This window comes from Paralichthys olivaceus, chromosome 3, assembly GCF_024713975.1.
Source record: "Paralichthys olivaceus isolate ysfri-2021 chromosome 3, ASM2471397v2, whole genome shotgun sequence".
Taxonomy (NCBI): Eukaryota; Metazoa; Chordata; class Actinopteri; order Pleuronectiformes; family Paralichthyidae; genus Paralichthys; species Paralichthys olivaceus.
In genome coordinates, this window is record NC_091095.1 from 365,653 (window position 1) to 433,574 (window position 67,922).

The 67,922-nt window shown below is 46.4% G+C and overlaps 9 protein-coding genes across 12 annotated transcripts in view; 7 read left to right on the top strand and 2 right to left on the bottom strand.

Annotated features, from left to right (window-relative positions):
• apc2 (APC regulator of WNT signaling pathway 2) overlaps positions 1-5,392 on the top strand; it is a 28,784-nt gene extending 23,392 nt beyond the window's left edge. Inside the window, exon 14 of the mRNA XM_069519841.1 lies at positions 1-5,392. This exon is cut by the window's left edge and continues 2,763 nt beyond it. Within this exon, the coding sequence (XP_069375942.1) occupies positions 1-2,767 (2,767 nt within the window). The 3' untranslated portion in view covers positions 2,768-5,392.
• Positions 4,279-8,744, bottom strand: c3h19orf25 (chromosome 3 C19orf25 homolog). Of its 3 annotated transcripts, none has more exons than XM_069519887.1 (3): positions 8,298-8,744; positions 6,225-6,389; positions 4,279-6,139 (listed from the first exon to the last, which is right to left on the bottom strand). In XM_069519887.1, the coding sequence occupies exons 1-3, from the start codon at positions 8,311-8,313 to the stop codon at positions 5,958-5,960; spliced, it is 363 nt and encodes a 120-aa protein (XP_069375988.1). In that variant the 5' UTR covers positions 8,314-8,744; the 3' UTR covers positions 4,279-5,957. The 3 variants fall into 3 exon arrangements, with proteins under 3 accessions (XP_069375988.1, XP_019963548.1, XP_069375980.1); XM_020107989.2 differs by lacking the exon at positions 8,298-8,744 and adding an exon at positions 6,897-7,192; XM_069519879.1 differs by lacking the exon at positions 8,298-8,744 and having other exon boundaries at positions 6,225-6,708.
• On the top strand, positions 7,387-13,383 carry sgta (small glutamine rich tetratricopeptide repeat co-chaperone alpha). The gene is made up of 12 exons (XM_069519866.1): positions 7,387-7,677; positions 9,230-9,376; positions 9,735-9,838; positions 9,917-10,007; positions 10,136-10,235; positions 10,394-10,498; positions 11,336-11,471; positions 11,549-11,611; positions 12,035-12,072; positions 12,278-12,505; positions 12,601-12,723; positions 12,915-13,383. The coding sequence occupies exons 2-11, from the start codon at positions 9,277-9,279 to the stop codon at positions 12,710-12,712; spliced, it is 1,077 nt and encodes a 358-aa protein (XP_069375967.1). The 5' UTR covers positions 7,387-7,677; positions 9,230-9,276; the 3' UTR covers positions 12,713-12,723; positions 12,915-13,383.
• Positions 13,384-16,009: 2,626 nt separating this feature from the next.
• LOC109642549 (zinc transporter ZIP3) lies at positions 16,010-21,381 on the top strand. Its single transcript, XM_020107378.2, has 3 exons — positions 16,010-16,143; positions 18,034-18,297; positions 19,548-21,381. The coding sequence occupies exons 2-3, from the start codon at positions 18,091-18,093 to the stop codon at positions 20,301-20,303; spliced, it is 963 nt and encodes a 320-aa protein (XP_019962937.1). The 5' UTR covers positions 16,010-16,143; positions 18,034-18,090; the 3' UTR covers positions 20,304-21,381.
• Positions 21,382-21,515: 134 nt separating this feature from the next.
• On the top strand, positions 21,516-33,446 carry slc1a8a (solute carrier family 1 member 8a). The gene is made up of 12 exons (XM_069519931.1): positions 21,516-22,545; positions 22,647-22,937; positions 25,427-25,506; positions 26,330-26,545; positions 27,889-27,931; positions 28,005-28,212; positions 28,849-28,948; positions 29,486-29,719; positions 29,807-30,001; positions 30,519-30,653; positions 30,783-30,885; positions 31,466-33,446. The coding sequence occupies exons 1-12, from the start codon at positions 22,495-22,497 to the stop codon at positions 31,625-31,627; spliced, it is 1,818 nt and encodes a 605-aa protein (XP_069376032.1). The 5' UTR covers positions 21,516-22,494; the 3' UTR covers positions 31,628-33,446.
• Positions 33,447-34,315: 869 nt separating this feature from the next.
• On the bottom strand, positions 34,316-41,297 carry LOC109642548 (tetraspanin-33). The gene is made up of 9 exons (XM_020107376.2): positions 41,160-41,297; positions 40,194-40,418; positions 39,414-39,471; positions 38,302-38,426; positions 37,844-37,918; positions 37,391-37,486; positions 37,194-37,322; positions 36,358-36,519; positions 34,316-34,923 (listed from the first exon to the last, which is right to left on the bottom strand). Exons 2-9 carry the CDS (start codon positions 40,248-40,250, stop codon positions 34,777-34,779), a joined length of 849 nt encoding a protein of 282 aa, XP_019962935.2. The 5' UTR covers positions 40,251-40,418; positions 41,160-41,297; the 3' UTR covers positions 34,316-34,776.
• On the top strand, positions 41,224-47,842 carry reep6 (receptor accessory protein 6). Of its 2 annotated transcripts, XM_020107374.2 has the most exons (8): positions 41,224-41,358; positions 43,672-43,765; positions 44,571-44,709; positions 45,187-45,355; positions 45,432-45,574; positions 46,327-46,348; positions 46,903-46,925; positions 47,210-47,842. In XM_020107374.2, the coding sequence occupies exons 1-6, from the start codon at positions 41,226-41,228 to the stop codon at positions 46,339-46,341; spliced, it is 693 nt and encodes a 230-aa protein (XP_019962933.1). In that variant the 5' UTR covers positions 41,224-41,225; the 3' UTR covers positions 46,342-46,348; positions 46,903-46,925; positions 47,210-47,842. The 2 variants fall into 2 exon arrangements, with proteins under 2 accessions (XP_019962933.1, XP_019962932.1); XM_020107373.2 differs by lacking the exon at positions 46,327-46,348.
• Positions 47,843-53,894: 6,052 nt separating this feature from the next.
• thop1 (thimet oligopeptidase 1) lies at positions 53,895-63,241 on the top strand. The gene is made up of 14 exons (XM_069519920.1): positions 53,895-54,151; positions 55,146-55,352; positions 57,173-57,321; positions 57,724-57,831; positions 58,008-58,110; positions 58,194-58,351; positions 58,801-58,936; positions 59,235-59,377; positions 60,684-60,907; positions 61,069-61,270; positions 61,392-61,578; positions 62,124-62,252; positions 62,542-62,678; positions 62,962-63,241. Exons 1-14 carry the CDS (start codon positions 54,139-54,141, stop codon positions 63,121-63,123), a joined length of 2,058 nt encoding a protein of 685 aa, XP_069376021.1. The 5' UTR covers positions 53,895-54,138; the 3' UTR covers positions 63,124-63,241.
• A 3,038-nt stretch (positions 63,242-66,279) lies between these two features.
• Positions 66,280-67,922, top strand: part of nwd1 (NACHT and WD repeat domain containing 1) — a 7,517-nt gene continuing 5,874 nt past the window's right edge. Inside the window, exons 1-2 of the mRNA XM_069519910.1 lie at positions 66,280-67,572; positions 67,819-67,922. The exon at positions 67,819-67,922 is cut by the window's right edge and continues 100 nt beyond it. Coding sequence (XP_069376011.1) covers positions 66,392-67,572; positions 67,819-67,922 — 1,285 coding nt within the window. The 5' untranslated portion in view covers positions 66,280-66,391. The remainder of the gene's footprint in view (positions 67,573-67,818) is intronic.

The following is a 67,922-nucleotide window of genomic DNA, read 5'->3' on the forward strand; positions in this document are numbered from 1 at the left end:
CAACAGGATGAATTACCCACCTGAGATACAAATGAACCGGACCACCAAACATGTCATTCCCACTCAGAGGGTCCTGATGCAGAGCAAAGAGGTGGCTGATAGAGTGGCGAGCCAAAGAAATCGTGATCATTCTCCTAACCAACAAAAGAAGAGGCAAGTTCAAGGCACTGTCAGAAAACTGGAACTGCCTGTCATAAAGCAGAACACAGAAGGTAACCTTAATGTGGGATCACAAAGAGGAAACACAATATATCGACAGATGACGCATTCTTCAGAGGACAGTAACAGCTTCTATGAAGACAATAATGAAATTGATGAAACAATGAAGCGAACAAGTAGAAGACAGATCAGGGAAGCGAGTAGAAACACTCTGTCCCGGAGCATGACAAATATTGGCAGGCTTGATAATTCCCAATCCAAGCCCAGAGGATTTAACAGGATTAAACAGAATCTGATCAAGGATGAGTCTCTGGGATGTTACTCACTCAGTTCCTCTCTTAGTTCACTGAGTGATGCTGAGTTTGAGGATCACAAATCAAAAGCCCAACAAATATGGTACAAAAATAGACACAACAAAACACTGAATATGATGCAACAAACAAAGTCGATGACCATTCACAGCCAGTACGAAGAGCAAAGTTCACCAAGCTCCGTCAGCATGGACTCAGAGGATGACCTCCTTCAGAAATGCATAACGTCTGCCATGCCCAGGCAGAGGAGGAAGCTTGCTGCCAGGAGGAAGAAAGCTGAAAATACTCAAAAACAAAAAGCATCTGATGTTTGGGACATGGATGAGGAAATGGATAGCGATGACACGGCATGGGACAGAGATTCAGACCTCAACAGTGTTGAATGGAGAGCCATTCAGGAAGGTGCTAATTGTGTTGTCAGTGGGCTGCAGGCATCCAAGTCTCAAGATCCATCCTCTGAGGAGACAGAATCAGTCCTGTCATTCATGTCAACTTCCAGCTTTACTCCCAAAGAAAGGAAGTTTGCTAAAGACAAAAAGGCCAATAAACCTTTAGACTTCGCACAACGCAAGCCAGTTCCAAACTTACCTGTGGTCTTCAGAGGCAGGACAGTGATCTATACACCAAAAAAAGAGACGGCCCCATCACAAATACCTCCCCCCAGAAAAGTACCAACAAAGACAGATGCTCCAAAGAACCCAAATCTTGCTCAGCACAGATCGAAGAGCCTTCACCGACTGGGTCGTCCCCAGGACATAGAGCTGTCTTTGCCAAAGAGGAGCTCTACTCCACCTCCAAGGATACCAAAAAGTTCCTCCTCTGGATCGTCACAAAGCTCTACACCCTCCAAACAGAGTCAGAGGAAGATAACATCGCCGATTCAGACAAATAAACCCATCCAGAAAAAGAACGCCACACCAGCTAGCAGTCCCCCAGCTAGCAGTCCCCCTGAAAGGAAGGGACGATCTCCTGTTATGAATCAAAATGAAAGATCACCACCACCTAAAACTCAGAAGTCACCTGTCCGAATCCCTTTCATGCAAAATTCAGGCAGGCAACCCAGACCTCTGTCACCGCTAGTGACTAATCAAACAACCAACAGACAAACCAATCAGATCAACGGGAAAAGGGTTTTACCCCCCAATCGATTTGACCTTGTTAGGATGACTTCTGTCCACTCAAGTGGTGGCGAGACTGATCGCAGTGGATTCTTGAGACAGCTGACTTTCATTAAAGAATCAAAGACTGTGCTGAGACGTGATGGATCTGTCCGCAACATGCCTGGATCTCAGAATGGATCTCCCCGCAGAGGAGTTCCTGGAGCTTCAGCTGTCTTCCTTTGCTCATCACGCTGTCAGGAACTTAAGGCCGCTGTGCAAGCCTCAAGAAGGATGCAGGTCAAAGGTCCAGGACAAGTACAGATTGTCCACAGACCAGACTGTGGCCTTCAGAAGCAGACTTCATCCATCTGTGGAGCAACCTCCAGTGAAAGGGATCTATCAGGCAGACGACCAGCCAGGAGGACTAGCTCCGAAAGCCCCTGCAGGGTGGCTCAAAGAACTGGGCCTGGCAGAGTGTCTGGAATCAGACAGCAACAAGACAAAGATACCTTTAAACGTCACGCCTCATCACCAAGCATAAATATACTGAGCAGGGTGACCAGCCGCTCTTCCCTCCGCTCTTCGTCATCTGATTCAAGTGGAAGAGCAAAGAGCGAGGATGATACAAAGAAGAAAGGGCCGAGATCCTCATCTCGGCTGAATGACAGAGTAACCTGGAGGAGAATCAGGGATGAAGATGTACCTCAGATCTTGAAAAGCACCCTGCCAGCTAATGCATTACCTCTGGTGCCTTCTCCTGACGGGGAAAAGCCAAAGCCGGCAGCTCTTCCAGGAAAACTGCCAACCATTCTACTTGCATCTCGCAAGACAAGTGACGCAACCGTCCAGACAGAAGATTTTACCAATAACAAGACCAACTCGAGCACCTCACCGACGGTGGAAACTGCGCCGGAAGTGGCACAACATGCCCTCTTCAGGAAGATCAGTGCCACCTCAGGGAGTAACCTCCAGGATGGTGATTCAGACGGTTCCCTGAGGAGCCACAGCACCAGATCTACAGGAACATCAGACAGCCACGTGGGAGGAGTTGTTCATTTCCGCCATGGATCCCCCAGCAAGGCTGTCCGAGTCACCCCTTTCAACTACACCCCCAGCCCCATGGCCTGCTGCCTTCAAGACGCACAGAGCCAAGCTGCCACAATCAACGAGAAGTCAGGAGAGAAAAGTGAGTCGTAGTACGTTTAGTGAATTACAGGATGACTCCATTGTGGTCCTGATTAAAACTCTCAAACACTCAGGTGGACAGACGAGGAGTGTGCTGGTCCCTATACCTCGGATATTGACCCTTTACTTTACCCCATTCTCTCCATGCAAGTTTGATCATAGCTTCCATTCGTACACGGTTGGATGTATGCATTGAGACAGGTCTGACATGAACGGACCCACAATAACTTTTAGAGATGCACTTCAGAGAAAAGTCTCCCCCGAAGAGGAAGTGCATCTTTTTGTACTTTTTGTATTTGTAGAATAATCATTGCCTGGTAGAAATGTAGTTAAACTATAAAGCAAAAGACAATGAACTTGATTTCAGCACATGAATCTCCATCGGTCTCCAGGACAGATTCGATAACAAGAACAATATTATGCAAGCGTTAGAGTGAAAGCTCAGCTGGACTTTCACAAACTGTGGCCGACTGTTGTCAGACTTTCACAAAGGAAACAAACACACCGACATGTAAAGTATTTTTTACAGTGCATCATCGCCTCATCGCTCAATATGAGACACTGTCAACATTTCCAGAGTCCAGCAGGATCCGAGAAGACTTTTGATAAAACATTCCTTCAAATGATTTGCATCGTTACTTTATTATTTTGATCTTGGGTCGTTCACTGAAGCTTTGCAAAGCTACAGGTAGATGCACAAGCAGGAAGGAAAAAGAGCGGCTACATTATTTACTTTCAACTATTAATATAAAATGATTAAAAATTATACTTGGTCAAGTACAAACTACCAACTCCAGGGTAGCTGTAGACGAAATGGAATAAAGCTCCAGGGTGGTCCAGAAAATTCAATACCGTACAAAATATACCGAAATATTATTGAGAGAGTTTATAATCCCACAGTTAATAGTCGTGTCCAACCTTAGAAACAGAGATGTGATGGGTCTCGTTCTCACTCTATTCGTATGAGGGGATGATTCATGAAACACCTTCACGCTGACCCCTGCTGGACTGTTTCCATCACTGCATTAGTAAATGTTCCAGTGGATACTGTTATTTTTCAACCGCTTGTTCTCTGTGTCTTAATCAGTGTTGTAAATATCATTCATATATACAAACCCCTCAAAGCTTCCCTGACAGCATGCTAATATATTCACTGGATGACAATGATGTCATCACTCTGACATCATTTCTAGAAATCTGTATTATTGTGCTGCAAACACCTATAATGCTATAAAGTGTCAGTGTAGGATGAACAAAGCGACAACGCGCCTTGTTTGGCTATTTCCTGTTCGGAGATGAACAGATGATTTGATTGGATGATGGTCGGACAGGTGTGTGTCCTCTGGAAGTCTTTACAAACGTGTTAATATCTGCTTTACTGTGTTGCTGTAAAAGTAGCGGTAGGTGGAGAAGAAGTCGAATATTAATACGATGAATATTCTCTGTAGTTGTACCATCACTCGTCCATGTGTGCTTGGAGACAAAGACAGGACAGACAGGACAGACAGGAATCTACACTGAGGGGCTGTTTAACGTTCTGTATTTACCTGTTGTTTCCACAGCATGTTTTCAATATGCTTTTAAATAGAAACCGTACAGGTCCCTCTTCAGATCATTGAGACAGAAAGACACTCAGACGTTATACATGAGCTCAAATAAGAGTCAAAGTGTGAGTTTGTGAAATGATGAAATTCAAAGTTTCTAGTAAAATGTCAGAGTGAGTCCATGTGAGAAAAAGCAGGAACATGTCCGGTCAGTCTGCCAGCTGCTGTGACTCATAGCTGGAGCCAGAACAACTTATCGTTTAATCAATTCATCTTTAACATGAAATCCAATAAATTCAACTAAAGGAAATAAAATGTCACATTTACAAACAAGTTTCTGATTTGTTCACAGGTTTAAAGGTGATAAGAAACTTATCTGATCCTCATTTCACAAACGTTTTCTGATCTTATTGAAGCTCATGACTGAAGGTTGAGTTTCTAAACTTTGCAGCTGAGTATTTTATACTCAGACAGATTGTTGGTGAAAATCTTTTAACAGCCCTGATAAGATGAAACAATGAAAACTGTGTGACTAAAACGAACGGGGAATCAAGCTCCATCAAAAGGTCCCAACAATTGTCCACCGTCCCCGTCCCCGTCCTTGTTGACACCCGGCTGAGATCAGGCTTTTCATTAAATCACTCAAACTACTGCAGGTGAATTTTAACTCGGAACTTTGAGTTCACTCATAAACTGAATGTTGGACATTTGATGGCTCATCAGTCGGAGACGTCTCAGCCGATTCTTTACATTTAGTTGATTTGTCTGCAACAGGTACATTCACTCTGAGGGACATCACCTTGAACGTCTCAACAAATCTGTTCAACAAATCTGTTCAACAAATCTGTTCAACAAATCTGTTCAACAAATCGTTGCTTGATCATCAATGAAAAAAAGAACACATTTTCAAATATTCATCATTGACTGACAAAATAAATGATTCTGTATTTAATTCAATCTAAATAAATAGATCTCAGCTCCTCGTGTGTGAATGAGGCCGCAGACGTGTGACGGTGTCATGTGAAATAGGCAAAGCAACAGACGTGTGTCATTATAAATGTTTTCATCTAATAAAGAGTGACGTGTTTCATTACGCTGCCGTGTCGACCTCTTCATGCAGTGAAGACGTGAATGAAAACAGCCCACACTGCTTTTTGATAGAAACTGAGTTCAGAGGGAATTTAACTCTGTTTAAAGTCAGACGTGGTGAAGTTGAAGCTGTGACGGAAGATGAAACATAAATACTGAGACTTTTCCATTTCTGTTTTCAGTGTTTATGAGTTTTTCCTTGTTTTTTCAGATTAATTTTCTTGATTTCTTGAGCTGAAGTGCGTTAAGTGTCAAATTATGGAACACACACACACACACACACACACACACACACACACACACACACACACACACACACACACACACACAGTTCAGTTCAGTCAGACAACAGTGACTCCTGAAGGACAACTGGTGTCGGGGTCAAGGGCACTACGTCAGGTCAGAGAACCAGGCCAGAGGAGGTGTCCAGAGACGAGGCGTCCAGAGACGAGGCGTCCAGAGACGAGGCGTCCATAGAGGAGGCGTCCAGAGACGAGGCGTCCATAGAGGAGGCGTCCATAGAGGAGGCGTCTAGAGACGAGGCGTCCGTGGCAGCAGATGTTTTAGAGTCAGAGAGTTTGACCCTTGACCTTTTCCACATCTTTGTCCAGCTCCTCCCCCGCTGCCTTGAGCTCCTCCCTCTGTCGTAGCAGCTGACCTCGAGCCTCCTGCAGCCGCTCGTTCAGCTCCAGGTAACGACGACACTGAAGGAACTTCATGTCCACGTCAGAGTCTGAGGGCTGTGACACGTCTGAGCAGACAGAGACAGGTGGTTAACTACAGGACTGAAGGACAGACAGGGAGATGTCGACAGATGGACAGACGGGTGGACTCACCCTGTCCGCTCTGCTCCAGGACACTGAACACTGGGTCGCTGGGTGCAGTCCTGTTGATGTCCTCCAGGATCTGGTCCACTGTGGGGGGGTCAGGACGGCTGGGCAGGACCACCCTCTTCTTGTTTTTATTCATGATGGGGACCCTCGGACAGACCAGGACTGAAACTACAGGAGACACAGTCACGTGACTGCACTGACACCAAATACCCATAATGCAATGAGAAGCTCCAGACTTCTGTTTACTCATCTATTCAAAGAACATTCAGTGACGTGTCCTGAACGTGTTCCTCTGTCTGGACAGGAATTTACCTCAGTCTAAGAAAAGCAGCGACTCATTCTTCATCTAAAACGAATCTACAGAAGTTCAGAGTCTGAGTTTATACAAGTGTGACATGTTGCCATGTTGGCTGGAGGCTAACCGCTAGCTAGCTACATCAGTGTGGACATTAGAACAAGTCCAGAGAAACATTTCTGAGCCGAACTGTCAAACCATCATCATGTTCATGACGTAGATAAAGTTTAAAGATGGCGTCATGTTTAGATTAGATTAGATTTCCTTTATTGTCCCTCAGTGGGGACATTCACATGTTACAGCAGTAGCACAAGATTTAACTCCAGTGAACACTTCACGCTCTGACACGTCACAAGGACGAGCCACAGGTCCGATCTCACCGCGGTGTGTCCCTGAGAAGCTCCGGGTGTCTCTGGTGGGTGGGGGGTGTCTCTTGTCCCTCGGTGTCTCTTGTCTCTCAGTGGGTGTCTCTTGTCTCTCGGTGTCTCTCAGTGGGAGTCTCTTGTCTCTCAGTGGGTGTCTCTTGTCTCTCGGTGTCTCTTGTCTCTCAGTGGGTGTCTCTTGTCTCTCGGTGTCTCTTGTCTCTCAGTGGGTGTCTCTTGTCTCTCGGTGTCTCTTGTCTCTCAGTGGGTGTCTCTTGTCCCTCGGTGTCTCTTGTCTCTCGGTGTCTCTTGTCTCTCAGTGGCTGTCTCTTGTCTCTCGCTGTCTCTTGTCTCTCGGTGTCTCTTGTCTCTCGGTGTCTCTTGTCTCTCAGTGGGTGTCTCTTGTCTCTCGCTGTCTCTTGTCTCTCGGTGTCTCTTGTCTCTCGGTGTCTCTTGTCTCTCAGTGGGTGTCTCTTGTCTCTCGCTGTCTCTTGTCTCTCAGTGGGTGTCTCTTGTCCCTCGGTGTCTCTTGTCTCTCGGTGTCTCTTGTCTCTCGGTGGGTGTCTCTTGTCCCTCCGTGTCTCTTGTCTCTCGCTGTCTCTTGTCTCTCCTGTCCAGTCCTGCCCTGGCCTCTGATTGGCTAGAGCGCCCCATCAGGATGACGTCTGCACCGGCGCCTACCGATGACGACATAACTCCTCGACAGGCTAATTAGCTCGCTGACTGTTAAAAACCCCGGAGCAGCGGAGCTACCGTCAACTGTCCGTCACCGGGATCATCTTCACGGGGAAGACAGTTGGTAAGAGAACCGTGTCGCCGCAACGGACCGGGAGCGTCACCGGTTCGAGTTCACGGCTCCACCTTCACACTTACCGGTGCAGTGATCGGCTAGCTAGCTAGCTGTAGCATCGTGCCGCTGGTGCTTGGAGAGCACGTCACGCCAACGTCCTTTCAAAACTTGAACATACAACAGAGATTTGACTCAGAGGAGAATCCTGCGTCCGTCAGAACTAAAGTTCGTGTCTGTAATAACCGTCCAGGAGCCGCCCAGTGATTCGGCTCAGGTTATACACCGTTAACATGAACATTCATGTAGTTACAGCTGTTCTGACATTAGTGACTGACGAACACAAGAGAGCAGCAGTTTGAGTCTCGTTGTGTTCAGATGAGTTCACACACATGAACCTGGTGCAGGATCTGAACCTGGTGCAGGATCTCACCTGTCACCAGTGTTACTGTCACTTCCTGCTGGGGATCTGAGTCAGAGACAAAGATTTGAGCCTTTTAAACTTTTTACAATAAACGCATGAAGAGATGTTGACATGCTAACATGCTAAGCTAAAACAAACCCAATATAAAATCACGTCTTCACAGTGAACTGTGGTTTCAGTCTCACCACTTCATGTAACAGCTTCTCACCTGCAGGTCGCTTCATTGTGATTCGTGGATTCAGATAGCGAGTGTTAGCTGATCGCTGTTAGCATCCCTGCAGAATGTTCTCCAGGCTAATGCTACATGTAGCTGCACAGACTGAGGGAAACGTCAGTGAACAACAGTCCAGCTTCACCAAACCACAATCTAACACATCTCTGTTTTAAATATCTTAGATTGTTCTCTTCAGGATCTGAGGATTCTTCTCTGAGAAACCACTGATGACCCAAAGCCATCCTTTCCTCCAAGGTTAAAGAAAGAGATGGAGAACCGTCCTGGATCAGATCCTTTCCTCTCCTGACGTTTACTGGTCACTTCAGTCGATTTGACCAAATCATAAACACAAACCAACAGGAAACAGAACTAACAACAAACCTGTGGCACTGAAACACACAAACCTGACTCATCGTTCTGTGGTTCACACACTTTGAGGAACATGCTCTCATCACTGCTCAAACACAGATCAGGTTGTAGATGTGTGTACATGTACACACTGTACACAACCTCTATGTATAACAAACACATCTCCGCCCACTGGCTCCTACATGATTATCATACGTAGGAGGTTATGTTTCCACCCCAGTCCATTTGTGTGTTGCTCGGTGTGATCTGGTGCCGGTCAGGGAAGAACGCATCGAATTAAGTCTCAGGACAAGAATAGTTTTTCTCTCTTTCTTTAACATTGTGTGATTTTGACATTTCCACTTGATCCTGAGGATAAAATCCAAACATGTTTAGGGACCAGATATTTGTGTCTGTAATTTGGTGCAGCTTGACTGAATTTAACGACTGTTGGTGGATGTATGAGCTCAACTGTGAGTAATACCACTCGGATCGGACATGAGTAATAATGTTTCTGGAAGCTGACATGTGTCATGACGTCACCGTGCTCAGTCACAGCCACTTCTTGTTATTTGCAGGGTCTCTCTCCCTCAGTGAACACAGAGAGGTCTGAGCCTCCGTCACCATGACAGACAACAAGCGCCTCGCCTTCTCCATCATCCAGTTCCTCCACGATCAGCTCCAGTCAGGGGATCTAACATCAAGCGCCCAGGAGAGTCTGGAGGGTGAGTCATCCTTCAGACGCAGGTTCTAAACTAATCAGTCGTGTGACAGAGACTTTGTCTGTTCATGGCGGCGACTGAACAAAACTAAGTGTGTTTGTTGTTGTGGGCTCTGCTTCTGTCCATGCTGCTCTCCGCCTGCTTCAGAGACGAGCTGCTGGCGCTCAGTTGGGGGGGGGGGGGGTAGTTTCAGGAGTTTGTCAGCAGCGCGGTCGACTGTGAACAAAGACTGTGACAAAAACAGCGACAGTAATTGTTACATTCTTACGTGACTCAGATGAATGAGTTATTGTTACTCCATGATCCCGTCTCCTCAGCTTGGCGGTTTCTTCCTGTTAAAACCGTCTTTGTCTTTTTACAGTTGCTGTTCAGTGTTTGGAGACAGCGTTTGATGTCTCGACCGATGATCAGAGCCTCGCCGTCCCCATGACGCTACCGGAGATCTTCGCCTCCGCCACCGCAAAGGTAGACTCAGAGAAACAGCCTCTCATCAGGGTGAAGTGAGATGAAGATTCAGGTTCTGAGTGCTTGTGTGTGTGTCAGTTTCCAGCTCAGTCGCAGGTCAACAACAACTCCACCCCAAACTCCATTAGTGAGGAACAGAGAGCTGAGGCTGAGAGACTGAAAACCGACGGTAAGACGAGGTCACCGTGAGCACACTGCGGATCACAGACGTGTTGTTTTTAAAACAGCTGCAGTTTCTTCTCCCGCTTTTATTTTGTTTTCCACTGACAAGTCAACGCTTTTTGTCTCTGGATTCAGGTAACGACCAAATGAAGGTGGACAACTTTGCAGCTGCTGTTGAGTTTTACTCGAAAGCCATCGCCATGAACCCTCAGAACGCCGTCTACTACTGCAACAGGTCGGCGTGGTGACAGTTCTGTGTCAGTCTGCGAAGCTTCACAGAGACAAACAAAGTTCATGTTTTCAACTTTAACAACAGTATGAAAACTGAACATATGATGCTGCTGGATTAAAAAAATCCGATCTTGATGTGATCATTTCAATCTTCCTGTGCAGAGCTGCAGCGTACAGTAAACTGGGGAACTATGCCGGAGCCGTACAGGACTGTGAACAGGCCATCAGCATCGACCCCAACTACAGCAAAGCCTACGGGAGGATGGGGTGAGAGGAGCGCTGAAGTGATCCACACCTGTTTCCTGTCCTGTTTCTTGTTTATCTTCCTGTTGTGTTTCTTGTTTCTTGTTTATCTTCCTGTTGTTTTTCTTATTTCATGTCCTGTTTCTTGTTTATCTTCCTGTTGTGTTTCTTGTTTCCTGTCCTGTTTCTTGTTTATCTTCCTGTTGTGTTTCTTGTTTCCTGTTTATCTTCCTGTTGTTTTTCTTATTTCCTGTCCTGTTTCTTGTTTATCTTCCTGTTGTGTTTCTTGTTTCCTGTCCTGTTTTATTGTTTATCTTCCTGTTGTGTTTCTTGTTTCCTGTCCTGTTTTATTGTTTATCTTCCTGTTGTGTTTCTTGTTTCCTGTCCTGTTTTATTGTTTATCTTCCTGTTGTGTTTCTTGTTTCTTGTTTATCTTCCTGTTGTGTTTCTTGTTTCTTGTTTATCTTCCTGTTGTGTTTATTATTTCCTGTCCTGTTTCTTGTTTATCTTCCTGTTGTGTTTCTTGTTTCCTGTCCTGTTTATCTTCCTGTTGTGTTTCTTGTTTCCTGTCCTGTTTCTTGTTTATCTTCCTGTTGTGTTTCTTGTTTCCTGTTTATCTTCCTGTTGTTTTTCTTGTTTCCTGTTTATCTTCCTGTTGTGTTTCTTGTTTCCTGTCCTGTTTCTTGTTTCCTGTCCTGTTTCTTGTTTATCTTCCTGTTGTGTTTCTTGTTTCCTGTTTATCTTCCTGTTGTGTTTCTTGTTTCCTGTTTATCTTCCTGTTGTGTTTCCTGTTTATCTTCCTGTTGTGTTTCTTGTTTCTTGACATATTTCCTGACGTCTTGTCGTGTCGTTATATTTCAGTCTGGCTCTTGCGAGCCTCAACAAACACACAGAAGCAGCAACTTACTATAAAAAAGCTCTGGAGCTGGACCCCGACAACGACACGTATAAAACCAACCTGAAGATCGCGGAGGAGAAGATGGATACGTCCAGTCCAGTAAGAGGAGACGACACTGAGTGTGAGCAGCGAGTTTCTGATGGATGTTGTATTCACGTCTCTGTCTCCTCTCTCAGACAGCAGGGATGGGTGGAGTCGACCTGGCTGGTTTGCTCAGTAACCCCGGCTTCATGAACATGGTGAGAAAACTCTGGTTCTGTCAAAGCTGCGACATTCACCCCCCTAACCCTTTGTGTGTTGTTCTGAACCAGAAGAGCTGCTGCTGTAACAAATCCACTAAACTCTGGTTGTTAAGAACTGATCTCAGTTCAGCTTCACTCTTCCACTGGAGCTGATGGAGACTCTCAGTCACTTGTTCTCTCAGGAGATGAACCCACTCAGCAGAGTGAGAGAACAGACGCTCAGGGAGCGAAGGAGGAACGTTCTCCACGTTCACTCATCAGACTCACTTTAATCAAACTGAGGGTTAAAGTATCTCTGGTGTCCTGTCGTTATTTGTTTCTTCCAGCTGATTGTTGTGACACCATGTCTGAGCTGCAGTGGAAGTGGTGGAGATGTTTGCACTTGATTGACTGAGTCTGTGTGTGTGTGTGTCTCTGCAGGCGTCGTCTCTGATGAACAACCCTCAGGTTCAGCAGCTGTAAGTTTGTTTTCTCCTCTAGTCGTTGATTTTTACATTTTAAACATTACGTATCATTTGACGTTTTTATCTAAAGCGACTTAAAATAAGTGCATCAACCACGAGGGAACAAACCAGAACAACAACAATCTGTCAGTACATTAGCTTCAAAAAGCTACAAGTGTGTTTCTCAAAGTTAACGTCTCGTCTGCTCGCTCTCTTCCAGGATGTCAGGGATGATGTCCGGAGCATACGGCGGAATGGGGGGAGTAGGGGCAGGAGGTGGGGCAGGAGCTGGAGCAGGAGTTGGAGCAGGAGTTGGAGCAGGAGTGGGAGCAGGAGCTGGAGCAGGGGTCGGAGCAGGAGTCGGAGCAGGAGCTGGAGCAGGAGTCGGAGCAGGAGCTGCAGTCCCTGGAGCAGCTGGAGCCGGAGATTTATCAGGACTGATCCAGGCGTACGTACCTGACTCAGATTTTTCCCAGCATGCTTTCTGTCAGGTGGAGATGATTTGCTGACGTGCTCAGATGTTCTTGTGGTTCTGCGTTGCAGAGGTCAGCAGTTCGCTCAGCAGATGCAGCAGCAGAACCCCGAACTCATTGAACAGCTGAGGAGTCAAATCCGCAACCGAACGCCCAGCACAGGAAACGAGGAGCAGCCGTGACATCAGACACGGTCAGTAAACAAATAAATAAATAAATAGAATCTGTTTCAATCTCTTAAAAAAATTCAATGTTAATAGATGATTATTTCTCATTCACTGATTTTCTGACAAGTCTAGAGATGTCCACACATCTTCGATCCACAACTCATGAGTTCGAGTCACAAATAGAAAAGGTTGATCTTATTTCCTGTCTCTGTTCCAGGTTGTGAGATTCTCACAGGAGGAGACGAACAGACCGAGTCCTTTTTTTTCTTTTTGATCTGGATCATTAACGCTCGAAGGACTTGAAAGAGGTTTTTTTCCATCACTGAATAATTCCTGCATGAGAGAGAGTGGGGGGGCTCATTCAGGAGCCATGTCACCAAAAACGACGCCCACTTCCTGTGGCGCTGTGTTTTTTATGAAGAACCATGTGACGCAACACTTTGACATCAAACACATTAAAATCTAATAAACTGAGCTCTGATAACGACAATGTCCCAGATGTTAAACAGCTGCAGAGTAGGAACTATAGTGTGTGTGTGTGTGTGTGTGTGCGTGTGTGCGTGTGTGTTGTGTGCGTGTGTGTTGTGTGCGTGTGTGAGTACATGAGTGAGTACATGTGTGTGAGTGTCAAGTCACAGAGCTATTTAAACAGAGTTTGGAAATTAAAAGAGCATCTCAACATTTTACATCTTCTGTCTGATGAGTTTTCTCTGCTGTCAAATAATAAAAACTATACACACATACTGTTTTGAATAACAATATAATAATATCGATATTGACAATAAGTTATAATAGTAAGTTTTGCACAAATTCATTTCTGAAGTGAAAACTAAAGAATAAAACACTTATATAGGACAAGATGCTGATTATCTGTTGTACATTTTTAAGGTCTTCTGCACAAAAAAAGTTAGGGTTAGGGTTAGGCAGATGGCAGATGTTAGCAGCAGCCACCAGCAGGTGTTAGCAGATGTTAGCAGCAGCCACCAGCAGGTGTTAGCAGATGTTAGCAGCAGACACCAGCAGATGTTAGCAGGTGTTAGCAGATGTTAGCAGCAGCCACCAGCAGGTGTTAGCAGATGTTAGCAGCAGCCACCAGCAGGTGTTAGCAGATGTTAGCAGCAGCCACCAGCAGGTGTTAGCAGATGTTAGCAGGTGTTAGCAGATGTTAGCAGCAGCCACCAGCAGGTATTAGCAGGTGTTAGCAGATGTTAGCAGCAGCCACCAGCAGGTATTAGCAGGTGTTAGCAGCAGCCACCAGCAGGTATTAGCAGGTGTTAGCAGATGTTAGAAGCAGCCACCAGCAGGTGTTAGCAGGTGTTAGCAGCAGCCACCAGCAGGTGTTAGCAGATGTTAGCAGGTGTTAGCAGATGTTAGCAGCAGCCACCAGCAGGTATTAGCAGGTGTTAGCAGATGTTAGCAGCAGCCACCAGCAGGTATTAGCAGGTGTTAGCAGCAGCCACCAGCAGGTGTTAGCAGATGTTAGCAGCAGCCACCAGCAGGTGTTAGCAGATGTTAGCAGCAGACACCAGCAGATGTTAGCAGGTGTTAGCAGATGTTAGCAGCAGCCACCAGCAGGTGTTAGCAGATGTTAGCAGCAGCCACCAGCAGGTGTTAGCAGATGTTAGCAGCAGCCACCAGCAGGTGTTAGCAGGTGTTAGCAGCAGCCACCAGCAGGTGTTAGCAGATGTTAGCAGATGTTAGCAGCAGCCACCAGCAGGTATTAGCAGGTGTTAGCAGATGTTAGCAGCAGCCACCAGCAGGTATTAGCAGGTGTTAGCAGCAGCCACCAGCAGGTATTAGCAGGTGTTAGCAGATGTTAGAAGCAGCCACCAGCAGGTGTTAGCAGGTGTTAGCAGCAGCCACCAGCAGGTGTTAGCAGATGTTAGCAGGTGTTAGCAGATGTTAGCAGCAGCCACCAGCAGGTATTAGCAGGTGTTAGCAGATGTTAGCAGCAGCCACCAGCAGGTATTAGCAGGTGTTAGCAGCAGCCACCAGCAGGTATTAGCAGGTGTTAGCAGATGTTAGCAGCAGCCACCAGCAGGTGTTAGCAGGTGTTAGCAGCAGCCACCAGCAGGTATTAGCAGATGTTAGCAGGTGTTAGCAGCAGCCACCAGCAGGTGTTAGCAGATGTTAGCAGCAGCCACCAGCAGGTATTAGCAGGTGTTAGCAGATGTTAGCAGCAGCCACCAGCAGGTGTTAGCAGGTGTTAGCAGCAGCCACCAGCAGGTGTTAGCAGATGTTAGCAGCCACCAGCAGATGTTAGCAGGTGTTTGCAGCAGACACCAGCAGGTGTTAGCAGGTGTTAGCAGCCACCAGCAGGTGTTAGCAGGTGTTAGCAGCCACCAGCAGGTGTTAGCAGATGTTAGCAGCAGCCACCAGCAGATGTTAGCAGCAGACACCAGCAGATGTTAGCAGGTGTTAGCAGCAGACACCAGCAGATGTTAGCAGGTGTTAGCAGCAGACACCAGCAGGTGTTAGCAGGTGTTAGCAGCAGCCACCAGCAGGTGTTAGCAGATATTAGCAGCCACCAGCAGATGTTAGCAGGTGTTTGCAGCAGACACCAGCAGGTGTTAGCAGGTGTTAGCAGCCACCAGCAGGTGTTAGCAGCCACCAGCAGGTGTTAGCAGGTGTTAGCAGCCACCAGCAGGTGTTAGCAGATGTTAGCAGCAGCCACCAGCAGATGTTAGCAGCAGACACCAGCAGATGTTAGCAGGTGTTAGCAGCAGACACCAGCAGATGTTAGCAGGTGTTTGCAGCAGACACCAGCAGGTGTTAGCAGATGTTAGCAGGTGTTAGCAGCAGACACCAGCAGGTGTTAGCAGATGTTAGCAGGTGTTAGCAGGTGTTGGGGACATGTCCTCACTTGTGGACCTAAGTGTCATCAGGTGTTTCAGCCTCTCAGGACAGTTTTAATGTGTTTTCAACAAAGTTCCTGAGGTTTGTTTTTTAAAATCCTCATGGTTCCTTGCTGGTCTCCTGAAGTTCCTGTTAAAGTCTAAGCTCTCGAACACACGACTCAGTGCGCCGATGTTCCACAGTCACAGTGTTGGATAGAGAGTCACTGTCACGAGCCTCCACCGAGCTTCATTTCATTTTTAGATATTTCAAGATATTGAACCAAACTGAAGAACATGTTCATTAACTGAATCTCATCATATTTAATAATATTTAAAAATCATTTCAAATGAATCTGTGAGGCGTATTTATTGTGTTTATTGACTTAAGCAAAAAGAAAACGTTCATGTCACAAACAAATCAAATCAAATGACACGAGACGAAAATCAAATATTAAATATGAAGATCTTCATTAAAAACTGATCACTTCCTGGTATCGATCGCTGCTTACGCAATCAGGAACCCGGTCATAACATGTGACGTATGCGGAAGCGTATTCGTGCATCAGAGGAGCCGCGGAGCAGAGGCACAGCGGACCGTGGCCCGGGCAGGTAAACGCTTCATGTCCGACTCCTGTGGTCGTGTTGGTCTCAGTCACACAGATGTGCACTGACGGTGTCCTCTGACCAAACACTTCCGGTGTTAGCAGAGAATTTAGCTGCAGGGAAGCTAACGGCTGTTAGCGGTCAAGTTAGCTGCAGTCAACCGGAACAGGAGCGGAGATAAGATCAGTGATGTCAGTGATGTAAAGTAGTAAAATGATTTTATCCACATTGAAGTGATGAATATGAAGCCGCTGAATAATTAACATTAATAATAAAATAAACAGCGAAGAGATGTGATTCTAAACAAGTCAAATAGTTTCTATAGAGACCGCTTCTGACGCGATTATCTTTTATTTTGAGGTTCCTGACAGGAAGTGGATCTAACGCTGAGATGCGAACTTTACGTTACAAACAAAACCGGTTTATAAATTAAAAAGTGAAGAGACACGTTTTCATGACAGGTTAGCTAGTTAGCTGGTTCGTTCACTAGTTAGCTGGTTCGTTGGTTGGTTAGCTGGTTAGTTCACTAGTTAGCTGGTTCGTTGGTTGGTTAGCTGGTTAGTTCACTAGTTAGCTGGTTCGTTCACTAGTTAGCTGGTTCGTTGGTTGGTTAGCTGGTTAGTTGGTTAGTTAGCTGGTTCGTTGGTTAGTTAGCTGGTTGGTTAGTTGGTTGGTTAGCTGGTTAGTTCACTAGTTAGCTGGTTAGTTTGGTCACTGCCCTCAGGGACAGATTGTTACTTGTTTTTCAGGTTTTTTTATGCCACTTCTACTTCCACCACATTTCAGAATAAAGTCTTTCACACTTTTAATCTGAAATATATTTATGTGACATTTGTATGTCTCAGTTCTCAGCTGCTCTCTAACTAACTAACTAACTAACTAACTAACTGATTATCATACTGATGTTAATAGTATGAGACTGATACAGCTGTGGACATCTGGGCTGCGTTCAGAAAGTCCAAATAATCTCATCTCCTAACCACTATTCCTTGACCCCGAAGGAGAAGCTGTAAGGAGTTAGGAAAGGAGAACCAGAGTGCGGAGAAAATCACGTACACTTGGTATTAACAGTCGTCTGTCTTCTGACAGTTATAATAACAACAGAATGACACGTCCTGAGGAAAGACGTTTTCAGTTTCTACAGAGGAAACATTTCAATCAGCTACTCACAGGAAACAAGAATCCAACAAACAGGACTGAATGATGAAATAATGATGTGAGGAACATTTCAGCAGAACAGTGGAGAACAAATGATTCTGTACCTTTTCTACTAGTTTTTAGTTGTGATGATGTTGTGAACTACAAGTTCATTATTATGTCATGAGAATAAAACATCTGTTCTGTTTTTCATATTTCCGTGGGTGTGTCCAGGGTGGGTGTGTCCAGGTGCAAATACGAGGCTGCATCACTTTAAATGTCGCTGCTGCAAACAATTGTCGGGCGGCGTTTTCTCCTTTTGAACAGCTCTTATTGTGGCGGCAGCTGAAACATTCTGGGTTATTTCACTCAGTTAAGTGTGAAGCAGTGATGGAGGAGTGGAGCTGTGGTATCAAGGCGCTGCCAATCAGGAGTCAGTGTCAGCTGTCAATCATGAGGTCTCCGCCTGTTTTTATATCATCAAATAACTAATTAAAACCACTTGAACAATGACAGAAACCATCTTTGACAAACATTTATTTAAAGTGTAATTTGGGTTTTTAGTTTGGTCCATGTCTCATCTGCTAACATGGAGGAGGGTCATGACTGAGACCGCAGCCAGACACCAGGGGGCAATAGAGATGATGTTGAGAGCATTCATGTTATCCATCAGGCATATTCTCCCCTTCCCTGTTCTCTAAAATCTCTCTCTCTCTCACTCTCTCCCTCTCTCTCTCTCTCTCTTACTGTCTCTCTCAGGTCGATGTAATGATGGCGTCCTCTCTTTAGCACCTGCTAAGTGTTAGCGGCGTCAGGATGCAGATCCTGGTGAAGAAGCTTCTCGGCCTGCTGGGATTGTTCGGCCTCATGCTGGCTGGCATTCTGGTCCCAGTGCGCCTCCTGCTGGTCGACTACGACAAGGCACACAAGTACAGGAGAGCGCTGTCTCTCTGTAACTCGTTTGGAGGAGGCGTGTTCCTCGCGACATGCTTCAACGCTCTGCTGCCCGCCGTCAGAGACAAGGTACGACTTCTAGATGCTGACTGAACCACTACAGCATGTCCAGTAAGAAGACATGAGACAGTGTCAACTTCTAGAGAAGTTTAATGAAGCAACTTCTCTTACAAGTGTTACTGGAACCTGGGCTGTCATTAAGTTGACCATAGTCCTGCCTGACTCTAAATTTCCAGGAAGGGGCGCTATGCTGCAGCCTGATCACAATTAAAGGAGAAGTTCGGTTTTTTTCAACCTGGTCCTTATTTCCAGCATATGGTTTGTAGATCTACTCGCCCATAAAGGTTTGGAGTAACTTGGAGTCCTTCGGACGCTTTTAGATCCACACGCGGTCGGTGTATATCACTACAATGCAAGTGACTGGGGCATCCACAATGCAGCCTCTAAATAACCATTATCTGCTGCGAAACTCTTTATTTACTATGAATCTCCAGCACTAGTCCCCTGTGAGTCTCGCCAGCCTCGGAGCTAGCGTTAGCTTAGCGAGTTGCTTTGTTTACATCCTGGGCTTTCACTGGGGTGAAGTCACCGAGGCGCGTAGCCGCAGAACAGGTGACGATCATCTGTGTTTGTTTACACGGAGTTTGCTGCTGCTAGTTTTGCGCAACATGGCAGAATACTTATCAGGTGCTTTACAGTACAGGATTCTTTTAAAGCAGCTGTGTCCTGGTGCTCGGGCCATTCACCCGGTTAAAGGCTAGCTAACTTCAGCGGGCTAACGAGCAGCCTCGTAGCTAGCTTTAGCTTAGCGAACTGATTTGTTGATTAAACAGGAAGACAACTCGCTCTCGGTTTGCTAAGCTAAAGCTAGCTCTGAGGCTGCTCGTTAGCCGCTGAAGTTAGCTACCTAGTGCTGGAGATTCATAGTAAATAAAGAGTTTCGCGGCAGATAATGCGTTATTTAGAGGCTGTATTGTGGATGCCCCGAACCCTCGCGTTGTATTGATATACGCCGATCGCGTGTGGATCTAAAAGCGTCCGAGGGACTCCAAGTTACTCCAAACCTTTATGGGTGAGTCGATCTACAAACCATATGCTGGAAATAAGGACCAGGTTGAAAAAAAAAAACTTTTCCTTTAAGTCTTATCAACTGTCACACTGCAGCTTTAATGACTTGTAATGTCGTGCACGTGGTCGCTGGCGTCCTGTGTTGATCCGTACATGTAGACGCAGTCTGTCAGCAAACCACAGAAAAACCCTTCTATTGTTGGTAATGTGAAAATAACCATCTGATCCTGGTTCTGGTTCCGTCTCCTCAGGTGGGCGACGTGTTTCAAAAGCTGCAGATCAGCAGTAATTATCCTCTGGCGGAGACGATGATGATGCTGGGTTTCTTCCTCACCGTGTTCGTGGAACAGGCCGTCCTCACCTTCAAGAAGGAGAAACCATCCTTCATCGACCTGAAAACCTTCAACGCCGGCGGCTCTGAGGCCGGCAGTGACTCCGAGTATGATACGCCCTTCATCTCCTCAGCAGGGGGATCACCTGACGGGGCCAGAGGCAGCGGTCACCGCTCACATGGACACCTGCACGGACACTTCAACCCGGTGGAGCTTGCGGGGGCAAGGCCTCTGCGGCTTGTGAGCCTGGTCCTGGCTCTGTCGGCTCACTCGGTGTTTGAGGGTCTGGCGCTCGGCCTGCAGGAGGATGGAGCCAAGCTGGACAGCCTCTTCCTGGGTGTGGCCGTACATGAGACGCTGGCCGCTGTCGCCCTTGGCGTCAGCATGGCCAAGGCGTCACAGGGCATGAAAGATGCTGCCAAGCTGGGTGTCACCGTCAGCCTGATGATCCCACTGGGCATGCTGGTAGGAATGGGCATCGAGTCGGCTCAGACGCTGGCGGGTGGCGTGGTATCAGTGGTGCTGCAGGGACTTGCAGCCGGGACCTTCCTGTTCGTCACCTTCTTCGAGATCCTGTCCCGAGAGCTGGATGACAAACAGGACCGCCTCCTCAAAGTGCTCTTCCTAATCCTCGGATACGCTGTGCTGGCCGCTCTCGTCTTTGTCAAGTGGTGACGGAAAGGAAGTCGCAGACTCTCATGACGATACCAAAGTAAACCCTGTAGCTGCTTTCAGACACTGGACTCCACAGTTCCTCCGTATTTTCTCAGGAGGAAGTGCATGTGAACACAGTTTCTACGTCTTTGTCCACCAGGACTCCTGATTTAATGTCTTAATAAATGTCTGTTTAAATTCAGGAGAGATTGTGGGGATAAGAGCTGATGACGGTGTCAGGTGATGTAAACATGATCACATGATCTCTGTAGGGGGGTAATTGGAACTGTATTTTGAAAATCACAATCATTCAGTCACATGTTCACATCGATCCACCATCATGAGACCCTGCAGCTGGAACGGAGCGAACATCTGGTCGTCAGAGTGACGGAGAAAATACAAACTATTCCTTTATCTGGTCTTTGAATAAAGGCGGAAACATCTGGAGCAGCTGGATGAAGAGTCTTTGAGTCTTTGAACGTGAGGTCAGCTCATGTTTCTCTGAAGTTTCATAAAAACAAGTTAAATCTTAACCTTTATTTCCTCATGGATTCAAAGATGATTTTTTAAATTTAAAATCTTGTCGTTTACGTTTCCTTCCCAGTGGTTTTCTTCTTTACTGGTTTTGTTGGTGAGTTCTTCTGTCACTGTGAAGTGATTTCATCCAGAGGCTAGTAATATTATTATGTAATATAGATATTATATGTGTGATAGAGTCCAGTCACAGAAGGATCAGTGAGGCTGAGCTCAAGGGATCATGTCATATTCTGACCTGTAACTGTGATCAGTAAACCAAAAACATTTCAGACTGAGTTCAGGTTTGACTGGAGACACAGCAGGTCATTGAATATACAGGTGTACCTAATAAACTGACCTGAGTTTATATTCATGCTGTAGTGAAGTGATTATGCAGCTTGACTCTTTAATTTATTAAAACCTGCTGATAACAAACTAAAACTCTGAAAACAGATTTAATCCATAGATGTAACGAATCACTGGTGTATTTGTTCATATTATATATTATTATTATCTTTAACAACTGTTTGTATTTTTGTCTCAATTTCTATATTAGTAGAAAATTAAAGTCAATATTATCAGAGTCATTGTTAAAAACTTGTTTGTTTGATGTAAACATTTGTTTTATCTGTTGTTCTGACATCGTGTTCTGACATCATGTTCTGACATCGTGTTCTGACATCATGTTCTGACATCGTGTTCTGACGTCATGTTCTGACATCATGTTCTGACATCATGTTCTGACATCGTGTTCTGACATCATGTTCTGACATCATGTTCTGACATCATGTTCTGACATCATGTTCTCCCTCAGCTGCTGCTGCTCGAATCATTCCTGAGTCACATGACAGAAGAGAGCAACCATGAGGTAACCCCCCCCACCCTTCCATTACATCACGGTCACTTCCTGTCCTCCAGCTCCTCGTCCTGTCGGACCTGATCCAGACCTGATGCCAGACTCTGAGCAGTGATTGGATTAGAGCTGATGAGTCTTATTGTTTATTGACACAGTTTCCAGCTTCGTCACGATCTGGACCCGACTGATGCCAGAGTTCAGGTGGACCGTGATCAATAAAAAGCTCCGTCAGTGTGTAAGTGGATTAATAACACTGTAAACACTGACACGTAACTGATCCACCTCAGATTCATGACTGAAGTTTGAAACCTCCAGGAAAAATCTTTTAACTTAAAATAACAATCGATATCAACTGATATCAGTAACACTGAACTAGTGGACATTTGAGGAACTGCAGAAACGTCAGGGGCCCTGAGCTGAGACGAGGCCCCTGAGACTATCTGACGTTAGTCCACAGAGAGGACACTCTCCGACACCATGGAAGGAAACTGTCAATCAAGGCCCTGAACTGTCCGTCACTTTGGTTCAGTGCAGGCCCCCCCCCCCAGGTCCCTTTTACCAAGGGGCCCCAAAGTTCCTGAAAGACTCCTGTGTAAAGGAAGAGTTTAGACTGACCCCGACTCCTCATCAACAGGAGTACAACTGGGTCCAGCAGCAGAGACCAGGTCCAGCAGCAGAGACCATGTCCAGCAGCAGTAGAGACCAGGTCCAGCAGCAGGATCAGGTCCAGCAGCAGGAGAGACCAGGTCCAGCAGCAGTAGAGACCAGGTCCAGCAGCAGGAGAGACCAGGTCTAGCAGCAGGAGAGACCAGGTCCAGCAGCAGTAGAGACCAGGTCCAGATGCCACAACAGAGGCGTGTGAGGTTCTTTGCACTAAGCCTCTTAGTCCCGGTAAGTCTGGAGCTGCAGGAGGCCTTCAGGCTGCCGGTCCCTCTGATCGTGATGAGTTAATCCCTCAGGGGAAGAGGCTAACTAGTCTCTGGCTCGCACAGGTCTGTCACCCTGCCAGCCGCTCACACAGGACCAGGACCATGGAGGAGCGTTTGTTACCGAGTGGCGATGAGGAGGCTCGCTCCGTCAACAGCTCGTGTGCTCCCGGGAGCACAGAAGGGACGATGGGGGACCACATGAAGACATTCCTCCGGGTGACGGTGAAGTCGGACCTGCGGAGGAGTGTCCAGGAGTTCTGCCGGAGGAACGGGCTGCTCACCCTGTCCGTCATCGCTGTGCTGACGGGCTGCACGCTGGGCTTCATGCTGAGAGGAACCCAGCTCTCCACACAGGTACCAGTCACCTGAGCTCTGTCTCGAAGTCTCCTGCTTCTTACTTTTCTGTTTGTCCTGTTTTTAATGTCACTTCAGGATTCTTCAAGATTTACTGGAGTTCTGATGCATTCACGTTTATCTTTTCTCACCAAGACTACCTGGAAACCTTCCTTTAGATTCCCAATCAGGACTTTATATTGTCTTTGGTGGACACTTGTAAAAACCCATTAAGATGCTGTCCTTTAAATGTCCCTCTGGTACTTTATTTTGAAGTTTCTCGTGCTTCCCCCATCAGGACTCAACTCAGTGTTTCAGCTCTTTTTCTGAAACTTATCTTTAAACTGTTATAACTTTGTAATAACTTTATTTTTAAATTTCTCTTTAAAATTTCTTGATTTCCCATCGATTGTTTTTAAAAGATCTTGTTGATGCTTTTTAATTTTGTTTTGATACTTTGCTTCATTTTCTGTTAACTTCATGTGTTAACACTTTCACTTTTTAATCTTCAGCTCTATTGTTGAGGAGAATTTGATTCGTTTTTTATGAAGTAAATATAATTATATTATTTATTATATAATTATATGATGATACAGATATTGTGCTTTCTTTTCTCCTAAAAGCATCAACTCATTTTTTAAATATTTATTATGAATATTTGTCTCTTCACAACATTCAACACTTTGGTGAAGTTAATGTTGTATCTCACTCAGAGTGAAAGCTAGCACAGTAAGCTAACAGTAGGCTAGATTAGAGAACAGTTAGCCTAGCTTGCTATTATCATGTTAGCATTGAATCTGAAGTAAAGATAAAAACAAACTAAATATCTTTGACCTGAATAACAAGAGCAGCTAGCATTAGCAAACATTAGCATTAGCAATGTTACGGGGGTTCCTAACTGAGTGAAATGACCTGAAGTGTTTCAGCTGCCGCCATAATCACTAGGAAAGGAGCTTCAGTGCTTCCTAGCTTATCTCCTTTAGCAGAGGAAACATCAGACCATCCAGATGTGAATCCTCACGTATGAAAGTTATTTTAATCCTCCGACTGTGGAATAGATATCAAACAGATTTTTAGAGTGATAGAGTAAGTAAGAGAAGTGATATTCATTGTTTCCTCTGTAAAAACTGAAAACCTTAACCTTTACGAGTCAGAACAGAGAACTGCTCTGTCTGTGCTGATCTTCTGTTATGAATAAAGTTAGAGTGCAAGTGGGGTCACGTTTCCTCCGCACTGTGGTTCTCCTTTCCTAAATCCTTTCCTATCTCCTTACAACTTGTCCTTCTCATGTTTCCTCGACCTTGTGACATTTTCCATCGGGATCAAGGAATAGTGGTTAGGAAAGGATATGATTGAGTGGTTAGACTTTCTGAAGGCAGCCTCAGAGTCAGAGCGAAAATAGATAGAGAAGAGAATATAGACGATTTAGCATCAGCTAACATCCACCGCACAACTGGAACTTACTGTTTGATAAACTACTTTGTAAAAATGGCAATTTTTCATCAAAGCTTTGAATAAACGCACTTGATCTGCAGCGATCGTTAGCATTTCCAGCTAATTAGCAACTGAAGTAAAGTAGTAGCTTTACCTCCAAGGACAATTTCCTTGGCTGCAGCGGTTTGTTTGACTTCAGGTTCAATAAAACAGAAGAAAAGTTTCTCCAGGATTCACGTCCTCTGGATCAGAGGTTAATGTTAGCAGCTCAGGTTCACACGTTAGTCAGGTGGTTCGAGAGCAACAACCTGTTAGTCTGTTCAGCTTCAAACACAGAGACTCTTTTAAATACGTTTAGAAATCAGTCAGAGACGGTTTTCAGTTCATGGAGATGAAGTTAGCTTCATAATCCAGTGAAGAGAAACAGATTCTCAGTTCTAGAACTGACGATAAGGTCTGATGGTGGATCGGTCTCTGTGAACAGCTGACGTTGAGCAGGTCTGAACAGATTTTAAACTAATGAAGGAGCAGCAGGGAAACAATAAAACTTTATCATAATCAAAACAAACACCAGGACAATCTATTGATTTCTGAGCAAATATTACATTTCATCCTTTTCAATTAAAATAAGAAAAAATACTAATTTTCCTTTAGTACCGATGTTGGAGCCAGTCCAGACCAAGTGGCAACACATGGTCCTGAGTGTGATCGGTGCAGCTCCAGTTGTTCCTGCAGAAAACAATGTTCACACCCATTCAATGAGTGAGAGAGTTTGAGGAGCTAGAACTAAATGAAATGATTAAAGGTCCATCAGAGTGTTTCTGTTCATCAAGCTTTTGAATCCATTAGTTCAAATCTGACAACGTTAAGACAAACAGAACTAAATGAATTAAGAATATTCCCCATGATATCCCAGGCTTTAACGTTAAGAACCCAGTGTAATGATAATAACACTACATCTCAGGCAGAGGAACAGGAAACGTGTCTCACTCTGATCTACACATCCAGTGATTCACTGAGACCAACATTCATATGAATCAACACTGAGAAATATTCTCTAAACATTTTCACCACAGGCCAAGATCTACTTCTCTTTTCCTGGAGAGCTGCTGATGAGGATGTTGAAGATGCTTATTCTTCCTCTCATCACGTCCAGGTAGGTCCAACGTCTCCTACTGACGGACCCCTACTGCCCCCTACTGCCCCCCTACTGCTCCCTACTGCCCCCTACTGCCCCCTACTGTCCCCCACTGAACCCTACTGCCCCCCTACTGCTCCCCCTACTGACGGACCCCTACTGCCCCCTACTGCCCCCTACTGCTCCCTACTGACCCCTACTGCCCCCCCACTGAACCCTACTGAACCCTACTGCCCCCTACTGCCCCCCCACTGACCCCCACTGAACCCTACTGCTCCCCCTACTGCTCCCCCTACTGACGGACCCCTACTGACGGACCCCTACTGCTCCCTACTGCTCCCCACTGAACCCTACTGCCCCCTACTGCTCCCTACTGAACCCTACTGCCCCCTACTGCTCCCTACTGAACCCTACTGCTCCCTACTGCTCCCTACTGAACCCTACTGCTCCCTACTGCTCCCCACTGAACCCTACTGCCCCCTACTGCTCCCTACTGAACCCTACTGCCCCCTACTGCTCCCTACTGAACCCTACTGCCCCCTACTGCTCCCTACTGAACCCTACTGCTCCCTACTAAACACTACTGCTCCCTACTTCCCCCTACTGCTCCCTACTGCCCCCCCACTGAACCCTACTCCCCCCCCACTGAACCCTACTGCTCCCTACTGCCCCCCCACTGAACCCTACTCCCCCCCCACTGAACCCTACTGACCCCCACACGTGAATATTTGATGATTTGTCGGTGAACTCAACATCTATAAAATCACAATTGTAATAATGAAAAATAAATAAAAATAATATATTTGAGAGCTTCAGTGACACGTGTCCGTCCTGTGTGCAGTTTAATGTCGGGTCTGTCGTCGATGGAGTCGAAGGCGTGCTGTCGGATGGGCGTGCTCACCGTCACCTACTACCTGTGGACCACCTTCATCGCCGTGGTGGTCGGCATCATGCTCGTCATCATCATCAAACCCGGCGTGGGGACGGAGATGGAGAGCAACAGGCTGGGAGGGGGACCCGTCATGACCTCGGCCGACGCCCTGCTCGACCTCATCAGGTGAGACAGGTCAAAGGTCAGAGCTGAAGTTTGTCTCAGTGCGTGAGGTTCTAATCTGTTCTGCTGCAGTCACATGTAACCTGTGAGGTTCTGTTGGACGAATGTGTAGTTTGTGTTGTTTCATGTTCACACAGTTAGAGGATAAATCTGAAAACTGGACGATCGTCACACAGGAAGGTTTTAACTCGTTCAGTCTAAACATCAGCTGTGAACGGTTCCTCAGACCAGAAGAGGAGTTCTGGGTCTGGATCAAACTGAACCTGGTTCTGTTGGTTCACAGTGAAAACACTTTGTTGGACAGTTTGGACCAATCACAGGAAGTAGAGACACATTAAACCATAGAAGAAGAAGAGGAAGCAGCTGCAGTCTTCACCTCCGACGATATAATGTTTGAACCACGAGGACGTTCATGTGGAGCATTTGAACTAGTGTGGAGTACTGGGGTACTGTGGAGTACTGGGGTACTGTGGAGTACTGCTGAGTACTGTAGTACTGTGGAGTTCTGTGCCTGAAGGTACTGATGCTGCTAGTAATATTGTCATGATGTTACCATGGCAACCAAATGAAGCACATCATCCATCTTCTCTGTTCAAACAGAAAGACTACTACCCCCCCAAGTGACAACACGCCCACGTCAGACACCGTCTACAAACCAATCAGAGTCAAGTATAGGTAGACGACGCCCATGTAGGTCCTGAATTCCAAAGTGAAACTAAAACAGATCAGATGAAACATGAACCAACATGAAGCTTCAGACAGGAAACGTCCTTATTTAAATACGAATACATCAAATCCTTTGGATCAAAAGTGGATTGTCAGCTGTTCAACAGAAAACATGACCTCATCAGACATGTTGGTTCTCACTCTCACAACCAGAACAGGTTTCAGACAGTCGTCACCTTTTGACTGATGGTTGACTGAACGTCACTCAGATCAACAATACGTAGAAAACAAACCCACACTCTCATCAATCCAATTACAGACGGATCTGATCGCTGTATTTTTAGTAATCCTGCGGGGGATGAGTGACAGATTAACCCAGTCAGCGGCCGTGAGATGTAATGATCTCTGCTGTGGCACGTTGGCAGACCACGCCCTCTTGCCTCATCAAAAAAACACGCCCACTTGTGTTGGCGCCTCATGAACACATCATCATCCTGTTGACCTCTGACCTCGGCTGAAGGTCAGCTGATCTGGACTGTTTACACTCCAGTGTCACACCTGTCGCCTCATGACACATATACTGTATACATATACATATACATACATATATATGTATATATATACACACATATATGTACAGAGAAGATCATAAATAAAGACCTGGACTCTTTCCTCCACAGAAACATGGTTCCATCGAACCTGATTGAAGCAACATTTCAGCAGGTAAGAGGATCAACTGAGAACAAACTGTTGAATCGTTGTTCTGTTTCTTCCTGTAACAAATCTGTGTCTTCAGTACAAAACAGATCTGATTCCCATCCTCAAAGTTCCGACCAGAACCGTTCAGCCCAACTTCGTCTACCTCGTCCCCGATGAGAACGACCCTAAAGGTCGGACGGTGTACCTGGAGCTGACTCCGCCCCCAGAGATCATGTACAAGACGAGTCCCGGCAGCAGTCAACAAATGAACGTCCTTGGCATCGTCATCTTCTCGGCAACCATGGGTGAGCAGGACAGGACGCATCTCTGCTTCTCTTAGAAAACGTGATCTAGTCCTGAAGTTTTCTCCTCTAATGTCTCAGAAAAGTTTATCGAAGACTTCAACTTTTAAATTTCTAATTTTAAATTAAAAATCAGTGTCATTGTTCTTCTCAGTTTTACAAACATGTCGCAGCCTCTTCCTTCTTCTGTGACACATAATCACTTCTATTGTCAGGTTCTTGTTGGAAATAAACCATTATTGATTTTTAATGTCTGAGACACAAACCCACAGTTACTTCATCTGTTGACACGTTTGTGTGTCTGATGCAGATACGTCTCAGTTCGTAGACGTCCACTGTCCCTCTCAGCAGCAAATTCTCACGTCAGAGAGTCTGGAACTAAAGACGTTTCTGACTTTAATTTGTTATTTAAAAAAAACCATGAATCATTAAGCAAATTCCCGCAGCAGTAAAGTGACTGATGGTTTGACCTGATGTTTAGCTTCAGTCTGAACCGAACCAGCTGTGAACGAGTCCTGAGTTTTCATATTTTCATGAGTGAACTCCTCCCACTTGATTTCCTTTGTTGTTGCAGTGCGATCTTCACAGGAGCCTTAGAATCTATCAGGTGATTGATGTGAATGTAAACTGTGGCTGCAGGTCTGTTGCTGGGCAGGATGGGAGAACGAGGGGCTCCGCTGGTCAACGTCTGTCAGTGCATCAACGAGTGCGTCATGAAAATCATCAATGCTGCTGTTTGGTGAGTTTCAACCACGAACAGCTTCTATGTCAGTTTCACGATTCTTTAACGATGCTGTGATTGTTTAAGACGAAACGTTGATCGGTTGTTCTCATGTGGAACCGACACCGTCCACAGTTCAGTGAAGACGTCACTCTGACTCTGGACAGAGTCGTCGTGACGGCCTCAGCGTCTCACTGCTGACTGATCTCTGGGTAATTGACCCGATGACCTGTCAGCTGGTGAAAACGTGCTGGTGGTGACATCACTGATTTAGGGCTCCTCCCACTGCAGCTTCAGCCCCTGAGCAGATTAGAAACAGCAGCAGAGTCCGAACATGACTTAATGAGCTGAGCTGCTGCTGAGTGCTGGGTGTTTATATCTGTGGTGGATATTCATGGTGCCCAGAGGATGATGACCCCTTGACTCCTTGACGTCTTTAGTATCATCAGGCCAAAGAACAGAGAAAGAAATATAGAACTCTGACTGTCAGATTGTCATCTGTTCCTGCTCTCCAGAGGATAAACCCTCAATGACTCCATGACTTTGTCCTCTCAGGTACTTTCCTTTTGGGATCATCTTCCTGGTGGCCGGGAAGATCCTGGACATGCAGGACCCGAGCACCCTGGGGAAGAAGCTGGGCTGGTACGGCATCACCGTCCTTGCCGGCCTCTTCGTCCATGGACTCATCCTGCTCCCTCTCTTCTACTTCCTCCTCACCAGGAAGAACCCCTTCACCTACATTCGTGGGCTGCTGCAGGCCCTGGTGATCGCCCTGGCCACCTCCTCCAGGTCAGAGTCAGGGACAGTCCTTGTTGAACCTGCCGCCCTGCAGATGTGTTTTCTTGGAAGTTTTATTTGAATGGTGTCCGTCCCCAGCTCTGCCACGCTGCCCATCACCATGAAGTGTTTGTTGGAGAACTGCCAAGTTGACAGACAGATCGCTCGCTTCGTCCTTCCTGTTGGAGCCACCATCAACATGGACGGCACAGCGCTGTACGAGGCGGTGGCTGCCATCTTTATCGCTCAGGTTAACGACTACGAGCTGGACTTCGGTCAGCTGGTCACCATCAGGTAAAACTTCAATTCAATTCAGTTGTATTTGTGTAGCACCAAATCCTAACATCCATGATCTCCAGACTCTTCACAGAGAAGGTGAAGAGCTTCAGATCTTCTTCATCTAGAGAAACCAACAGTTGAACACTGAGCAGCACTTTGAGACTGTGGAGGAGAAACTCCTCATTAACAGAGAGAAACCTCAAGAACCAGAGTCAGTGTGGAGACATCTGCCTCCACCGGGGGAGGAGAGAGGGGGGGAGAGAGGGGAGAGAAGAGAGACATGAGGAGGAGAGAGGGGAGAGAAGAGAGAGAGATAGTGGGGAGGGGGAGAGACAGGTTCAGTGGTCTAAATGGTCAATCTACGACTCTATGAATCATAACGTCCTGCTTTGGACCCACAGTTGGACAGTTTTTATTTAGTCTTTATTCAGTGAGTGAGTTGGAAGAACTAACTTTGGGAGAATCTCAACACTGATCGCCTCACGGAAAGTTTTTGCTCAAGATTTAAAGATTTCCACCTGTTGTCCGGCAGCATCACAGCTACAGCCGCTAGCATCGGTGCAGCAGGGATTCCCCAGGCTGGGCTGGTTACCATGGTGATCGTACTGACATCTGTGGGGTTACCTCCAGACGACATCACACTCATCGTGGCCATTGATTGGATCCTGTAAGTACCGGTACTCATGATGAATTGTAAAGTTTCATGAGGTGAAAGAGGAAGTGAATCAGATATAGAATCCGTTGTCTGAAGTTGTTGTGGTCTCACGATGTCTCCTCGTCTCCTCCGCCTCTGCAGGGACAGATTCCGGACCATGATCAACGTCCTTGGCGACGCCCTAGCTGCAGGAATCATCGCCCACCTCTGTCGGAAAGATTTCCCTCTGAGTGAAACTGGAAAGGTAAAAACAACATCCTGACACAAACTAAGATCCAGGCTGAGGTCAGACTGTCTCTCAGTGGATGATTCAGAGATCAACATGAGGACAATCATTATATAGAAGTAGCCTTTAGCTCAGAGAACAGAATCCAGATGTTTTCAAACGTGAACTCTGGAGAATGTCTGCACTAGTCGGGACTCTCCATGGAGATGATCTTTCACATGTGAAGAACACAGCAGGACACACGTGACACAAGCGTTCAGGTGAGGGGGGGGTCATAGGAACTAGGGCTGGGCGATATGACTTCAAATCATATCACGATTATTTCAAGTTAAGATACATCTTCAGTGAATTGCTCAGCCCTAATAGAAATGTACTTTTTATTAAATAAAACACACCCCCCCCCCCCCGGCATCGGTTCTTATCACCAAAAGTTAAGAGTCTCCTCGTCTTTCCAAGCTGACGTCTTCGTCTGTGTCCAGGTTCCTCTTCTTCATCCTGAGATATTCTTGTTCTTTATTTACTGAAGAAAACTACAGTGCAACCAACTGCCACTGTGTGGCGCTAACATGTGTTCTCTTGTGCATCTCTCTGTTTCCAGCCTGTGCCGTCCTACGGAACACAGACTCCTCACAACTCCCACAGCATCAACGTGCCGATGACGGAGATCCACACACACAAAGACTGTATGTTCGAGACAATGGGTGACTCAGCAGGTGAGAGACACGCCCACACCGTCTACTACAACATCTGTCAGGTTTGATGGGAACAGACGGCGCCTCGTCACACGTCAGCGTCCAGGAGAGTCTGGACGAGTCCGGTCGAGTCTCAGTGCCAAGTTAACAGGAGCTTTAAGAAGTGAGGGATTCTGGAAACGGAGCAAGACGCTCCTTCTTAGCGTGATGGAGACAGTTCAGGACGGGACCTGTGGTTGGACTGGAGCTTCAGTTGTTTCCTGCTCACTGAGGAAAGAGAGTGTGAGGGGTCAAAGGGCAAACAGACCATGACATCGCCCTCAACCCTAAGGAGCTAACTTTGAGATAGTATGACAGCGTCTCTGGTTGATGTCGAAGCGATGAACAGATGAACACGAGCCTGATCTGCACTGGAGGATTATGGGAACACAACAAGCCTCCCTGAGCACCTGTAGGTTCCTCATCTGGTCCGACAGCTCCACCTAGAAGACAGAGTCACCTCATGGTCCCTGTCCTTTCGGTTCTCTCAGGTGGAGTCGGTGTCATTATCTCTACCTCTTGGTGCCAGAACTCCACCGGAGGGTTTTCACTGTATCTGTGGCCCAAGTTTTAGTTCGGTCCCAGATACAATTTTGGCCCCAAGACCTGATGGACCAGCACTCGTTGGACTCAGTTCTGAACTAGAACGTTCAGCAAAGGGCCGATGATCTGAAGACAGTAGAGACCACTGAAGAAACCACATTGATCAAATGTTCAATTTCTTGTTTCACCCAAATAAGCTAAAAATTTGGATCCACGAACAAACAAGATCCGTCAGCTGGTGTTTTGTCTGGAATCGACCAACAGGATGAACTCCTTCGTGTAGCCGTTTGTTCTCTTCTCTTATGTTCATAACTCAGGTGCTAACACTCATTTGGTTTGGACTGTGATTGGTCGGTGCTCACTGCTTCAGACTCTGAAGGGTTAAAGGGTAATCCGCCCAATCAGACAGCTGAATGAATCAAGTGCTCTTCATCTCGCAGACTCCTCCTCCTCCTCCTGGTTTGTATTTGTCCGCATGCTGGCATGCATTCTAACTGACTTCATTGAAGTCGACGTGCTTTACTTTCTTCTTGTTTTGATTGAATGTTTCATCGTAAACTAAGTGCTGTAGGGATTATGGGAATTTACCACAGTCAGTAGCAGCAAACATGAACAGATGCTAGTTTGAGTTGCGGCTCATCTCTCGAGACAAATCGCTTCAATAATGTTCATTGATGAACAGAGGAAACTCGAACCCTGTTTCCAAACTGCATCTAGTCCCAGTGGCTCATTTAAATCGAATTCAAATCAAATTTTATTTGTATAGCCCAAATTCACAAAACACATTTTGCCTCAGAGGGCTTTACAATCGGTACAGGGAGAGACACCCTCTGTCCTGAGACCCTCGGTTCGAGTGAGGACCAGTTTAAAGGTGGTGAATATAACTGCAGTTATTTCATTGGATTCTTTTAATTTTTGGTTGTATTTAATTTGAGAGATCCAACAATTCTATGACAAAAAATTATTTAAATAATAATAATCAAAAACAATTTGTAGTCACTTAAATAGATCAAATATTTGTATGTTTTTGTGAAGTGCTCCTTGACCTGATTTCACTGTTGTAGTCGTGTTGTTTCAGTAGAATTCAACGTGAAAACGTAGATCTGCCTTAACGTTGACCCTCATTTTAAACCTCAATGTTCATCTGCCAACGCAAACCGTCAGCCCGACAACCTGCAGCATTTTCAACCGTTTCCTCAAACTTCATCGTGTTTACACATGATGTTTTTTAATTAAGAAATATGTTTGTGTTGTTTATGTTCATTTATATTTGCAAACTGTGAATAAACGTTGTTTTCTCTTTCACTGACACTGAAATGTTTCTGATTGAACCTGCAGGTTTAATCACAGCAGTTTTTCCCCCTCGGACCTGCAGTACTTTAGTTTGACTCTAGGTGTAAATGTTTTTTGTGTACGATGTTGATCCAGGTTAAACCTGCCGATCACACAATGTCAGCTGGGATTGTCTCCAGATCCTCTGACACTCAGGTGATCGTTCGTGTAGACGATGGTTTTACGTCTGAGTTCATTTCAGGGATGTGAGTCAAAAACAAACTGAAATCAACCAGAACGTTAGACATTGAATGAAAACACGAGGATGTGAACACGTAGAGTTGAAAACAAAGTGACATCATCTCTGCTGCTATTTTTACCCTCACACAGACCTGCAGCCATTAATCCAATCATTGAGCGTGAGGCTGCACGGGACTGAATCCCTGCGACGACACGCAGCCACAGGTGCCTCAGCTGCTAATCCTGCTCCACAGATTAACGAGGAGGAAGGTTCACTGAGGGGCTCTGCCTCAAGGACGCTCGTGGAAACATTCAGTTTCCACTGCCGACTTCAGAATAATAGAAATAACAATTAAATGAAAGAGACAGGGGCCCACACAGAGGGAGCATCAGGTCCCTGGTTCAACTGACCCCAACATTTAGTGTTTGTTGTTCTCCTTCACCCTGTTTCCTCTCTATTCCACTAATTCTTTCAAAATAAAGGTCTAATATTAGTCAGAAGCTCTCCATCTCGGGGAGGAACTGATTCAAACGTTCACAGTAACGTCTCAAGACGAGAATCAGAGTGAAGCTAAAGGATGTTTCAGGAGTATCTGTGGTTCGCAGTTCACAAAGCAGCCTCTAGGGGTCACCAGCAGAATGACAGACTGAGAACACAGAGAAAGACACGGCAGGTTTAATTGGTTTAATTCAGGAACAAAGTTTGTTGATGTGAAACAATGATAAGTTTTAAATTCACAGAGAAAACAAAGAATCTTTAATATAGAACATAAACACATGTTCACTTTGAATTCATCTCCAACAGATTTTTGAAATAGAAAAATATATCTTTTCACACTGCGGCTCAAGATTGATTCATGACAGAGATGAATCACAAATGCTAAAATATTTTCTAAGCAACAAGTAAAAGTCGTTTCAGTGCTGTGATATATTCTTATGATATTAGAACGTGTTCTAATAGGAGATGATACATAAAGAGGATTTTACATGAGGTAGATCATCTGCGGCTCTGAGATCTGTGGAGCTTCACAGTGTAAACGCTCCATCAACATTCTGCTGTCATTTTTATACATGTTTCTGATTATTGACCCGTCACCACAACAAGATCCATCACAAGTCAACTTTATTCGTCATCGTCAAAGTTTGCAAATGCAGGAAACCAGAGACTGTCCTTCCTCTCAGACCTGCTCCTCTCTGCGTCCTCTCTCTGCTGCTGTCTCACTTTCTTGATCCTGGAGGTCTGAGCAGCAGCGAGACTGATCATGCAGACCTGCAGGAGAACCAGACCTTCAGAGACCAGAGCTGCTGCCGTCCACCAACATCACAACCTGTTCACAGACTTATAGACTCACAGCTTATTAACTTATGATGCTGGTTAATCAGAGGTCTGTTTTCATAGTGAGGTTTGGTCTAACCTCTGTGGTCTAAACCCTGTAATGTAACCTCTGTGGTGTAACCTCTGTTGTCTAACCCTTTGTGGTCTAACCTCTGTGGTCCAATCTCTGTGGTCTAACCTCTGTGTTCTAACCTCTGTGGTCTAACCTCTGTGGTCCAATCTCTGTAGTCTAACCTCTATGGTCTAACCTCTGTGGTCTAAACCCTGTAATGTAACCTCTGTGGTGTAACCTCTGTTGTCTAACCCTTTGTGGTCCAATCTCTGTGGTCTAACCTCTGTGACGTAACCTCTGTGGTCTAACCTCTGTGGTCTAACCTCTGTGGTCTAACCTCTATGGTCTAACCCTCTGTTGTCTAACCCCTGTGGTCCAACCTCTATTGTCTAACCTCTGTGGTCTAATCTCTGTGGTCTAACCCTCTGTGGTCTAACCTCTGTGACGTAACCTCTGTGGTCTAACCTCTGTGGTCTAACCTCTGTGGTCTAACCTCTGTGGTCTAACCTCTATGGTCTAACCTCTGTGGTCTAACCTCTGTGGTCCAACCTCTATTGTCTAACCTCTGTGGTCTAATCTCTGTGGTCTAACCTCTGTGGTCTAACCCTCTGTGGTCTAACCTCTGTGGTCTAACCCTCTGTGGTCTAACCTCTGTGGTCTAACCCTCTGTGGTCTAACCTCTGTGGTCTAACCCTCTGTGGTCTAATCTCTGTGGTCTAACCCTCTGTGGTCTAACCTCTGTGGTCTAACCCTCTGTGGTCTAACCTCTGTGGTCTAACCCTCTGTGGTCTAATCTCTGTGGTCTAACCCTCTGTGGTCTAACCCTCTGTGGTCTAACCTCTGTGGTCTAACCCTCTGTGGTCTAACCTCTGTGGTCTAACCCTCTGTGGTCTAATCTCTGTGGTCTAACCCTCTGTGGTCTAACCCTCTGTGGTCTAACCTCTGTGGTCTAACCCTCTGTGGTCTAACCTCTGTGGTCTAACCCTCTGTGGTCTAATCTCTGTGGTCTAACCCTCTGTGGTCTAACCCTCTGTGGTCTAATCTCTGTGGTCTAACCCTCTGTGGTCTAACCCTCTGTGGTCTAACCTCTGTGGTCTAACCCTCTGTGGTCTAACCCTCTGTGGTCTAACCTCTGTGGTCTAACCCTCTGTGGTCTAATCTCTGTGGTCTAACCCTCTGTGGTCTAACCCTCTGTGGTCTAACCTCTGTGGTCTAACCCTCTGTGGTCTAACCTCTGTGGTCTAACCCTCTGTGGTCTAACCTCTGTGGTCTAACCTCTGTGGTCTAATCTCTGTGGTGTAACCTCTGAGACCAACCTCGAGCAGCAGCAGACCAGCCGTCAGACCGGCCACCAGCAGCAGGTTGTTCTTGGTCCACCACACGATTTTCTCCAAACAGCCGATGGTGAAAACGTCCTGAGCGGCCAAACGTTCCTCCAGCTGCTGCATCTCATAACCACACATGGTGTTCAGCACCGTCTGCAGGAGACACCGACACAGACCTGAGACCAGACAGGAGCCCTACGTCTTTTTCTCTTCCCCACTTCCTGCCTGTGATGCAGGTCAAAATTCCTGGAACTAAATTTTATTTTGTCTGTTTTTCTAGATTTTTTCTTAATAACAAAAAAATAAGTAAATAATCTAAAAATTGAGTCGTAGATGTTTTTTAATTTATTCTGACATTTGCTGAAAAAAGAAACTGCAGATTTCCACTGATACAGCGAGAAAGAGAAGAAACATGAAACTGTTTGCTGTAGCCTCAGAATATCTCATTCCTTCTCTCCATAGGATGAACCCTTTGACTCGCTGATTCCTCTGCCGCCACCACAGGACAAAACGTTTTAACAAAACCTTTAGAACAGATCGACCATAAAGAAACGTTTGCAGCTAACGCCCTGTGGTTCGTTACTGATGAGTCGCAGCAGTTCAGTCAATTAATCCTTTTAAATCAGATCAATTAAGAACTGGACTCTTTGATCACTTTGATCATTTTGATCACTTTGATCATTTTGATCACTTTGATCATTTTTACTGTTACAGACAAAATAAAATTCTAGTTTTGAAATTTCTCGGCCCTGATGATTATCACCTGTTTGAGCTGAAACTTCAAGTGAACAGATTTCAGATATCACAGCGCCCTCCTCAGACCTGACCTGGTTCTGCAGGAGGATGCAGCAGGAGAAAGGAACTCCACAGGCCTCCAGACTGGGGTTTGTCTCTGAACACTCGAAGTAAACGTTACGGGACCAGTCCTTGTAGCTCTCCACACCGCAGCACTGAAACTGGACAGACAAAAGTCAGTACCACAGCGCCACCAGCAGACGAACTGACACTAATCTTCTTCCTTCACCTTCTTCTGGATGAAGTCGATGGCGTTCTCCAGGTCCCTGTCCTCCCTATATCTGACGATGGCCTTCATCATCAGCCTCTCCGTCCTCTCCATCACCTGAACCACAGACTGAGTTAGTTCTGACGTCTCCACATGTTCCAGCAGTGGACTCTAACTTTAAAGTTCTTATTCTCTGGTTCTCAGATCCATCACTTTTCCATTTAGGACGAAGGCGAAGCTGGAGCCAATCCTGATCCTTTGAGAGGCTGATCTCCGCCTGGACAACCCGTCCATCACAGAACCGTCGTACACATCAAACATTCATGCTCACATTCACCGCTCAAACCTAAATACTGCGTTTGGACAGAGGGAGGAATCAGGAGAACCTCCACATCCACCTTCAGGACAACTGCTGTAAACTACTTTTGTGACTTCAAATGTATTCCAACTTCCTGTCCCATTATATCGCGTTACCATGTCGGTGAAGCTATATCCCACGACTCCAGCGCCGATCTGCAGGAGCAGCACGACCACCAGGATCCCCAGGAACTGCAGGAGGTAACGGTGTGAGGTTACAACAGTGACAAGTACTGAGCAGACCAGTGGTGTCCAATGGTGGAAAGTAACAATGAACATTCAGTCAAGTCTTTTTGAGCGACTCTTACTTTACATCACTGTTATCATGACTGTAACATTTGTAAAGCACAGACTCAGATCTGTTCTCTGTCGTCTCCTGTGAATCATGTGACGTCCTCTGGGATTTCTCTGGTGACCCTTTGAGGGGCCCCGGGCCTGTGTTGAGAACCAGTGGACTAAACTACTTAAAGCTGCTTCAACAGTAAAAGGACTTACAATTAAATCCACAGCTTTAAGTTGTTTTTGAGTATTTTTACTCTGTTTAATTTGCATCTGACTCGGGTGTCACGTCATACCATCTTCAGCAGGCAGGTGGCGTTACGCAGTGACCCACAACACCCGAGGAACGTGATGAGGAACATCACCGAGCCAACGACGATCAACAACAGAGCTGGATCAACTGTTAGAGTGTCGACAACATCTACACACACACACACACACACACACACATACACACACAAACACTCACAAACACACACACACACACACACACACACACACACACACACACACACACACACACACACACAGGCAGTAAATGTTGAAACATGTCACTTTTCGTTATTCATTCTCAGGAATGTTATCAGCAGATCTTTGTTTTTATAACACACACACACACACACACACACACACACACACACACACACACACACACACATCCTGTCAGATCTTTGCTGAAGAATAAACGTTCACTTAAAAGACTCTTATACTTATACTCAGTTCTCTTTATTTCAGAAGTCTCGCAGAGTCAAATTTCCTCTACATAGGTCAGTCTCCCCCTGTCTCCATCAGTCTCCCCCTGTCTCCATCAGTCTCCACTTGTCTCCCCCTGTCTCCATCAGTCTCCCCCAGTCTCCATCAGTCTCCACTTGTCTCCATCAGTCTCCACTTGTCTCCCCCAGTCTCCATCAGTCTCCCCCTGTCTCCATCAGTCTCCCCCTGTCTCCATTAGTCTCCATCAGTCTCCACTTGTCTCCCCCTGTCTCCATCAGTCTCCCCCTGTCTCCATCAGTCTCCACTTGTCTCCCCCTGTCTCCATCAGTCTCCCCCTGTCTCCCCCTGTCTCCATCAGTCTCCCCCTGTCTCCATCAGTCTCCACTTGTCTCCCCCTGTCTCCATCAGTCTCCCCCTGTCTCCATCAGTCTCCCCCTGTCTCCATCAGTCTCCACTTGTCTCCCCCTGTCTCCATCAGTCTCCCCCTGTCTCCATCAGTCTCCCCCTGTCTCCCCCTGTCTCCATCAGTCTCCCCCTGTCTCCATCAGTCTCCATCAGTCTCCCCCTGTCTCCATCAGTCTCCCCCTGTCTCCCCCTGTAGGTGAGTGTCGTCGCCTCCATCCTCTCTCAGCTCCACAGTTAAAACATGTTTGTTTCCTGCTCAGATTATTTGTCTGTCGTCCATGTGACCGACCTTTCTCCTTGGCGATCTTGGCGTAGATCCCCACGGCGATGAGGGCGGAGCTCACAACCTGCAGAGTCACACAGAAGCAAACAGACAAGATGACATCATGGTGACATCAGATATGTGTAATTCAGTTTTGACTCTGAATAGTTGCAGATTTCTCCCACTTCATGATGACAGCGGACGTTGGTCCAGTAAACATCTGAGTCCACAGGTGAAACCTAATTCAAAGTATCTGAATCACAGTTTGACTCGAATGAAAGTTAATGATATCTCTAATCATCTCCAGTGCCTTTTAGTATGAATCCTTTATAGATGCTAAATTGTCTGTAGTTATATATGATCCAAAGCCTTTCAGCTAGAAAGTGGCAGCAACAGACATTTAGAGCGCCACCCAGTGTACGATGCTTAACTTTTAGAAAGTTGAGGTAATGCAGCGTGGTCTTGTTTCGTCCTGTCCATCAAAACGAAGACGCACCTGGTGAAGGTGTCAAAACCTGATTTGCTGCTGTTTGACTCGCTCGAGCGTAAATAAAGAATCTGTGAAACGTCAACGACGACAGTCTGAAGACGAGTCGACACAAGTTTCTGTGAATCTGTGAACATGAAGTTAAACTCAGCGTTGTTCAGTGTAAACTTTAGATTAAACAGTGAATGGTTTTATAGTGTTGAAATGTTTTCTGATCCTCCTCTTCCTCGTGTTGGGTGTTGACCCTTGTGCTGTCAGAGTGGGTGTGGCTGAAGGTCTCGGATGTGAGGTGGTGGTCAGGTGTTTGGACGGAGACTCACCCAGAAGACGTAGCAGCAGACGAACAGCGTGTACTTGATTCCTCTGTATCCTCTCATCTCCTCTCAGCAGCTTCGTCCCCTCACACTGAGGAGACGTCTGATTCCTGTTGACATGACGGCAGGTCGACGTGTGGTGGCCTGCACGATGCATTCCTCCCCAGAGGCTCAACCAATCCTCTTCACACCTTCTGGTTTTACTGAAGTCCTGTTAGCGCCGCCTGGAGGCTGTGGTGTTCATTACAGCCACAAAGGGAACATCACTCAGAAGAGCTCATTCCTCCATCACCGCATCAAATCACACAAATATCAGTTCTCTGAATATCCAATGATTCAAATCAAGATCCATCCACAATGTTAAAGAGAGAGATTCAAAGTTCTTGGATCTGCATCAAAGTTATATTTGCTCATGGACACAATTAACATAAAATAACTAATGAAACCAAACTGATGAGAAACACTTAAACAAACATCAGAGATGAGAACGAGCTGAAACAACACAAACATTTATTTAACGTCTACTTTGATTTTCAGTTTGGTCCATGTCCCATCTGCTAACATGGAGGAGGCGGAGTTTTCGTGGCAATTCTACAATCCCACTCTGACAACGAGGAACGAGACAAGAATCTTTTACAGTATTGTCACAAGACAAAGGTTGGTTTGTGATGTGCACACGATGGGAAGCTGCCCCCCCCCTCAGAATCCTCTGATGACATCAGGGCAACGATGTGATTGTAGTTGAGCCAATCAGGTGAAGATTCAATCAGCTGCACAGGATTCAATCATGATCAATCACAGAGGAAATGAACATGAGACATTCTGCATGATCAACATTTCCCTTACAGAGTTTATGATCTGTACTGCAGCCAGACACCAGGGGGCGATGTTAACCAATGGCTTCACATCTCTCCTCCCTCTCTCCTCCCTCTCTCCTCCCTCTCTTCCTGTATTAATCTGAGGATTACTCACTGTGTTGTATTCGCTCTGGCTGCTCTCCTGTGACCCCTCAGCTGTTTGAGGACCTGACTGAGGACCATGGGTCTGCTGAACATCTTCTCTTCTATCAAAGAGCGAGCAGAGAAGTTCCTGAATGAGAAGAACGTGGTGACAGACTTTCTGGGGAAAGTGGAGGAGAAGACGGGGATAAAGAAGAAGCTCATTGCAGCAGGTACGTGACTAGTTCATCTTGTTGTACAGCTCCTGAGGGACAGGTCCTGTTGGTTCTGTGGGTTCTGTGGGTTCTGTGGGTTCTGTGGGTTCTGTGGATCTAGCTGCCTGTTAGATGGAAACTGAAGAGGATTCACTTAATCCTCTTTCAACATGAGAGCACATGGCGGCTGCAGACTCTGCTGTGAGCAGCTGCTGCTCAACCTGAACTGTTGGTGGGTCAGGAGCTGCAGCTCGTTCTCTGGGTTCAAAGTTTAAATCTTTCATAATCATCATTCACATGAAGATGGATCCAATGACTGTATGTTCTCATCTCACCTGCTCTGTGGAGCTTTCAGCTTCTTTCAGCTTCTTTCAGCTTCTTTCAGCTTCTTTTAGCTTCTAGTTTTAGATTTTCAGCAAAACTGTCACAACATCGTTCCTGACATGTTCCTGACATGTTCCTCACATGTTCCTCACATGTTCTGTATGACAGAACAAATGTCTGAGTCAGAGTCTCTGGACATGTTCTGGATCTTCTCCTGCAGCCTCTAGTAAAACATCTGGAACCTTCTCAGTGAGCGAGTGGGCGTGTCTCTGAGGTTTCTAACACGTGAAGAGGAGTCGTACACGTAGAAGACGAAGACGTCCACTTGGACAGACGAGGAGGTTCCAGATGTTTTGGTGATGAGGGCCGACGCCGTGTGGACGAGCTGTAAACAACAACACTGAAGAATTTAGACGTTAGTCCCGCCTCCTGCTGCTCTACAGGCTCCACCCCTCACCTGAATGTCTCCACAAGTTCCTGTTGTTGTGAACGAGTCGACAATCTGCTACACACACTGACTACACAACATGTCTACACAACATGACTACACAACATGACTACACAACACATCTACACAACATGACTACACAACATGACTACACAACACGTCTACACAACATGACTACACAACATGACTACACAACACGTCTACACAACGTGACTACACAACGTGACTACACAACATGTCTACACAACATGACCACACAACATGACCACACAACGTGACCACACAACGTGTCTACACAACGTGACTACACAACATGTCTACACAACATGTCTACACAACATGACCACACAACATGACCACACAACATGACTACACAACATGACCACACAACATGTCTACACAACATGTCTACACAACATGACCACACAACATGTCTACACAACATGACTACACAACATGTCTACACAACGTGACCACACAACGTGACCACACAACGTGACCACACAACGTGTCCACACAACGTGTCCACACAACGTGACCACACAACGTGTCTACACAACGTGTCTACACAACGTGACCACACAACGTGACCACACAACGTGACCACACAACGTGACCACACAACGTGTCTACACAACGTGACTACACAACGTGTCTACACAACGTGTCTACACAACATGACTACACAACATGTCTACACAACATGTCTACACAACATGTATTCGGAGACTTTCTCTCAGGATCTGAAACGTGTTTCTGATCAGTCTGATTGTTGATGGTTCAGGGGATTGATCTCATGTTGATGGATGAAGATAAGAATTATTGTGAGAATCAGGCTGAATGTGAACAGTCTCTGTGGAGAGAGACGAGTCTTTCTCAGGCCTGATGGGAAATGTAGTCCTTGCAGAGAGTTCTGGATCCATCCCACATGGACTGATTGTGACTGAGCCTGATCTCAGCTGCTTGTGTCTGTGCCGTCGTTCTTTAACTCACAGCTGCTGAGGGTCGGACTCGGATGTTTCTGTCTGAACGTCATTTACCACCTTTATTAAACTAATGTTGTTTTCTGGATCCAACCTTTCTGATCAGACATGAAGCCCTGAGCTCCACAGTGATGTGTTTCTGAGCAGGGAACAGCAGTCTATTCATGCGGTGCATCGGTAACACACAGACACACACACTGTGGGAGGACATGATGTCAGTGTTGTGCCTGGTGCACACTGTTCCCCGGTGTGTGTGTGAGCGGTAAAGTTAAAGCAGATTATCGCTGGAGTCCGGCAGCAGAGCAGAGCGGCCTCCATGTGTGAACAGCAACATAAGCTGATCAGAGGTAGGAAGCTTTTTACACAACTTCCTGTTTGTGTGTGAACATCTGCAGCGTTTCAGCTGAGGCCGCTCGCCTCTTTCAATCTGTCCCTGGTTTCCATGACGACCTGAGACCGTTCAGTGACTGTGTCGATCGTAGATTCATCGATGTCAAGGTGTTGTTGAATTTGTCCATATCAATATATTTATATATACATATATACATGAATATATGTCTCCTGTGTCTCATCCAGGTGCCGTCTCGCTGACTGGTCTCTATCTGATGTACGGATATGGGGCCTCACTCGTCTGCAACCTGATTGGTTTCGTCTATCCAGCGTATTTTTCGTGAGTTGTGTTTCCGTCCTTTTCAGACGTCTTTCTTACCCCAAAACTTCATGACTCTGTCGTCACTACACTAATGATGTAAAAGGCCTGACGTGTTCCTGACATGTTCCTGACGTGTCTTTGATGTGTTCATGACATGTTCCTGACATGTTCATGATGTGTCTTTGATGTGTTCATGACATGTTCCTGACATGTTCCTGATGTGTCTTTGATGTGTTCATGACATGTTCATGACGTGTCTTTGATGTGTTCATGACATGTTCCTGACATGTTCATGACGTGTCTTTGATGTGTTCATGACATGTCTTTGATGTGTTCCTGACATGTTCATGACGTGTCTTTGATGTGTTCCTGACATGTTCATGATGTGTCTTTGACGTGTTCCTGACGTGTTCATCACGTGTTCCTGACGGGTTCTGTATGTGAGAACACAAATGTCTAAATCAGCGTCTCTGGACATTTTCCGTACCTCGTGCATTAACCCTCACGTCAGCTGTTGTTGATGTGAGATCTTGTTTAATTTTCATTCTTTCATTCCAACTGGAGACGACTCACTGTCTCACTGGTCTCTGAAGCTTTTATCTGTTGTGATATTTTTGAGTTGTGTTGTGTAACTCATATTCTCTGGTCTCATTTGTGACGGCAGCAGAAACGTTTGTGTTTTCAATATATCATCTTCTGTCATTAAACACGGTTCCTAATAATCTGAATGAGTTCAACACTGGAACGACTGGGGGGGGGTCACATGTCGGTGTCATGCTCGTCACATGTTAGAACCTTCTCATGTTTCCTTTTGTATCTGCAGAATCAAAGCCATTGAAAGTCCGAGCAAAGAAGACGACACAAAATGGTTGACGTACTGGGTGGTGTATGGCGTCTTCAGCCTGGGCGAGTTCTTCTCTGATATTTTCCTCTACTGGTTTCCATTCTACTATGCTTTTAAGGTGAGGAGACACATGAACTGACTGACCAATGAGAGGAAAGACTCAAAGACAGGAAGTAACACCACAACAGACACAGAAGAGCTGTCATTTCAAAATAAAACAGGAAAAGATCACAACAGTTCTGCTCTAAATGTTGGTGAACAATAGAATTTTATTGGGTTTTATTGGATTCTGCAGCTACTCTAACACGCCCCCTAACAAAGCCAGCTTCATACATTCATACATGACATCATGATGACAACAGGAAGCAGCTGTCAGAGGTTATGGGCAGAGTATATCTCACCTGGTAGAACTGCAGCATCATCCCCCTTCCACCACTAAATCTCTGTCCTTTCGAATAAAGCCCAAAAAATATATACTTGAAAAGAAAAAGCCGACCAATCACAGCAGAGTGAGATTCATTAGTTTGAAACCAGGTGAGGTGAAACTAAAGTCCTGATTCAGTGAGTCCAGTAAACCTGGTGTGTCCATCCTCAGTGTCTCTTCCTGTTGTGGTGCATGGCCCCGATGTCGTGGAACGGCTCCCAGGTCATCTACAACAGAGTGGTGCGTCCCGTCTTCCTCCGCCACGAGGCCACGGTGGACAACATGGTGAGCGACCTCAGCGGGAAGGCCATGAACGCCGCCGAGAACCTCACCAGAGAAGGTACTGAGCACTTTGACCACAGCGGTACAGAGCTTTGTCAAAGTGAATAATCTCTTGTCTCCGCCCCTTTCGTCAGTCCTGTCATCTCTGGTGAAGAACAAAGCTCTGGTGACTCCGATGCCGCCAGTCACTCAGTCTGAAGCTAAAAGTTTACCGAGTTCATCGACGGAAACATCAGCAGCTATAAGAGCTACGTCACAACCCAGTGAAGAACGACCGGTACGTACCTGCTTCCTCCTCCTGCTTAAATAGTTCCTCTTGAAGAGCTCATTTAAACTCAGCACGAGAACCGAGGTCATGTGACCACATCTGAGGGCAAAGGTCACAACGTCTATGAAGAGGAAAGAGTTAAGTCTCATTCAATGTAAACGTTAGATACAGAAACAGATGGAGCCTCCTATCCGTACATTTTGTTCGCGTCTTCTGAAAACTTACGGACACGGAGCCAAACCACTGGAAATCTTCAAGTGAGACGACCATAAGACAGGGAAATACTTTGTGGGTTAGGACATTGGACCATTGCTATTTACAATGCAGCCGCTTTATTATTTAATTTACACAACCTCCTCCACCGGAGCCATATTTGTATTTTAAACTCGAATCTGTGCTGCCCTCTAGTGGATGTATTGCTTGTCGTCTCGTTAAGCAGAACTACGAGTGAGATGATTGTTTGTCCATCAACATGATCTATTATCAGGTTTCTTATCATCAGGTTCCTGCTCTCCACAGGATGAATCCTTGATAGTTTAATGCCACTGTGACCTTTTGTCCTAGCACCACCTGGTGGACAAATATAATGTTATAGCTGAAATATGAGTCATTAGAGGTAAAATTTACAGTTTTTATTAAATCCCCAGTGAAACAGAAGTCACATGTTTGATTCCTCATGTGTCTGAAGACATTTGTACAGTTTTACAGTAAGAACAGACGTGAGGAAAGTATTAACTCCTGTGTCCTCTCACCTGTTCCAGCCTTTCCTGGGTTAACAGTCCGGTAAGTCCGCTGGTTTGGTGTTGGCGTGTTAGACTCACTGTGACTGTGGTGTTGGCGTGTTAGACTCACTGTGACTGTGGTGTTGGCGTTTTAGATTCACTGTGGTGTTTGCGTGTTGGACTCACTGTGACTGTGGTGTTGGCATGTAGGCCTCACTGTGACTGTGGTGTTGGTGTGTTAGATTCACTGTGGTGTTGGTGTGTTAGACTCACTGTGACTGTGGTGTTGGCGTGTTAGACTCACTGTGACTGTGGTGTTGGCGTTTTAGATTCACTGTGGTGTTTGCGTGTTGGACTCACTGTGACTGTGGTGTTGGCATGTTGGCCTCACTGTGACTGTGGTGTTGGTGTGTTAGACACAATCAGGGCTGTGAGGGATTAGAGATAAAGGATCAAGAACCAAGACCTGAGACACCAGAGACGTGAACACCTTTGAAAAACACCTTGAGACTTTAATTTAGTCTTGTTGTTGATTTTTCTTTTCATTTCCTTTGTGTGTGTGTGTGTGTGTGTGTGTGTGTGTGTGTGTGTGTGTGTGTGTGTGTGTGTCCTCAGGATGAAGTCCGTGTTGACTGACGGTAAGATGATCACACATGTGACGAGTAGAAAACTTTAGATTTGTCCTGTTCTGTTTTTCTCTTGACATTTTAAATCTCTGACTCTATGTTCATGGGACTTTTCTAGAATTATTGTTGAAAACTGTAAATTTAACTTAGTACAAATATAAAGCAAGCTGAAGCCCCTCCCCTGTTGTCCTCCCCCACCCCTCTTTGTGATTCCTCTTGTACACGAACATATCTTATTCATCACTGAACATCTTATTGTTGAACTGTTTATGAGATGAGATATGAAATGTTTTCAGCTCTTCATGCAGCAGCAGAGGAAGAGGAGGAGACTGAGTGAAGAAGAATCAACGTCCCGATGAAGAAAAACTCTTTTTAAATCAAGTCACTTCGTTTCTGTATCAAACTCAACAAGAATCTGAGCCTGAGAACACCGACTGTTCTCGGTTTGTTTGTCTGTTTGTTTGAGGAGGTTTTTTAGAAGCATCTGGAAGCAGCTCTGTAATTTGACCTCACTGGCTGGTGTTTGTCAGATTCTCCACCAGGAGGCGACGTTTCTTTTCGATCATGTCACCTGCAAATGTGAACATCACTGTGTGTGTGTGTGTGAAGTTAATATTTCTGTTTATTTTTTTGTTAAAACACAAATATGAGATTATGATCGACTGATGAAGAAGAAATAAAAATCATGCATCACATTAAAACATGAGGAGCTGACTCGTCGCTGCTTCATGAGAACATGCTAACATGTGGACATTAGCATGCTAACATGTGGACATTAGCATATTAGCATGTTCATAGTGACATGTGATGTTTTGATGTTCATCTCAGGTCAGTTTCTATCTCATGAATCAGTTTGGGTGTTTCTGTTGTTTACTATCAGATTTATTTTATTGTTTCTTTATCTCATTAAAATCTGAGTTTCAAACGTTTTGGAGGGCGTGGCTTCTGTCTCGACGTTATGACGGCACATATTGACGTACCTTCTTCTTCTTCTTCTTCTTCTTCTTCGTTGGTGGAGGTGTAGTTGTGAAGACAGAGGAGGTGAAGGAAAGCGCGTTAAAAAATTTATTCAGTTTTCTGTATGTTTGTTGTGTGTTCATTGTTGTACTGTTGTATAGTGTTTTTGTACGTTTAGTGTAGTTTTTCTGTGTTTGCCGGGTCTCGTGGCGCGGATGGCGTCCGCAGGGACGCCGCCGATGTCCCTGAGACATGGCGTCAGGCTGGTGCCTCAGCTCAGCTCCACGGTGGAGCAGGTGGGACATGAGATCATCTCCTACGCTTCCAGGATGAACAAGGCGCTGGTGATCTTTTTTAAACATCCGGACACGGTCGCTAAGCTCATTGAAAGCGGTCTAACGCTAGAGGATGAGTTCATTCAGGTGTCCCCGCTAGCGGTAGCTTCCACCCGGATCACCGTGTCCGGCGTCCCCCCGTTCATCCCCAATGAAGCTCTGGAGCGAGAGCTGAGGCGCTTCGGGAAGTTCGCGAGCGGGTTCCGCGCGGTGGCTCTGGGGTGCAGAGACACGAAGCTGAAGCACGTCCAGTCTCTGCGGAGACAAGCGTTTATGTTTCTGGACAACGAGTCTCAGACTCTGGACGTGTCTTTCCGGGTTCGCTACGAGGAAAGTTTTTATATGGTGTATGCGAGCTCGGGAAGCATGAAGTGTTTTCAGTGTGGAGAAGTGGGACACAAAAAAGTGACGTGCCCGAACGGAAGAAGGGCTGGGGGGGGCACTGGAGCGGAAGGAGGGGAGGGCAGCGCCGGGGTGACTCGGCCTGCGTGGGGCCGGTCGGCTGGTGCTGCTGCGTCCTCTGCGGCTGATGGTTCTGATGCAGCGGGTCCAGCGGAGCCCGAGGCGGCTGCGGTGGTGCCGGTGGCTGAGCCTCCCGGGGCGGCGGAGGCAGTTCCGGTGGCTGCGGCTCCCGGTTCGGCGGAAGCGGTGCCGGTGGCTGCGGCCCCCGGTTCGGCGGAAGCGGTGCCGGTGGCTGCGGCCCCCGGTTCGGCGGAAGCGGTGCCGGTGGCTGCGGCCCCCGGTTCGGCGGAGGCAGTTCCGGTGGCTGCGGCTCACGGGTCGGCGGTTACGGAGGTTTCGGTGGTACCGGTGGCGGTAGTGCCGGTGGCCGCCGTGAAGACGAGATGTGAGAAACAGGTTTTAATAAAAAAGGTGGTTGTTGCGAAGCAGGAGATGCAGTGTGGTCCTGTACAGCAGGCAGAACCGGTACAGGCTGAAGTAGTCAACAGTCAGGTTAGTGAGATGGACGTGGAGGAAGATTATGAATCGGATAATGTGTCTCTAGCTGACAGCGTCTCACTAAGCGCAGATTTATACTCATTAAAAGAGGTCAATGACTTTTTAGATGAATCGTTTGGTAAAGCAGTGGAGGTAGGGGAGTTCTTCCCAGACATAAAAAAGTTCATCCAGACAGCCAGTACCCTCCAGAAGGTGGTGGGGACGGATGTCCTGGATGAGAAAAGAAGATATAGGCTGAGGAAGCATGTCACTGCAGCGAAAAAAGGTCTACCATGTAATACACGATCCAAGAGAAGGAAAAAGTTGTAGAATAAATTAACTATGACCATTCATCACTGGGTGTTTTCTTTCTGCTGTATATACCTGTTTGTCTTTTTACACTGTATTTTTTATCCTATCATGGCATTAAGGGTAGCCTCATTAAACATAAACGGGGGTAGAAGTGCTCAGAAAAGGTTTTTAGTATCAGAACTTTTTAAAGAAAAAAAGCTGGACGTCCTTTTTTTACAGGAGACTCACAGTGATCGCCTGAATGAGACAGACTGGGGAGTATGGTGGGGGGGGCAGCACGTACTCAGCCATGGCTCTAACCTGAGCGCAGGAGTTGCTGTTTTATTTTCTCCCTCATTAAACGTGACAATTCTATCCAGCACAGAGAGCGTGGCAGGCAGGCTTCTGACTATAAGAGTGGAAATACACAGTATTATTTTTAATTTAATCAACGTGTATGCACACAACCAAGGCCCTGAACGGGTTACTCTTTTTAAATTATTAAAGAACATGTTGGGTAGTGTTGGTCAAGGGGAGTGTATAATAATGGGGGGGGATTGGAACTGCTGCACGGATGTCAATCTGGACCGAACAGGACAGGAGCTCCATCCTCAGTCCTCCTCTTTCCTGGGCCAGACGGTCAAGGAGGCAGATCTAGTGGACGCCTGGAGGAGGCAGCATCCTTCAGCCAGGCAGTATACCTGGATAAAGATAACAGACGGCAGGATCCATGGTGCCCGGCTGGACAGATTTTACATATCCGCTCCTTTTATCACACGTGTGACAAACTGTCAGATTCACCCAGTTGGTTTCACAGACCATCAGTTAGTTCTAGTAGATCTACTTTTATCTCCTGCTAAAAAGTCTGGATCTTTCTGGCATTTTAATGTTAAACTTTTAAAGGACTTAAATTTCTGTGGGAATTTTAAACTGTTCTGGGCCAACTGGGAATCAAAGAAAGAATTGTTTCCCTCCCTGAGTCAGTGGTGGGAGGTTGGCAAGGGCCAAATTAAGGTGTTCTGCCAGCAATACACTGCCTACTCTTCAGGAAACATTAAAAGAGCAATGGAGAGGCTAGAGGCCGACATAAAGGAGCTGGAAAGTGTACCTACCAACACGGAGACATTAAAAGCTAAAAAACAACAACTGAACTCCTTTCTCCAGGAGAAGGCCAAAGGAGCTCTGGTTCGAGCACGATTCCAGAAATTAAAAGACATAGATGCACCCACCACTTTCTTTTTTAATCTGGAGAGATCCGTGGCCCAGGGGAAGCAGATGGTGGGTCTCCGGCTGCCGGATGGGAATATAACAGCAGAACCAGCCGAGATGAGGAGACACGCGGTGGAGTTCTATACCGACCTGTTTGGGGCAGAGGAGTGTGACGGTGAAGCTGTGGCCGAGCTGCTGCAGGACCTCCCACAGCTGAGTCCAGGTGAGAGAGACATCCTGAGCTCGGACATCACGCTGGAGGAGCTGACCACTGCAGTTTCGCAGATGGCTGCAGGTAAGTCACCAGGTTTGGATGGATTACCGGCAGATTTTTTAAAACATTTCTGGAACATTATGGGACAGGATCTGCTGGATGTCTTGAAGGAGTCGTTTGGGAAGGGGCTTCTTCCAGCCTCCTGCAGACGAGCGGTAATATCACTACTGCCGAAGAAAGGGGATCTGACCCTGCTGAAAAACTGGAGACCCGTCTCTCTGTTATGTAGTGACTATAAGGTTTTATCTAAGGTTTTAGCAAATAGATTCAAGGATTTTATGGAAGTGCTTATTGGTGCTGACCAATCTTATTGTGTACCAGGTAGGTCAATGCAGGACAATTTGTTTCTAATGAGAGACATTTTTGATTTATGTAAAACATATAAGATTAATATTGGCATTATTTCCATTGACCAAGAAAAAGCGTTTGATCGTGTTGATCGCTCATTCCTGTTTGCCACACTGCAGGCTTTTGGTGTCGGGGAGCACTTTCTGTCCTGGGTGAAATTATTGTATAATGATACGTGTTGTGTGGTGAAGGTGGGGGGAGGGCTGAGCCGACCTGTACCAGTAGAAAGAGGGATCAGGCAGGGATGCCCCATCTCAGGCCAACTGTACAGCGTGGCCATCGAACCTCTCCTGTGGCGGCTCAGGACTCGGCTGAAAGGCCTGCGTCTGCCTGAGCTGGCTCACAGCCCCCCAATAGTAGTGTCAGCGTATGCGGATGACGTGAACATCTTTGTACAGAATCAGGAGGACATACAAGAGTTAGAGGGAGGTTTTTCATTATATGCGAAGGCTTCATCAGCAAAAGTGAACTGGGGAAAGAGTGAGGCATGTGTGATTGGTCAGTGGGACGCAGGGAGAGTACCCCGTCTCCCTGGGAACCTGACATGGGAAGTAAAAGGGTTGAAAGTCCTCGGATTGTATATTGGCAGTGAAGAGATAGAGAGGCAGAACTGGGAGGGAGTGCTGGGGAAGGTGCAGGTCAAGTTGTCTAAATGGAAATGGTTGCTACCCCAGTTGTCCTACAGGGGAAGAAGTCTGATAGTCAATAACCTGGTTGCAGCATCCCTGTGGCACAGACTCCAGGTGCTCACTCCTCCACCAGGACTCATGGAACAACTACAGAGGCTGCTGGTGGATTTCTTTTGGTCGGGGCATCACTGGGTGCGGGCGTCCGTGCTGTACCTCCCGGTGGCAGAGGGGGGCCATGGACTCATAGACATCATTGCAAGGATTGCTGCTTTTAGACTGCAGGCCGCCCAGAGGCTCCTGTACAGCTCCACACTGTGCTGGTCGGCTGTGGCACGCCTGCTGCTCTGGAGAGCCGGGGGCCTTGGTTATGACAAACAGCTGTTCCTGTTGAACACTCCACAGCACAAACTGACTGGACTCACTGTTTTTTATAACTCAGTGATGGATGCATGGAGGACGCTCCATTTCAAGAGGCCTCCCGACCCCACGCCTGGGATGTGGCTCTTTGAGGAGCCACTGTTTGATAATGCTTTCCTGGTCACCTCAGTCCTGACATCTGCAACTGTAAAGGAAAAGTTCAGGGAGGCAGGTATTGTGAAGCTGGGCCACCTGACCCGGACGTCACTTGAGAGGTTGGCGGAGGTGACAGGAGTTCGATCCACCAGAATGCTGCGGAGCCTCGTGGACGAGGTTTGGCAGGCGCTGCCCAAAGCCCTGAAGAGCTTCGCTCAAAACAAATGTCAGGCAGACCAGTGGACCAGAACAGAAAAATACATTTTCCCTATCCTGAAGGTGAGTCCTGCAGTGGGGGAGTGGAGAGAAGAGAGCGGCCGACTGCTAACCTTCAGGACTCCAGCACTAGGCACATTCAGCACCTGTGCAGGGAAAAAACTGTACCACAGCTGCGTGAAGGTCCTGAACTGTCGCTCTCTTGAAGGAGTCAGGGAGTCCAGGTGGACTGAGTTCTTTGGCGCAGACTATTCCCCTAGTGGCAGCTGGCGGGTCCTGTATAAACCTCCTGTGGAGAGACGGATGGCAGACATCCAGTGGAGAATTATACATGGAGCTCTAGCTACAAACAGATACAGAGCTCACCTGGACCCAAGCACTGAGGGGGGGTGTCCTTTCTGTTCGCTGCCTGAGACCCTGGAGCACTTAGTGGTGTCCTGTCCCAGGTTAGCGGACATGTTTAAACAGCTGCAGGAGTGGGTGGGGGGGTTAGGAGAGGTTTTCTCTTTGCCGCTTTTTGTGTTTGGTCCCAAGTACACAGCAAGGAAAAAACATATCATGGTTTTAATGAATTTTATTTTTTCGAATGCAAAGATGGCAACCTGGATCAGTCGCAAAAATAAAATGGCTGGGAGAGGCTGGACGGATCCGCTGCGCTGTGTGAGGGGTTTTATGGCAGCTAGGCTGAGTATTGAACATGCATATTTTAAACTGACAAACAATTTGGAGGGTTTCAGGGCTGTGTGGGGGGTGGGGCAGGTCCTGTGCTCACTGGGGGAGAACCAGGCTCTGGTTTTAACTTTTTAGGGTTGGTGTCTGACGTGTGTGTATATTATGGTTTTTATCCCTTTGTCTTTGCAAAAATTGGGTTGAGAAATTAGGATTTGTTTGACAATGTGTCTTAATTAAAGTTATTTAAAAGTCAAAGTCTTCTTCTTCTTCTTCTTCTTCTTCTTCTTCTTCTTCTTCTTCTTCTTCTTCTTCTTCTTCTTCGTTGGTTTATTGGCGGGTGAAAACCACCGTCAGGGCTCTTGCGCGCCCTCTCGTGTATCTGTGACGCAGGAACTCTCTTGTTATAAAACACTACCCGGCCTCTGATTGGATGAGTCTGATATTCTGCCCTGACTCTGACCAATCATCAGCCTTCATTTCCAAACTGGGCCAACCCAACTGGACGTCAAGAGACCAATGAAATAACGCAATATAACGGAAATACGCTAAACTTGCTTTCAGAATAATATCAAATAAAACGATTGGCTCGGATCACATCATATAAAATAAAGATGGACGACGCGTCTCCACCTCCTCCAAAGATGAAGTTAGAATATCTCGGATAAAAGTAACTTCCGATGTTTATAAAAAGCCTTTGGTGGTTTTGTTTGTTAGACACGATTCTCACAGGGAGCTTTATTTTGAAGTGTGAGCCCGGAAGTGATGTTTTCCTCTGGTGAAGCGGTCTGAACCGTGAAGCTCAGAAATCGATCTGTGACCAACCAGCAGGTAGTTTATCAACGATGGGACCGACAGGTGAGTGGACACGTGCACTTTGTAACGTGAAGTCAGAGACTGACGGGAGTCCAGGTCTCTCTCTCTCTCTCTCTCTGTCTCTCTCTCTCTCTCTGTCTCTCTCTGTCTCTCTCTCTCTGTCTCTCTCTCACTGTCTCTCTCTCTGTCTCTCTCTCTCTGTCTCTCTCTCTCTGTCTCTCTCTCTCTCTCTCTCTCTCACTGTCTCTCTCTCACTGTCTCTCTCTCTGTCTGTCTCTCTCTCACTGTCTCTCTCTCTGTCTCTCTGTCTCTCTCTCTCTCTGTCTCTGTCTCTCTCTCTCTGTCTCTCTCTCTCTGTCTCTCTCTCTCTGAGAACCTGCGGGCTAACTGCTAACGTTAGCTAGCTGCAGCAGCACCTGAAGCAGGTGACGGACCGAGGATCGTCACGTGTTCAGGCTTCATGTTTCTATGTGATTAGCATGCTAGCTCTTTGTGCTAAGTCACTGAGCTAACTGTAGCTGCCGGTTATCAGCACGTACACAACATGCGTGAGAGGAAACAAGAAAACATCAACACAAAGCGACCAGCTGCTGTAAACACGATCTGTTTTATTGTGAAGGTCTCTGAAGGGTCTCTGGGTCTGTGATCTCTAACTTTTACTTTGTAGTAGAATGAAGAACCTCTGATCAGCTGATTGTCGATATTCAGAACAAATCTATATTTATGTTCTTAAAGCAACACTGTAACAGTTACTGATGAACAGCGCCCCCTGCAGCCACACATGATGACAGGATATTACCCATGATCCTCTGCTCCCTGAACCTCAGAGTTCTGAGCTGATCTTCAGTTCAGCTTCACTCTTCAACTGTCTGGATGTTTTAATACATATATATATTTATATATATTTATCTTGGACCTGGGATTACGTGGAGATGGTTGAAAGCCTCATAGTGCTACGTTGTTTTCGATGTTCTATAAAAATATGTCCATATCACGATCGTGTCCCATAGTGTCCTCACCTGTCCTGTCTCATCAGGTGAGGTGGTGTTTGACAGCCCGGTGCTGGTCTGCTCTGAGAACCGGCTGCAATGGGACCTGAACCCAGAGAAGATCCAGCAGCTCACCGACGAGCTCATCACCAACACCAAGAAGGTGTACGACTGCGTGGGAGCACTGGACCTCAGCAGCGTCAACTTCGAGAACACGTTGAAGGCCCTCGCCGACGTGGAGGTCGAGTACACAGGTCAGTGTCAACAAATGATTCCACAAGCTATCTCATGTTGGTCAGAGTCTTCAAATCCAAATGCAAATTGTTTTCCTCAATGACAGATTAAAAAATACTTTATTATAGTTTTTGTTCAGAGCGAAATAGGGTCTGAACAAGAATTTGACTTTCACTCAGAGAACCAGTGACGCAGTTAAAGAATTATCACATGGATACGTAGGTTTGATCAGAGATTCAAAAATATCATCATATTTCGAAGTGACAAAATAATAACATAATGAAAAACTTCTTATCACATGAGAGGAAGAATTAAAAATGCATAAACAAAGTATGAGATCATTCGATTGGATTAACAGTTGATGTGATTCTGTCCTGTGGAGTGAAAAGTGACTCACAGACAATCGGAGTTATAAAAACTAAACGTGGCATTTGGATACGAAAGGATAAACTTTTGATTCAACGCCAGATGATTTCACTTGTTACGAGAGCAAGTAAAAGTACGCAATAGAATAAATATGTAATAAAATAATAAGTGTAGGGGCAGTAGGTGATCTCCAGTGTTAACGTGATTTTATTTATCAAATGTGAGCCTGGATGTTGTACAAGCTCTTAGTGCTGCGCTGCGCCCTCTAATGGAATACTCCAGTAACACAGTCTATGACAAATATGTGAACAATTACTCTCAGACACGTGGTCGTCTACGTGAACATGTGATTAAAGAGCAAGAAGATCTCCTGCCATGGACTTGACGTAAAAGTCCTGGCTGATCTCACTTCCTGTGGCTCCGCCCTCTACTCTGAGTGAAGTCGAGTCGACCTGTGTTTGACTTTTCCTTCAGGTCAGTTGTAAAGTTTGTGTCCTGACCGGCGTTAAAACTGAATCAAACTGTGGATCCAGAGTCAAAGCTTCTAACAGCAGCTGAAATAAAGTCACTGACTGGTTTTAATCGATGCACCAGGTATTTTTCTGCAGCTCGTTCAGTTATGGACGACGAGCCCGATGTGGAGAGGTCACACGACTCAGGCAGGTCGTTCATTGTGAGCGCTGCCGTGGAGCCGAGTCAGCAGAATCACCAGTGTGTGGAGGTAAAGACTCATCAGCAGTTTGTGGACAAAGCAGCTGAACCGGCTGCTGCCGCCACAATAAAAGTCTTTGTTCACACAAACACCTGAAAACACACAGTTTCCCTGCAGCTCTGCTGCTGCAACAAGACGCACAACCAACAGGTGAAATTAAGAAACAATAGAAAACCCAACCGAGTAGGCTTTTCCAGAAGCGTCAGCTCAAATGGAACTTCACATGTAAATAAAATTTATGAGGTAGTAAATGGAAGTTGTGGTTGGACTTGATGGTCACGATAACTCCGCCCCCGGCCTATTACGTGCTCTTGCTTGTAGAGCAGCAGCGAGTTGGTGTCACTCTGGAACCAGTTTTTCTGACTGAGAGCTGTGGAAACACAGAGAACTGGCTCCAGATGAGGAACTGGCTCCGAGCTGAGCCTGGAACTAACTCTGTGGAAAAGAGCTTTTGTTTGTCGATATGAAAACTTTTATTTTAGAGAATAAACGTTGCAAAAAAGATGTTAATCTTAACATGTTTTACATTTTACAAATAATCCACTACACTGTCAGTGAGAATCAATCATCAGATTAAATAATCTGGTATTAAAATGTTGATGTTCATAAAAATAAATCCGTCGATTCATCCAGAAATAATCATAATGATGTTTCCAGTTGTCGTCACCTGTGTTTGATTCGTAAATGAAGAAACGCATCAGTGACGTTTCTCTTCTAACTGACCCCGCCCCCTCTACATGTGACTCCGCCCCTGCCTCTCAGTCCAGAGGAACATGTTGGATTTCCCGCAGCACGTGTCGTCGTGTAAGGAGGTCCGAGCCGCGAGCACCGAGGCCGACAAACGTCTCTCAGAGTTCGACGTGGAGATGAGCATGAGGGAGGACGTCTACTTGAGGATCGTCGCTCTGGAGGTGAGCTAACGCACAAACGACCTCACAGCACTGACCACCAATCAGCAGGCAGAAGTTATGGAAGCGAAGATGAAAGGATTCATTGAGAAGTCCGTCAGTCGTCAGCTCTCACCACGTAACCTGCACACACAGGAAATGATGTCACCAAAATAAAAGATCCTGTTCGTCACCTCCTCAGATGACAATCATCCTCCTAAATAACCTGAAAGTTAGGATGAGTAGCAGAGACAGAGCTCCAGACACAAACGTGAAGCAGGTCTGTGAGGATCCGAAAGAGACAGAAGCAGCAGAAGTTCATTCACTTCTGTACAGAACCTGAAATTGTGGATGCTCCTAAAACTGTTTGTTTCAGTTCTTCTCCCGCGGTTGTTTCTCACCGTCTGTTTTTGTTTCTGTGTGCAGAAGAAGATCGATGCTGGAAGCCTCACTGCGGAATCGAAGCGTTACATGGAGCGACTGATCAAACTGGGCAAGAGGAACGGTCTCCACCTGCCCACGGAGACACAGGAGGTGAGTTTCAGTTTAAAGTTCAGCAGCAGACGACCTCATATCTGAGAGGAGACGTTGAAGACTGAACATCTGGAAATAAAATGTCAAGACAGATTCATTTAGTATCTCTGAACTACAGCTTCATATGATCTCTGGGTCTTTGAGTCTGATTGTTCTCTGCTGCTCCTCTGCTGTAGGAGATCAAAACCATCAAGAAGAAGCTGAGCAACCTGTGTATAGATTTCAACAAGAACCTGAACGAGGACACCACCAGTCTGTCCTTCACCAGAGACGAGCTGGGTGAGTGTGCTGCTCTGCGGAGCTTTCAGTCGGTCACTCCTGGTCTTCCTCCATAAAGCTGGACTAAGATCTGTTGGTTTCAGGCGGCCTCCCCGAGGACTTCCTCAGCTCACTGGAGAGCGATGGGGACAAACTGAAAGTGACTCTGAAGTATCCTCATTACTTCCCCACCATGAAGAAATGCTTCATCCCAGAAACCCGCAGGAAGCTGGAGGAGGCGTTCAACTCCCGCTGCAAAGAGGTGAGACAGGATCGACAGGACGTCTCACTCTGGTGTTGAGTCTGGATGGAGACTGAAATAAAACCCAACGCACATAATCAATAAATGGTGAAATACATTATTAATAGTTAATACAAATAGAAGCAGGACCACAGATCTCTTCTTCCTCCCAATGAACAACATGAAGCCAAAACATCTCAGATACAAACGCTGCCATCTTGTGGTGATGACGTCTTTTGCAGTCAGTCTGTTCAGTAGTGATCGTGGGGTGGAGCCGTGGTATCAAGGTCCCGCCCACGCTCTCAACATACCCAGTCTGTGTTGGCTGTCAATCATGACGTCTCAGCCTGTTTTTATATCATCAAATAACAAACTGTCTGTTCCGGGCTCCTGGAGAAACATGGATCTAAAACTGGACCTAAACAGAACCACAGTTCTGGTTCCTGTCTTCATGTTCTGTGTCTTCTCAGGAGAACTCTGTGATCCTGAAGGAGCTGGTGGAGCTTCGGGCTCAGAAATGTTCTCTGCTCGGCTTCAGCACACACGCCGACTTTGTCCTGGAGATGAACATGGCCAAGTCTGGAAAGAAGGTGGCCGGCTTCCTGGGTGAGTCGTGCAGAACAGACGAACTGCGGAGGTCACATGACGACGTATATCATGTGACGATAGAATCGTTTGATAGATGCAGTTCAGCTTCTAACCTGCAGGAGGCGGTATCAGTCAGCAGCAGTTTAAATCAAGAGAACGATGTCCTTTCTGTTTACGTTGTTTAAAAGAAGAAGTTAACGAGGAAGAGATTCTGTGTTTGTTCAGGGAGGCTCAGGCCCCAGTCTGCCCCCTAGTGGAGGTTCTCATTTAATCACTGCATTACTTGTGACTGACTTCTGTCACTTGTTGTCTTCAGAGGAGCTGGCCTGTAAACTGAAGCCTCTGGGCGATGAAGAGCGGGAGGTCATCCTCAAACTGAAGGAGAAGGAGTGTCAGAAAAGGGGCCTGCCCTTTAACGGAGAGCTGCACGCCTGGGACACACGCTACTTCATGACCCAGGTAAAGACTACATGTCTGGGACACACGCTACTTCATGACCCAGGTAAAGACTACATGTCTGGGACACACGCTACTTCATGACCCAGGTAAAGACTACATGCCTGGGACACACGCTACTTCATGACCCAGGTAAAGACTACATGTCTGGGACACACGCTACTTCATGACCCAGGTAAAGACTACATGTCTGGGACACACGCTACTTCATGACCCAGGTAAAGACTACATGCCTGGGACACACGCTACTTCATGACCCAGGTAAAGACTACATGTCTGGGACACACGCTACTTCATGACCCAGGTAAAGACTACATGCCTGGGACACACGCTACTTCATGACCCAGGTAAAGACTACATGTCTGGGACACACGCTACTTCATGACCCAGGTAAAGACTACATGTCTGGGACACACGCTACTTCATGACCCAGGTAAAGACTACATGCCTGGGACACACGCTACTTCATGACCCAGGTAAAGACTACATGTCTGGGACACACGCTACTTCATGACCCAGGTAAAGACTACATGCCTGGGACACACGCTACTTCATGACCCAGGTAAAGACTACATGTCTGGGACACACGCTACTTCATGACCCAGGTAAAGACTACATGCCTGGGACACACGCTACTTCATGACCCAGGTAAAGACTACATGCCTGGGACACACGCTACTTCATGACCCAGGTAAAGACTACATGTCTGGGACACACGCTACTTCATGACCCAGGTAAAGACTACATGCCTGGGACACACGCTACTTCATGACCCAGGTAAAGACTACATGCCTGGGACACACGCTACTTCATGACCCAGGTAAAGACTACATGTCTGGGACACACGCTACTTCATGACCCAGGTAAAGACTACATGTCTGGGACACACGCTACTTCATGACCCAGGTAAAGACTACATGTCTGGGACACACGCTACTTCATGACCCAGGTAAAGACTACATGCCTGGGACACACGCTACTTCATGACCCAGGTAAAGACTACATGTCTGGGACACACGCTACTTCATGACCCAGGTAAAGACTACATGTCTGGGACACACGCTACTTCATGACCCAGGTAAAGACTACATGTCTGGGACACACGCTACTTCATGACCCAGGTAAAGACTACATGCCTGGGACATGGTGCGAGCTGGACGAATCTGTTACTGCCTGACTTACAAAGAACAAACAGACGTTGAAGCTGCAGCAGAGAAAATTCTTCCTCTGCAGTGAGACATGTCAATCTGCTCCTCTTTTTCTTCCTCTTTCTAACCTATTTTCTTTCTCCCTCCTCTTCCTCACCCAGGTGGAGGAGAAGCAGTACGCTGTGGATCAGAACCTGTTGAAGGAGTACTTTCCCATGGAGGTGGTGACTCGGGGGCTGCTGGACATCTACCAGGAGCTGCTGGGTTTGTCCTTCGAGCTGGTGGCCGGAGCCGCCGTCTGGCATCCTGACGTCACTCTGTACTGTGTGAAAGACCGTGGCAGTGGACGGATGGTGGGACAGTTCTACCTGGACCTCTACCCAAGGTCATCATCATACAACACACACCCTCCATCACCCAGTAACAACCAGCTCAAATCAGACCGCAGCAGGAAAACACCGAGTCGAGAAAATATGTGAAAGATTCTGTTTCTAAAATATTGAGAAACAAACTGAAGAGAAAAAATCTGTCTCTCCTCCGGTGCAGGGAGGGGAAGTACGGGCACGCCGCCTGCTTCGGCCTCCAGCCCGGCTGCCTCCTGCCCGACGGCATGCGGCAGATGTCGGTGGCGGCCATGGTGGCTAACTTCAGCAAGCCGACGGCCGATGCTCCAGCCCTCCTGCAGCACGACGAGGTGGAGACGTACTTCCACGAGTTCGGCCATGTTATGCACCAACTGTGCGCTGAGGTCAGTCAACATGGAGGCGGAGCTGTGAGGGAAATGTTAAACATTCAGCTTCAGTCTTCGCTGTTCGATCAGAACAGAATTTTTACTTAGCTTGTGTGTGTGTGTGTGTGTGTGTGCACAGGCGGACTACGCCATCTTCAGCGGGACTCATGTGGAGCGAGACTTTGTGGAGGCTCCGTCTCAGATGTTGGAAAACTGGGTTTGGGAGAAGGAGCCTCTGCAGAGGATGTCGAAACACTACAAGACGGGCAGCAGCATCCCCGAGGAGCTGCTCGACAAACTCATCAAGTCCCGGCTCGCCAACACCGGTACGTACCGCAGGCCACTTCCACCAGTACTACACGTACTACTGCAGTACTACACGTACTACTGCAGTAGCAAATGTACTGCACCTTAATCACTGTTAGTTGACAGTTCATTTGTTTTGATGCTCGTCTCTTTCTGTTGAAACAAACTTTTGTTTTGTTGAATATATAATATATATAATATATATAACTACTGCGAGACTTAGAACAGCAAGATCAAGTATTTACCACAGAGAGAATTGTTTGATTTGTTCTTTGTAATTTGTGATGATGTCGTCTGTCCTGCTCATGTGACCAATATAAACTCATTGATGAATTAGTCACTTAGAGAACAAACCTTCTACACTGTCATCATGTGCATGGTTCTCCGGTCGTCACTGTGGGGGTTACCGGTATAATCACCTGACCGGTATAATCACCTGACCGGTATAATCACCTGACCTGTATAATCACCTGACCGGTATAATCACCTGACCGGTATAATCACCTGACCGGTATAATCACCTGACCGGTATAAGACGTGTTTTTCGTCCCCTGTGACTCTGCAGGTCTGTTTAACCTGCGGCAGATCGTCTTGGCTAAAGTGGACCAGGCTCTTCACACCAGGATGGGACTCGACCCTGCGGAGGAGTACGGACGCCTCTGTCAGGAGCTTCTGGGAATTCCTGCTTCATCAGGTCACTTCTTGAATGTTTCACCAGCTCTTCTCTGAACATTAAGTTCAAACGGAAAATGACTTCCCCTGGTGGCTCAGTGAGGAACTACACCACTGTTCACCTCAGTTTAAAATGAGAGAAAGAGATTATTTATTAAAATAAGAAATAAAATGAAATTTCACTTAGTTTGTTCTGAGCTGTAGTTTTCAGTTTGAACAGCAGGAGGGGCTGTCGAGGTGCTTTGAAGTTGGACCAGTTTCCATGACGATACCTGCCTCCTCCCCTCTGACCTCCGCTCCGTGTCCTACAGGAACCAACATGCCGGCGACCTTCGGACACTTGGCCGGCGGCTACGATGCTCAGTACTACGGTTACCTGTGGAGCGAGGTGTTCTCCATGGACATGTTCCACGCTCGCTTCAAACAGGAAGGAATCATGAACCCAAAGGTCAGAGAGGAAACTGAAAGTACAAAAAACATGACAGTGTTCACGATAAAACATTTATGATAGAAGTTTAGTGACTCTGCGCCAAGTGAGTTTAGGGTAAGAGTCTGACAATGACCTCGGTCGTACAGAGGGTGGCGCTCTGACTGGAGATGCTCATGTTGAGTTTTTTCTGTTTCCTGTTGTTGACACCATGTTTAATGAAAACCTGGATCACTGTCTGCAGTCTGATTGGTTGACGTCTCATTAATGTATGTAGCTGACTGTCCCCTGATTTGTCCTCCAGGTGGGTATGGACTACAGGAAGTACATCCTGCGTCCCGGCGGCTCTGAGGACGCCTCAGAGATGCTGAGGAAGTTCCTCGGGCGGGAACCCAAACAAGAAGCGTTCCTGCTGAGCAAAGGACTGACGTTAGAGCAGAACGCTGGCACGCCGTGTCCATGCTGACCAATCTCAGCAGCTGGCTCCGCCCCACAGAGAACAACGGACTGAGGTTTTCTAGAAAAAAATTGTAAAATGTTTCCCGACATGGAAAAAACGAGTTGAATAAAATGATTTGAGGTGATTCTCTGTGTCTGAATACCCGACGTCACATGAAAACACAGATCTACACTGTGATAGGACAGTAGAGGTCACATGATTTAAACCTTAAAGGTCAACGTCAACAAAATATGATCAGAAACACGTTTTCATTTCAAGCTTTGATCCGAAGATGACTCCACAGGGGACGATGTTTACTCAACAGCTCCCCCTCTGGTGTCTCCTCACACTGCAGCTCATGACGTCATTTCCTCGGAGAAGGAAAGAAAAACAACTCGGCTGTAAAAAAACAGCCTGAAGGTAAAAAACACCAGAGCGTCAGGAGACGAGATCACAAAAACACTTTGTCCACGTTTCCCCTGAACACTTTACACTTTGAGGTCAAACACATCTTTGTCACATGAAGGCAGAAACAAAGCCGGTGTCATGTGACAGTTCACAACGTTACAGAGACTTTAACATAATAAGTCGAGCAAATAGGCAAAATTCAAAGAGGAAACAAATTAAACTTTATTCTCTTAAAGCTCCAGTGTTTAATTCAGGTGAAAGGATCTATTGGCAGAAATCTCATGTAGAATCATCCTCATGTTTTCACTCGTTCGTTTCATCTTAATTGTATGAACTGTAGTTTTCTTTGCCCCAGAAAGACCCTTTATATTTAAATACTTTATATTTAAATACTTTATATACATATACTTTATATTTACATGGAGGGGACCCTCTCTACGGAGGCCACCATGTTTTTTACATTAGTCGACTGTATCTTTGTTTTGTTCATATTCTCCTTCGTCAACACGGCAACCCTTCGCCCCCCCTCCTCCTCCACGGCCCTCAGGGGCCCAACTCCTCCCACCGGCCCTAGTCAGTAAACATATGAACAGGTGTGTGTGTGTGTGTGTGTGTGTGTGTGTGTGTGTGTGTGCGATGTCCACTTCTGTAGAGTTTGAGAAGTTTTGTAACTTTTCTTCTGTTTCGTCTGATTAACTATATTTTTCTGATTTCTATCTACGTATAATTATTTAGTTTTAATAACAGTAGAAACCAGCCGTGTGTTTCAGTTCTGTTTTTATTGTTTGTATTCCTGTAAATTCACATACATTAATTTTAACAACAGCAGCAACATTGATATTAAAAATATATTTAATTATAAACTAGTGTGTGTGTGTGTGTGTGTGTGTGTGTGTGTGTGTAGCTGTTTTGCGTGTTCTAAAGTTAAATATCCGCTGTCTTTGCAAATTGTTGTGACATTTCTTCATGTGTGTTTTACAAACAAACATTAACACAAACGGTTTGGGGGTGAGGGGCACCACAAAGCAGTAATGCCCAGGGCACCTGACTGTCTAGCAGCGGCCCTGTGTACAGCAGCTGGTTCAGGAGGGAGAACGGGTCGTCCTGGAGTCAAGTCTCAGAGGAGACTGACGAGTGACTGAGGGAGAGACAAACCCACAGAAGACGAAGACAGTGGAGTAAGAAAGAAGACGATGGCCCAGCATCCAGACGTCAACGTGCAGGACGTCCTGAGAGGACAGACAGACAGAGGACAGAGGATGAAGACCAGATCCAACATGATCCGAGTGTTCGTCAGCTCCACGTTCACAGGTCAGATTCATCATGTTCTCATCAGACATTATTATGAAGCGTTAATTAGCTTTAATTAACCACTTGATTTATTTAAACAAATCATCAGGTAATGCTTCATAAATCAGTTGAAACCAAGAACCTTAGTTTTTCCAAGTTGTGGATAATTCTCCTCCTGTGTGAGACTCAGACTCTGCAGAGTTTGTACGTCCTGACGTTAACCATCAGTTTATAATAATATCTTATTAACGACTAATAACTGATCCATAAATAATCAATAAATGATTCATTAACTCTTAATAATAATAATAATTTCTTTATAAAAACTTTACCTGATTTTAGCTCAGTTTTTATTTTAGAAAATGAAAAATGCTAAAAATAGAAAAACAACATATCGATGAAAGTTCTGATGGTTTCATGTGATGAACGTTCACGTCACCTTTGCTCTTCTTCTCTGGTCAGATATGAGCAGTGAGAGAAAGGCGCTGCTGGAGAGAGCTTACCCAGAAGTCCTGGCGTTCTGTCGCAGTCTGGGCCTGGTGTTGGAGGTCGGCTTCTCTTTACCTTTCGATCCAGTGATTAATAAAATGATCCGTTTGTAAATCTTGTCGCTGTGTTTCGTCAGGTGCTGGATCTGCGTTGGGGGATTCGTAACGTTTCCTCTGGAGACCACGACTCCTGTGAGATCTTCCTGCAGGAGATCCAGAGCTGCCAGAGGATCTCAGCTGGTCCAGATTTCATCGTGAGTCTTTTCAAATGATGTTTCAGTTCAACAATCTCTGAAATCTGAAAATGATTCATTTTCCAGAAGAATTCTAGATATTAATGATTTATCATAATTATTAAGTTTCCTTGGCAGGGAACAAATTTCAACAAAATCAGTGTGAAGGTCAAAATCACTTTAATTCCCTCAGTTTCACATGTTACATGTTTTAAACATGTCTCTGTTTGACTTTAAGTAAAAGTGGAAGCTTGTGTAAATTGATTTAATCTGTAATTATCAGTTTTTCTCTTTGTTTTCATCCCTTTGTTTCCGGGCTCCAAAGGCCCTGCTGGGGAGCAGGTACGGCCACCGAGCTCTTCCTCGCCTCGTCCCAGAGAAACACTTTGAGGTTCTTTTGTCCAAACTTTCCAAAAACCCTGAAGGCGTCAAACAGCTGAGTCAGTGGTTCCTAAAAGACAGCAATGCTGTCCCGCCCACATACGTCCTCCTGCCAATCACGGCGCACTTCCCCCACTACAGTGACCTCCGACCCGAGAGTAGGCCTCAGCACGACAACAGCGTCCTTTCCTGGCGTTTCACAGAGAATCAACTGTTGCAGCTCCTACGATCTGCCGCCACCGCCGCTGAGGCTGCTGGTGACATCACAGCTGAGCAGAAACAACAGTTCTTCACATCAGGTCAGAGACGTGTCCGTCAGAGCGTCCATGGTGTCTTAGGTCAGACCTGAGTGTCTTCTCCTTCTGCTCCACAGTCACAGAGCGAGAGTTCCAGCAGGGTCTGTGGAAAGACGACAGCAAACCGTCAGCTCTGCTCTTCGTCCGAGAGATACCCCGGCAGAGGGTGAGGGATGGCCCCAAACGTCTCGCCAAGTACATGGACGTGACCACCGACGGGCTGCTGGACGCAGAAGCACAGGGACTCCTCACCGACCTCAAGTCTCGCCTCTACACCTCGTCCAAGAAGTTCCTCAACCTGCACTGTGTGGAGCTGAGCAAGGGGAGCATCGACCCCAAACGCAAAGAGCACGCTCAGTACCTGGACAGCGTGTGCGAGCAGTTTGTGTCACAGATGAAGTCTTGCATCGCGGCGGCGGTCGACTCTCCAGCCGAAGGGAGACGGAGGAAGATGTGGGGAAGCATCGAGGAGGAAACGTCAGACTGGATGGACGAAGAGATTGGAAAAGATGTCGCCAGGAGTGAGGAGCTCTGCAGGGGTCTCATTGGTAGAGAGGGACTTCTGGGTAAGCTTTGCCTCGCCATGTGGGAGTCCACCAGTTCCCGCCACGGCCCTCTGGTCGTCCACGGGGCTGCTGGGATGGGGAAAACAGCTCTGCTCTGCAAACTGGCGCAGGAGACGCAGCGAGTCCTGAAGGCCGGGTCAGTGATGGTGATCAGGCTGCTGTCAGCTCGCCATCCTCAGAGACCAGACATCGACCACGTCCTCCGCAGCATCTGCCTCCAGGTGTGTCTGGCATGTGGCCTGTCTCCGCCCTCGCCGCTGATGGCTGGCACTCACCTGGAGCTGCTTAGATTCTTTAGGAACGTCCTCGCTCAGGTCTCCCAGCAGGGGAACACTTTGTTCCTCATCCTGGACGCCGTGGATCAGCTGTCAGACCAGCATCACGCTCACAGACTCTGCTGGCTGCCCACCCTCCTGCCACCCAACATCCACCTGGTGGTTTCCATGGATACCAGCAGCGAGGCATTTGCTAACATGCAGCTGAAGGTGGAGTCTTTGGGGAGCTTCTTTGAGGTGGAGCGTTTGTCTCGTAACGAAGGGAAACAAATTGTGGAGTCGAACCTGCGAGCGCAGCAGCGCACTTTGACCCCGGAGCAGAGCGACGCTGTGCTGCAGAGCTTCGAGTCGATGGGCTGTCCACTCCACCTCAGGCTGATCCTGTCTGCCGCCAAACGCTGGTCCTCCTTCACCCCGCTCACAGAGATACACCTGAGCGCCAGCACACAGGAAATGATGTCACAGCTCTTCCTGATGCTGGAGGAGAAACATGGGAAGGAGCTGGTGGGCGGAGCCTTAGGATACCTTGCTCTGGCCAGGTGAGGCAACAGCATCACAAAGGTCATTACATATAGATAGATATATATATATAGATATATATATGTATTTATATCTATATATCTATATCTATATATATATATATATATATATATATATAGATATAGATATATATATATATATATAGATATAGATATAAACATACATATATATAACGTGATCGATCAATACATAAAATGATGATCACCTGTTGATCAGCTGATCACCGCTGCTTCATGTCTCCACAGGGAGGGGCTACTGGAGGCTGAGCTGCGCGACATCATGTCCCTGGATGATGATGTCATCAGTGAGGTGCACAGATACTCACTCCCTCCGACCCCCTCGTTGATCA

Bases quoted from the DNA above. Each gene is read 5' to 3' on its own strand.
- c3h19orf25 (XM_069519879.1), bottom strand. From the start codon at position 6,471: ATGAGTAAACAGAAGTCTGGAGCTTCTCATTGCATTATGGGTATTTGG. The intron at 6,140-6,224 runs GTGAGTCCACCC...CTGTCTGCTCAG, and splicing joins CCTGGAGCAGAGCGGACAGG to ACGTGTCACAGCCCTCAGAC.
- sgta (XM_069519866.1), top strand. From the start codon at position 9,277: ATGACAGACAACAAGCGCCTCGCCTTCTCCATCATCCAGTTCCTCCAC. The intron at 10,008-10,135 runs GTAAGACGAGGT...CTCTGGATTCAG, and splicing joins TGAGAGACTGAAAACCGACG to GTAACGACCAAATGAAGGTG. The intron at 10,236-10,393 runs GTCGGCGTGGTG...CTTCCTGTGCAG, and splicing joins GCCGTCTACTACTGCAACAG to AGCTGCAGCGTACAGTAAAC.
- LOC109642549 (XM_020107378.2), top strand. From the start codon at position 18,091: ATGCAGATCCTGGTGAAGAAGCTTCTCGGCCTGCTGGGATTGTTCGGC. The intron at 18,298-19,547 runs GTACGACTTCTA...CCGTCTCCTCAG, and splicing joins TGCCCGCCGTCAGAGACAAG to GTGGGCGACGTGTTTCAAAA.
- slc1a8a (XM_069519931.1), top strand. From the start codon at position 22,495: ATGCCACAACAGAGGCGTGTGAGGTTCTTTGCACTAAGCCTCTTAGTC. The intron at 30,002-30,518 runs GTAAAACTTCAA...GTTGTCCGGCAG, and splicing joins GGTCAGCTGGTCACCATCAG to CATCACAGCTACAGCCGCTA. The intron at 30,886-31,465 runs GTAAAAACAACA...CTCTGTTTCCAG, and splicing joins CTCTGAGTGAAACTGGAAAG to CCTGTGCCGTCCTACGGAAC.
- LOC109642548 (XM_020107376.2), bottom strand. From the start codon at position 40,250: ATGAGAGGATACAGAGGAATCAAGTACACGCTGTTCGTCTGCTGCTAC. The intron at 39,472-40,193 runs GTGAGTCTCCGT...GTGACTCTGCAG, and splicing joins TCTGCTGCTACGTCTTCTGG to GTTGTGAGCTCCGCCCTCAT. The intron at 34,924-36,357 runs GTTGGTCTCAGA...GTTCTCCTGCAG, and splicing joins CTGGTCTGCTGCTGCTCGAG to GTCTGCATGATCAGTCTCGC.
- reep6 (XM_020107373.2), top strand. From the start codon at position 41,226: ATGGGTCTGCTGAACATCTTCTCTTCTATCAAAGAGCGAGCAGAGAAG. The intron at 45,356-45,431 runs GTACTGAGCACT...CCCTTTCGTCAG, and splicing joins CGAGAACCTCACCAGAGAAG to TCCTGTCATCTCTGGTGAAG. The intron at 45,575-46,902 runs GTACGTACCTGC...GTGTGTCCTCAG, and splicing joins AACCCAGTGAAGAACGACCG to GATGAAGTCCGTGTTGACTG.
- thop1 (XM_069519920.1), top strand. The intron at 61,579-62,123 runs GTACGTACCGCA...GTGACTCTGCAG, and splicing joins GTCCCGGCTCGCCAACACCG to GTCTGTTTAACCTGCGGCAG. The intron at 62,253-62,541 runs GTCACTTCTTGA...CGTGTCCTACAG, and splicing joins GGGAATTCCTGCTTCATCAG to GAACCAACATGCCGGCGACC.